Source organism: Heterodontus francisci, chromosome 7 (assembly GCF_036365525.1).
Source record: "Heterodontus francisci isolate sHetFra1 chromosome 7, sHetFra1.hap1, whole genome shotgun sequence".
Classification (NCBI taxonomy): Eukaryota; Metazoa; Chordata; class Chondrichthyes; order Heterodontiformes; family Heterodontidae; genus Heterodontus; species Heterodontus francisci.
Genome location: NC_090377.1, coordinates 14,497,730 through 14,569,818, shown reverse-complemented (window position 1 = coordinate 14,569,818; position 72,089 = coordinate 14,497,730). Strand labels below are relative to the sequence as shown.

The following is a 72,089-nucleotide window of genomic DNA, read 5'->3' as shown; positions in this document are numbered from 1 at the left end:
TCCATCATAGGCGGCCATGCCTTCAGCTGCCTGGGCCCTTAGCTCTGGAATTCCCTCCCTAAACCTCTCCACCTCTTCACCTCTCTCACCCTTTAAGATGCTTCTTAAAACTGACCTCTTAGATGAAGGTTTCCTTATATGGCTCCGTGTCAAATTTTGTTTGATAATTGCTCCTCTGAAGTGCCGTGGGATGTTTTCCCATGTTAAAGGGCTATATAAAGGTACGTTATTGTTGTTGCACAATGGAGACTATGCTCAGCCCCTGACAAAAGAATTTAACAAAAAAGTCAGGTGTGGGGTCCCTGTACGTGTAGACTGTAACCCTGGGCACTCTCGAACAGAGGAGATGCTTTCTTGCGAGCCAATAAACTGTTTACTTATGACAAGTCCAAGAAGCTACACCTGGAGAACTGTGCACAGTCTTGGTCTCCTTACCTAAGGAAGGACATTATTGCCCTAGAAGGGGTGCAATGAAGGTTGATTAGATTGATTCCTGGGTTGAAGGGGCTGTCCTCTGAGGGCAGATTGAGTTGAATGTAGAATGGGCCGAGATTCTCTGGAGTTTGAGAGGTGATCTCATTGAAACATATAACATTCTTACAGGGCTTGACACAGTAGATGCTGAGAGGCAACTAGGGGTCATAAATCGCAGGATAAGGGGTCAGCCATTAACGACTGAGATGAGAAGAAATTTCTTCACTCCGAGGGCTGTGAATCTTTGGAATTCTCTACCCCTGAGAGCTGTGGATGCTTAAGTGTTGAGTATATTCAAGATTGAGATTGATAGAATTTTGGACACTAGGGGGAAGCAAAGGATATAGGGAGCAGGCAGGAAGGTGGAGTTGATGTGAAAGATCAGCCATGATCTTATTGGATGGGGGAACAGCCTCGAGGGGCTGAATGGCCTAAGCCTGCTCTTAATTCTTATGTCCGTAACAACAACTGGCATTTATATAGCGCCTTTAACATAATAAAACATACCAAGGTGCTTCACAGAAGCATAATCAAGAAATTGGCACTGAGCCACATGAGGAGATATTCGGAGGAGTGACCAATTTGCTGCGAACTGGTATTAATTTGACAATTTGAGAGGCAGCAGAAGAAGTATTAGGAAAGGAGAAGGAAAGCGTTAACCCCAGGCGTGCAGGACGGAGAGTGGGACTTTGGTGCACATTGTGGAGCAGTGTAGAGCTGCAGTTAAATTCCCCTGCCGCTGAGCTGGATCCTCATAGTGGGTTATCAAAGCTGAAAGATATTTGTTGCTTCTGCCCTCACAGTGAGTAGAAATATTCCAAATGGAAAACAGTATGTTGCTTCAGTTCCTGCGCTCTGTGGATTCATGGAGGCTTGAAAGTGAAACAGGTGGCGGGGGGAGGAAGTGTTGGTCATTTCCACACTCACTGACAGAATGAATCACCCGACTGGTGTAGTACCATCCAATTCTCATCCGCAGTGGCGCAGTGGTTAGCACTGCAACCTCGCAGCTCCAGCGACCTGGGTTCAATTCTGGGAATTGCCTGTGCGGAGTTTGCAAGTTCTCCCTGTGACCCCGTGGGTTTCCGCCGGGTGCTCTGGTTTCCTCCCACAGCCAAAGACTTGCAGGTTGATAGGTAAATTGGCCATTATAAATTGCCCCTAGTGTAGGTAGGGGAAGGTGGGGATGTGGTAGGGAATATGGGATTAATGTAGGATTAGTATAAATGGATGGTTGTTGGTCGGCACAGACTTGGTGGGCTGAAGGGCCTGTTTCAGTGCTGTATCTCTAAATAAATAAATAAATAATATTGAATTCAGTGCAAATTAAATTCAAGTGTGTTCATTTATTCCATTCTAATGAGTTCTGATATTACAAATCTTCCATTATAATAAACTCTGATATTACAAGTCTTCCAGCCAATTTGGACATGTAATGTCCCACAAACAGCTATTGAAAGACCAGTTAACATAGTTTTGGTAGAATTGATTGAGAGATAAATGTTGGTCGAATACCAGGGGAACTCCATGTTGAAACAGTGCAGCAGTCTGTCAGTCAGATACAGAAGTGATAGCGCAGATTATGTTGTTTTTTTATTTGTTCCTGGGATGTGGGTGTCGCTGGCCAGGCCAGCATTTATTGCCCATCCCTAATTGCCCTTGAGAAGGTGGTGGTGAGCTGCCTTCTTGAACCGCTGCAGTCCATGTGGTGTGGGTACACCCACAGTGCTGTTAGGATGGGAGTTCCAGGATTTTGACTCAGCGACAGTGAAGGAACGCTGATATAGTTCCAAGTCAGGATGGTGTGTGACGGAGGGGAACTTGCAGGCGGTGGTGTTCCCATGCATCTGCTGTCCTGTCCTTCTAGGTGGTAGAGGTCGCAGGTTTGGAAGGTGCTGTGCTCAGGTCTGTAGTTTCAAGTGTCAGGAAAGGTAGAGGGACAGTATCCACCGTGTTGTATGTTAAGAAATAAGGCATATATACAGATGTGGTTTGGTGGTCAGCCTTGTGTTATACACACAGAATGAAAAGGAGGCACTAAGCTAACATGAAACTTTCAATATTTACACTGAGAGGCAGGACAGAGTTGAGGAAACCCAATGCTGATCCACAAGAAGTCCACGGAGATGGCGGCTGGCCACTCAACTGAAGGATTGCCTACTGAAAGAAAACTGGGATTAAAAATGTATTTCTAGAGATTACATCTTGTAACCTTGTTAAGTATGAAAGTGAGCCAGTTGAAGTATCAAAGTAGACCTACAGGTGATAGTTAATCCAGGTGAGCTCTTTGCTCTCTGCAGTGCCACCTGCTGACAGTTCTCTGCACTGTAGGTCATTATTGGTCCTTTTGTGATCTCACGACAATAAATGGGGCATGATTTCTGCATTGGAGCATTGAAACAGGAGGAGGCCATTCAGCTCCTTGAGTTGAGCCTGTTCTGCCAATCAATTAGATCATGGTTGATCCCTATCTCAGCTCCATCTATCCACCTTGGTCCATAACACTTAATACCCTTGCCTAACAAAAATCAATCTCAGTGTTGAAAATTTCACTTGACCCCCAGTCTCAACAGCTATATGGTGGATGGAGTTCCAGATTTCCACCCCCTTTGCTTCCTGACATCACCCCTGAACAGTCTAGCTCTAATTTCACCCCTTAATCTTCTATATCTGAGGTAACACAAGCTTAGTCTATGAAATCTTTCCTTATAATTTAACCTTTTAGCCCCAATATCATTCTGGTGATTTTGCGCTGCATCCCACCTTCGGGCCAATTTATCCTTCCTGAGGTACAGTGCCCAGAACTAAACACAGTTACTCCAGATGCGGTCTCATCATAACTTTATATAATTGTTACAAAACTTTCTCTGTGCAATTTTAACATACCGTTTAATAATTCCCTTCTCCTCGCTGCGGAAATCAAGACTCACTATCTCCTGCTTCAAGTTAAATTCTCACAGGATCTTAAACTACAAAATGCCTCACTTCCCTCTGGCTTCCTTTTGGTTATCTATCCCAAACATGGCCTGCTCTATAAGCACTAATTGCTGCTTTGCCTGTCTTCTCCACTGCATTGGGACACTCCCACCGCAGTACTGAGGGAATGCCGCATTATCAAATAAGGCACCAACCCGAAGCCCTGCCTGTTCTCTCAGGTGGACAGAAAGGATCCCAAGGGACTACTTCAAAGAAGAGCTGGAGAGTTTGACCTGGTGTCCTATCCATTATTAATCCCTCAATTAACATCACTAAAAACAGTTTAGCTGGTGGTTATCAGATTGCTGTTTGTGGGATCTTGCTGTGTGAGAATTGGCTGCCGAGTTTCCTCGTTTACAACAGTTACTACGCTTCAGAAGTACTTAATTGGACACAAAGCACGTTGGGGGAGTTGTGAGGTCACGAAAGGTGTAATGCAAATTCTTTCAACTGAGTTTTCACGAAACACTGAGCAGTTCTTCGAGGCAAGAAATTCAATTATTCGCCTCTTGGTGGCACCCTTACCTGCTTTATTGAGCTTTAGTCGGCTGCAGTGGGGATTTTCTCTGGCTCTCAAGTACTTACTTGCCCACTTAAACTCCTCTAACCCTGCCCCCCGCTGCCAGTACAGACCAGGAGGGTACCGACAACTGCTTAATGTCAGCAAAGACATTTGGCCTGCGGAGGGAGAGAAAGAGGGAGAGAGCTCGGTGCTTAATGGAAACCTCCTGCTGAGGAGATCAGAAAAAAGAAAACCTGATTGTATTTTGTTTTTTGCAGGGCGGCCCGTGAAAGGCAGAGCTGCCGATAAATGCATCAGGAAATGCCAGCAGCCATCAGCTCACCCTTTCATGAAACTCCCCTCACATGCACCCAACCAAGAGAAAAGTAACATCTTCCTATTGAGGCGAATGGAAAGGGGAGGGGAGGGGTGGGTGGGAGTGAGGATATAATTTTAAGTTGTGTGACGCCAGATCCAGTTAAGATGTTAGGAAGTGGTTCTTTTCCCAGAGAATCGAGGACCTGTTGAACAGGCTGCTGGCTCAGTCGGTGGGCATTGTTTTGCTGAATTCCTTCAAGCAAGTTCTGGACCAGTTTCTGGCTGTGGTGATCACCTCGTACAAAAGAAGTGGTAGCATGCGTAAATCATCCAGTATCTTGTGACTATTCACAATTCTCCTTCTTCCCGACAAATTGCCTGGTTATTAACGCACCAACAATGGCGAACAAACTCACCACAATTTTGCCAGTTAATTCTCGGTCCCTGCGACACTTGTTCGATCACCGAACTGAGCAGTTAATCCTTTTATTTTTAACCCTTCCCTTACGATTAATGGTAGGGGTAATGACATGCAGTTAATGACATGCATAGAGTCTTATAGCACAGAAGGAGGCCATTCAGCCCATCGAGCCTGTGCTATCTTACTGAAAGAGATATCCAATTAGTCGCACTGCCCTGCTCTTACCCCATTGCCCTGCTTTTTTCCCCCTTTTCAACTATTTATCTAATTCCCTTTTGAAAGTTATTATAGAATCTGCTTCCACCGCTCTTTCTGACAGCACATTCCAGATCACAACAACTTGCTGCAGTTGGAGGATTTTGCTCCAAGAACTTTCATTTTTGTCTCTATAAAAAATAATATAGGAAAACGTTTAAAAATTTATATTTGTAAATGCTAGAAAGGAGAAGGCTGAGGGGTGACCTGATAGACAACTTTAAAATTATGTCTATGTTTATTGGATTCTGAGGTTAATCTATGTTATACTAACCCATATCGAGCAGAGACTAAAGACACATCTTTCAACTTATAGAAGCTATGATATATTTATGGATACTCTGACTGTGAACGCAGGTGTTAGGGAAAAGCCCAAATTTGACACCTTGTACGAATCCACTGCTTAATTCACCAAAACCTATGACGGAGTGATTTGATTGAAGATTTCAAGATATTAAGGGGAACTGATAGGGTAGACAGACAGAAACTATTTTTACTTGTTGGGGAGTCTAGGACTAGGGGGCACAGTCTAAAAATTAGAGCCAGACCTTTCAGGAGTGAAATTAGGAAGCACTTCTACACTCAAAGGTGATAGGAGTTTGGAACTCAATTTTCCAAATAGTAATTGATGCCAGGTCAATTGTAAATTTTAAAACTAAGATTGATAGCTTTTTGTTTACCAAAGATATTATGGGATATGGGGTAAAGGCAGGTATATGGAGTTAGGTTGCAGATCAGCCATTGATTGGTGGAACAGGCTTGAGGGACTGAATAGCCTCCTCCTGTTCCAAATTTCCTAATCAACAACAAAACTCGCATTTAAATATCACCATTAATACAATAAAACATTCCAAGGGGCTTGACAGGAGTGTAATCAAAGAATATTTGACATTGATACACAAAACATCATTGAATCCTTTTGGAGAGACGGGCTATTTGACCAGTTATGGCTGCAGTGACATCTTTCTCCACTATCTCTATAAAATCTTGCCTTAATCTACTCCGTCCCAGTGGAAAAAGCACCATTTCTTTTAGTCTGTGCAAGGTGTCAAGTTTGGGCTTTTCCCTGACACCTGTGTTTTAGTCTGTCTTCATAACTATAAACTCTTATTCCTGGCAGAATTCTAGTCAATCTTCAGTGTGCCCTTGCCTGAACTCTGATATCCTTTCAGTAGTGGGGAGTATTCAATACTCAAACTGTCGCCCAACCAATGGCTTGTATAAATTCAACATCACTACCTTGCATTTTTACTTGATACCCCTACATGTAAAACCCAAAATCCCATTTGCCTTTTCTACTTGTGTTCCTTATCTCAAAGTCCTTTGTATCTGTACTCCTGAATCCCTCACTTCTCCCATTCTTTTAACCATTTAAGTTATATTTCCTTGCATTTTTCTTTCCATCCCAAATGTTGCCCCTTACATTATTCTGCATCAAACTGTGTTGGCCATCTGTCTGTCCATCCTGTTAATGTATCTGTGGTCCTCTAGTCTTTTACACAATTTAATTCAACCTCGAATCTGGATTTTAAAAAATTAAACCTAGCCTTGCTCCTCTTGTATCTACGTTCAGTTATTCACATCAAAGGAAAGCAGCAGAGCTCAGGCACAGAAAGCTGGGGTACATCCACTCTATCAGCTATCAATGAGGTCTCCACTACCCCCTTCCTATCATCTCTCTATCCATGCAGTTACTGTCCCTTTAATACTCCATGCCTTCAATTTTGCTACAAACAACTTATGTGTCACCTTATCCAACACCTTCCTTAAAAATTCAATCAAGCAAATGAATTTTTAGTACTTATATAATTATATAGTACTGTACTGTACATTTTACCCATATATAATGTATGCATGTCATTGTGCATTGTACTGTACACTCTACCCTATGTCCACACAATAACAACTTGCATTTATATAGCACTTTTCATGTAGAACATCTCAAATCAACTTACAGGAGTGTTATCAAACAAAATCTATCACTGAGCCATATAAGCCTCACAGCTCCAGGGACCCGGGTTCGATTCCGGGTACTGCCTGTGTGGAGTTTGCAAGTTCTCCCTGTGTCTGCGTGGGTTTTCTCCGGGTGCTCCGGTTTCCTCCCACAAGCCAAAAGACTTGCAGGTTGATAGGTAAATTGGCCATTATAAATTGTCACTAGTATAGGTAGGTGGTAGGGAAATATAGGGACAGGTGGGGATGTTTGGTAGGAATATGGGATTAGTGTAGGATTAGTATAAATGGGTGGTTGATGTTCGGCACAGACTCGGTGGGCCGAAGGGCCTGTTTCAGGGCTGTATCTCTAATCTAAAAAAAAAAGTAGATATTAGACAGGTGACCAAAAGCTTGGTCACAGGAGGAGGCATTAAGCAGCGTCTTAAAGCAGAGAAGCGAGGCGGAGAGGTTTAGGGAGGGAGTTCCAGAGCTTAGGGTCTAGACGGCTGAAGGCACGGTTGCCAGTGGTGGAAAGGTGAAAATTGGGGATGTGCAGGAGGCCGGAATTGGAGGAGAGCTGAGATCTCGGAGGGTTGTGGGGCTGGAGGAGGTTACAGAGATAGGGAAGGGGTGGTGCCATTGAGGGATTTGAAAACAGGGATGAGAATTTTAAAATCTATTAATAGTGTTAAAACTATTTTAAGGAGACCTTTATAGAACCACAATGAGCTATCCATAGTGACAACACAGAGTTACAATATGGCTCTCACAGGCACAGTTACTGAGGAAACAACACAGAGTTACAATATGGCTCTCACAGGCACAGTTACTGAGGAAACAACACAGAGTTACAATATGGCTCTCACAGGCACAGTTACTGAGGAAACAACACAGAGTTACAATATGGCTCTCACAGGCACAGTTACTGAGGAAACAACACAGAGTTACAATATGGCTCTCACAGGCACAGTTACTGAGGAAACAACACAGAGTTACAATATGGCTCTCACAGGCACAGTTACTGAGGAAACAACACAGAGTTACAATATGGCTCTCACAGGCACAGTTACTGAGGAAACAACACAGAGTTACAATATGGCTCTCACAGGCACAGTTACTGAGGAAACAACACAGAGTTACAATATGGCTCTCACAGGCACAGTTACTGAGGAAACAACACAGTTACAATATGGCTCTCACAGGCACAGTTACTGAGGAAACAACACAGAGTTACAATATGGCTCTCACAGGCACAGTTACTGAGGAAACAACACAGTTACAATATGGCTCTCACAGGCACAGTTACTGAGGAAACAACACAGAGTTACAATATGGCTCTCACAGGCACAGTTACTGAGGAAACAACACAGAGTTACAATATGGCTCTCACAGGCACAGTTACTGAGGAAACAACACAGAGTTACAATATGGCTCTCACAGGCACAGTTACTGAGGAAACAACACAGAGTTACAATATGGCTCTCACAGGCACAGTTACTGAGGAAACAACACAGAGTTACAATATGGCTCTCACAGGCACAGTTACTGAGGAAACAACACAGAGTTACAATATGGCTCTCACAGGCACAGTTACTGAGGAAACAACACAGAGTTACAATATGGCTCTCACAGGCACAGTTACTGAGGAAACAACACAGAGTTACAATATGGCTCTCACAGGCACAGTTACTGAGGAAACAACACAGAGTTACAATATGGCTCTCACAGGCACAGTTACTGAGGAAACAACACAGAGTTACAATATGGCTCTCACAGGCACAGTTACTGAGGAAACAACACAGAGTTACAATATGGCTCTCACAGGCACAGTTACTGAGGAAACAACACAGAGTTACAATATGGCTCTCACAGGCACAGTTACTGAGGAAACAACACAGAGTTACAATATGGCTCTCACAGGCACAGTTACTGAGGAAACAACACAGAGTTACAATATGGCTCTCACAGGCACAGTTACTGAGGAAACAACACAGAGTTACAATATGGCTCTCACAGGCACAGTTACTGAGGAAACAACACAGAGTTACAATATGGCTCTCACAGGCACAGTTACTGAGGAAACAACACAGAGTTACAATATGGCTCTCACAGGCACAGTTACTGAGGAAACAACACAGAGTTACAATATGGCTCTCACAGGCACAGTTACTGAGGAAACAACACAGAGTTACAATATGGCTCTCACAGGCACAGTTACTGAGGAAACAACACAGAGTTACAATATGGCTCTCACAGGCACAGTTACTGAGGAAACAACACAGAGTTACAATATGGCTCTCACAGGCACAGTTACTGAGGAAACAATACAGAGTTACAATATGGCTCTCACAGGCACAGTTACTGAGGAAACAACACAGAGTTACAATATGGCTCTCACAGGCACAGTTACTGAGGAAACAACACAGAGTTACAATATGGCTCTCACAGGCACAGTTACTGAGGAAACAACACAGAGTTACAATATGGCTCTCACAGGCACAGTTACTGAGGAAACAACACAGAGTTACAATATGGCTCTCACAGGCACAGTTACTGAGGAAACAACACAGAGTTACAATATGGCTCTCACAGGCACAGTTACTGAGGAAACAACACAGAGTTACAATATGGCTCTCACAGGCACAGTTACTGAGGAACGGTGTTGGAGAAGATTTTTGATTCTTTTACTGCCTTTGGAATTCCCAAATTCGAGCTCGGTCCACAGTTCCACTTTAACACAAAAGTTTAATTTCTTTAAATCTGCCCTTGAAAAGAACAAACAAAGAGCATTTTTATTCTGCTCTTGGCCCAGTATTAAACAAGACTGTGACTGCTTTCATCGTTAATCTTTGAAACACAGATGGCAGTCAAGGCTGGAGAATGAATTCTGCTATCGACAGGTGTTGTAGAGGGAGTCCTAGCTGTAGTTTACCATCCCCATCCCTCCCCCACCTCTCCTCTGTTCTCCAACTTATAAAAGGAGCAAGCTTGTTTCTTGCTCTATGCCGACCCTGCTGAACAGCTGGTCCAAAATTAACACCACATGTCAGAGTAGGCTGAGGACTCAGCTCCGACTGTCAGTGACCTCATCCACCACAAGTTAAGGGAACTATGCAAATAACAGTGTATATATGTACAACACACAGTTATACACACAATTCTCCACACACACACAGTTATACACACACGGTTATACACACACGGTTATACACGCAGAGTTATACACACACACACGGTTATACACACACAATTATACACACACACACAGTTATACACACAATTCTCCACACACACACAGTTATACACACACAGTTATACACGCAGAGTTATACACACACACACGGTTATACACACACAGTTATACACACACACAGTTATACACACAATTCTCCACACACACACAGTTATACACACACGGTTATACACGCAGAGTTATACACACACACACAGTTATACACACACAGTTATACACACACACAGTTATACACACAATTCTCCACACACACACAGTTATACACACACGGTTATACACGCAGAGTTATACACACACACACGGTTATACACACACAGTTATACACACACACAGTTATACACACAATTCTCCACACACACACAGTTATACACACACGGTTATACACGCAGAGTTATACACACACACACAGTTATACACACACAGTTATACACACACACAGTTATACACACAATTCTCCACACACACACAGTTATACACACACGGTTATACACGCAGAGTTATACACACACACAGTTATACACACAATTCTCCACACACACACAGTTATACACACACACAGTTATACACACAATTATACGCACACACACACACACAGTTATACACACAATTATACACACACACAGTTAAACACACAATTATACACACACACAGTTATACACACACACAGTTATACACACAATTATACGCACACACACACACACAGTTATACACACAATTATACACACACACACAGTTATACACACACAATTATACACACACAGTTATACACACAATTATACGCACACACACACACAGTTATACACACAATTATACACACACACACACACACACAGTTATACACACAATTATACACACACACACAGTTATACACACAATTGTACACACACACAGTTATGCACACAATTATACACACACACACACAGTTATACACACAATTATACACACACAGTTATACACACAATTATACGCACACACACACAGTTATACACACACACACACAGTTATACACACAATTGTACACACACACACACAGTTATACACACACACACACAGTTATACACACAATTATACACACACACACAGTTATACACACAATTGTACACACACACACAGTTATGCACACAATTATACACACACACACACAGTTATACACACAATTATACACACACAGTTATACACGCACACACACACACAGTTATACACACAATTATACGCACACACACACAGTTATACACACAATTATACACACACAATTATACACACACACACACACAGTTATACACACAATTATACACACACACACACACAGTTATACACACAATTATACACACACACACACAGTTATACACACAATTATACACACACAGTTATACACACACACACACACACAGTTATACACACAATTATATGCACACACACACACAGTTATACACACAATTATACACACACACACACAGTTATACACACAATTATACACACACAATTATACACACACACACAGTTATACACACAATTGTACACACACACACAGTTATGCACACAATTATACACACACACACACAGTTATACACACAATTATACACACACAGTTATACACACACACACACACAGTTATACACACAATTATACGCACACACACACACAGTTATACACACAATTATACACACACAATTATACACACACACACACACAGTTATGCACACAATTATACACACACACACACAGTTATACACACAATTATACACACACAATTATACACACAATTATACGCACACACACACACAGTTATACACACAATTATACACACGCACACAGTTATACACACAATTATACACACACACACACACAGTTATACACACAATTATACACACAATTATACACACGCACACAGTTATACACACAATTATACACACACACACACACAGTTATACACACAATTATACACACAATTATACACACACACACAGTTATACACACAATTATACGCACACACACACACAGTTATACACACAATTATACACACAATTATACACACGCACACAGTTATACACACAATTATACACACACACACACAGTTATACACACAATTATACACACAATTATACACACACACACAGTTATACACACAATTATACGCACACACACACACAGTTATACACACAATTATACACACAATTATACACACGCACACAGTTATACACACAATTATACACACAATTATACACACACACACAGTTATACACACAATTATACGCACACACACACACACAGTTATACACACAATTATACACACAATTATACACACACACACAGTTATACACACAATTATACGCACACACACACACAGTTATACACACAATTATACACACAATTATACACACACACACAGTTATACACACAATTATACACACACACACACAGTTATACACACACACACACAGTTATACACACAATTATACACACACACAGACACAGTTATACACACGCACATAGAGTTATACATACACACACAGAGTTATACGCACACACACAGAGTTATTCACATACATACACAGTTATACACAAACACACACATTCCTACGTTGCAACAAAATTTTGGGGTGTCTTGAAGTCATGCAATAACTGAACAATATAAATGCAAATGTTTTCTCTTTATTTCTTTCATAACCACAGACAGGTATAGATTGAGTAGAATGGGCCTCACTGGAGTTTAGAAGAATGAGAGATGATCTCATTGAAACATACAAGGGGTTGGATTTTGTGCCCATTGCTGGGCCGAAATGGCTGGGGGATTCCAGCCTCAGCCAGCTGGAGCCCCCCAGGAGCAATTCTATGATGCTGGCTAATTAATAGCCCAGTGCCAGTATCCCTGTCCCTTTAAAGACCGGGATCCCGCCTCCAAGAGCTACTGGCCAATTACAGGGCCGGAAGCTCAGGAGTAATGGAAGCGCCACTGGGAGCGCTGGCCACTGCCGGTACTGCAGAGGCCTTGGACCTAGCCCCAGCGCTGGAACCCCAGACCTCAAGTGAATGAGGAGGGGTCACCGGGGCCAGTCAGGGAGGCCTCTGCGAGGGGGGTGGGAGGGGGGCCATGACGTTCCAGGGGAATGGCTATTAAGTTGCCATTAATAGGTGACTTAAGGGCCTCAATGGGGCCTCTGGGCAGGAAGGCCATCAGCGGCCTATCCCGACCCTGGCAAAATCGCTTGGCGATGGGCCTTCTACCCACCCCCAACGCCTCCCATTGCAATACTATGGGCCCCCTGCCTCTGACCCCATCTTGGGGGCCCATAAAAACCAGCCCTAGGAGTCTGAGAGGGCTTCACAGGGTAGACACTGTGAGGCTGTTTTCCCTGGCAAGAAGGTCAAGCCTTAGGATAAGGGGACGACCGTTTCGGACTGAGATAAGGGGAAATTTCTTCACTCAGAGTGTTTGAATATTTGGAATTCTCTACCCCAGAGAGCAGTGGATGCTCAGTTGACTATATTCAGGGCTAAGATCACTAGACTTTTGGACACTAACGGAATCAAGGGATTGGACAGGAAAGTGAGTTGAGGTCAAGGATCAATCATTTTCTTATCAAATGGCGGAGCAGGCTCAAAGGGCTGTATGGCCTACTCCAGCTCCTATTTCTTATGTTCTTATTAATTTATTTAGAGATACAGCACTGAAACAGGCCCTTCGGCCCACCGAGTCTGTGCCGACCAACAACCACCCATTTATACTAACCCTACAGTAATCCCATATTCCCTACCACCTACCTACACTAGGGGCAATTTACAATGGCCAATTTACCTATCACCTACAAGTCTTTGGCTGTGGGAGGAAACCAGAGCACCCGGCGAAAACCCACGCGGTCACAGTGAGAACTTGCAAACTCCGCACAGGCAATTCCCAGAATCGAACCCAGGTCGCTGGAGCTGCGAGGTTGCAGTGCTAACCACTGCGCCGTTTATGTTCACACACATACAAATAAACACCCTCACACAAACCCAGAGGCACACACTTACACACTCACACACACCTACACACACTCAGAGGCACACACATACATATACACATTCACATGCAGAGGCACCATAAAGACACAAATACATACATGTATAAACACACGCATACACACATATGTACACAGATATATATACAGACACATATATGCACTACCCTGATACAGTATGGCTATAACTATTTGAAGAAGGCGCCTTGCAAAATGAGAGTGAGGTGTACACAGTTACCTGCATGTACAAAATAATGCCATTTATAACTTTCCAAGCTGGCACTATGTGTGTCCACAGGAATCACAGCTATGTGACCAGGTGTAGTACTTGGTTGAGATAAGCACAGACCAAAGATCGAACAACTAATGTCCTTCAGGGACGGAATCCTGTCACCCCTATGGCTCTGGCCTATGCATGACTTCAATTTCCCACTATGTGCTTGACATTTCAAGCCCTCAGAAGTGGCTCAATGCATGAGTCACTATACAACTGCAGTAGGAAGAGGACCCAATCCAGTCTGTAGCTTCATCACTTGTTCACACCGAGCAATATATTTTACATAGAATTTACAGCATAGAAAAAGACCATTCAGCCCAACAGGCCTATGCCAGTGTTTATGCTCCACATGAGCCTCCTCCCAACCCTTTTCATCTCACCCTATCAACATATCCTTCTATTCCTTTCCCCCTCATGTGTTTATCTAGCTTCCCTTTAAATGTATCTGTCCCATTCGCCTCAAACACTTCCTGTGGTAGCGAGTTCCACATTCTCACCACTGTCTGGATAATGAAGTTTCTCCTGAATTCCCCATTGGACGTATTAAGAATTATCTTACATTTATGACCTTAGTTTTGGTCTCCGCGACAAGCAGAAACATTTTCTCTACATCTACCCAATCAAACACCTTCATAATCTTAAATACCACTATAAGGTCACCCCTCAGCTTTCTCATTCCTAAAGGAAAGAGCCCCACCCTGTTCAACCTTTCCTGATAGGTATAACTTCTCTGTCCTGGTGTCATTTTAGTAAATCTATTTTGCACTGCCTTCAGTGCCTCTATGTTCTTTTTGTAATATGGAGAGCAGAACTGTACACAGTGCTCCAAGTGTGGTCTAACCAAGGAACAGGTTTAGCATAACTTTTCTGCTTTTCGTGGCATTTGCCCACTCGATCAGCAGCAGAAATGGCACAAGGCTTTAAAAATAATTCAGATTTCCCAAGCCCCAAATACATCATGCTACAGACTCTCATTCCTCCTTGCATTGTCTTTTCATGTTTTAAGTGTTTCAGTGTTACATTTCAAAATGGCTATAGAACATAGGAATTGCTAGACCAATGTCCATCTAGTTTGCCTTCTACCATTCTGGTAGTTACATGATACAACAATAATGGAGTTATTGACTAGTCACAGCAGTGAATCTCTATTAGTCTACAGCAGATCAAGACAGGAGGTGAGGAAAACCTCCAGTGGTGAAGAGCTTTGGGAACCATGGGTCCAAAGTTACCTCTTCCTCCCAAGCTCCAAACGTCGTGCAGCAGGTCTCCCAGCGCCGAGCCGAAAAGGCGAGGGAAACCCTGCCTCGGCCTTTTGGAGCCCCTACGGCGTGATCTACCGGCGCTCAGGCACTTAACTGCCCGTCGCTGGGATTCCTGTCCCTTTAAAGATGGGATCCCGCCTCCAAGAGCTGCCTGCCAATCACGGTGGAGCCCCTCTGGCGGCAGCTCATTGTATCAGTAGCGCCACCAGGAGCGGTGGCCACCACCAGTACTGCACGAGGCCTTGGACCCAAGGTGAGTGAGGCGGGGTCACTGGGGCCAGACCAGCAGGCCCCTGGTGAAGAGGGGGAGGGTGGACATTTAGTGTAGGGAGAGGAGACTTCACAGGTTTTCCCAGCGGGGGCCCTCCGTGGGCCACAGATTGCCCATGGAGGAGGCTGCTCCCCCCCCACCCTGCCCCACCCCGCAAGCCCACAGGGAGGTCGTCTTGTTTTACTGGATGACCTCCCGTGGGGCGGAGGCCCACCCCTCCAACCCCGCTGCTGGTTACATCCCAGCAGCAGCAGAAAGAGGCCCTCAAGTGGCATCTGGGAAGGAAGACTGTCTTCGGCCGATCCTGTCCCTGACAAAATTGCGTTGCGACGGGGAGGCAACAGGCTCTCCGCGACCCCCACCCTCCCAACCCCTGTCACAAATCTATGTGCCCTCCCACCTCTGAACCCATCTCTGGGGGCCCAAAAAATTCAGCCCGTCATGTCTCAAATTACTCCTATACTGGGTCCCAATATGTCATTTTCCAAAAGGAATCTATCTGATTTGTACTTGAATGAAGCAATACTAACTGCTTCCACCATCACCCTCACAAACCTGCTTCATAGATTGATCACTCACTCACCGCAATACTTTTACCGCAGATTTGTTTTGAATTTAACCCCCCCTTCAAGTGTGGGCCATGTCCCCTAGTTTTATTCTTCTGGACAAGGTGGCATTGTCTACAAAATTCAGCACTTTAAAATCCTAACAACAACTATCCTATCACATCTCAATCTTCCATTTTCCAGTGACAGGATACTCAATTTACATAATCATTCCTCACAATCCAATCCTCTCACTTGTCCTCATTGCTCGCTCCCGTATTCTTTCATTAGACATCCCTGTTCTTCTTTAAACAATGCTGTGGGATCTTTTACCCTCAGCTGAGAGGGCAGAGTTTAATGTCTCATCTGAAAGAATGGCACTTTGGACAGTGTAGCACTCCCTCAGTGCAGCAGTGGAGTGTCAGCCTGGATTACTTGCTCAATTCTCTGGCGCAGGGTTCAAATCCAGAACCTTCTGGCTCAAAGGAAACAGCAAACATCAGGCTGGGACAGGAAACTGCAAATAATCTTTTCACAGCAGTTAATGAATGCTGTACAGTTAGCGAGTACTGCCAAAATAAATGTTAGTTTTGATGGAATAATAAAGTGAATTAAAAGCCATGAGTTCCAGAGAAGTGTTACTTAAAGTGTGGCTTTCAGAGTCTGGAAGGCTTTCAGCAGATTTAAAGGTGCTTTTTGATGTCAGAGAAGGTTTCTGGAAGGGAACTGGTTTTCTGACGCATAACCTCCTTCCTCCTCCCCCTCCACCCCCCCCCCCCACACACATCTGCCATTTACCTAGCGACATTCTCCATCCCTTTTATTAATATTCATTCCCAGGATGAGGATGTTGCTGGCTAGGCCAGCATTTATTGCCCATCCCTAGTTGCCACTTGAGAAGGGTCCGAAGAAGGGTCACTGACCCGAAACGTTAACTCTGCTTCTCTTTTCACAGATGCTGCCAGACCTGCTGAGTGGTTCCAGCATTTCTTGTGTTTATTTCAGATTTCCAGCATCCGCAGTATTTTGCTTTTATAATAATCTGGGAATGTGGGTTCAAATCCCACCACAGCAGATGGTGAAATTTGAATTCAATTAAGAATAAATCTGGGATTAAAAGCTAGGCTAATAATGGCCTTGAAACCATTGTTGTAAAAACTCATCTGGTTCACTAATACTCCTTAGGGAAGGAAATCTACTGGTCTGGCCTACATGTGACTCCAAACCACAGCACTTGGTTGACCCTTAAAGGCCCTCTGAAATGGCTTACCAAGCCATTCAGTTCAAGGCCAATAAATGCTGGCCGAGCCAGTGACACCCACATCCCATAAAAAAACAAACACCACTCCTGAATGTTAAAAATCAGCCTTACTTTTGCAAAAAGGACACTGGGTGAAGGGAGATAAGACACCAGACATATGAAGCCAACCTCATCTGAACACAGGGCGGCACAGTGGCGCAGTGGTTAGCACCGCAGCCTCACAGCTCCAGGGACCCGGGTACTGCCTGTGTGGAGTTTGCAAGTTCTCCCTGTGTCTGCGTGGGTTTTCTCCGGGTGCTCCGGTTTCCTCCCACAAGCCAAAAAGACTTGCAGGTTGGTAGGTAAATTGGCCATTATAAATTGTCACTAGTATAGGTAGGTGGTAGGGAAATATAGGGACAGGTGGGGATGTTTGGTAGGAATATGGGATTAGTGTAGGATTAGTATAAATGGGTGGTTGATGTTCGGCGCAGACTCGGTGGGCCGAAGGGCCTGTTTCAGTGCTGTATCTCTAATCTGAACACAATGCAAATTTAGGGGCCATCAATGTAAGACAGTCACTAATAAATCCAATAAGAAATTGAGGAGAACTTCCTTCTTCAGAAATTGGGGAGAATTTGGAATTCACTACTACATGGAGTAGTTGAGGCAAACAGCATTCACAGGGAAGCCCAATAAGTAAACCAGTTATGCTGATAGGTTAGATGAAGTCTGCAGAAGTTCCTATGGGCTACACCAGCATGGACCAGTCTGTTTCCATGTTTCTAATTTTATTAAGCCAACACACCACTGAGCTGTAAGTCAAGCAAAGCTCATGTCAGATTGTGGGAGAGGGGTTCCTGTTGAAAGTTATGGTTAAGGCACATTGTCGAACCAAGGTAGAGGGAATCTGAAGCTAAGCTGTGCTTTACTTGACCTGGAAGTGGCTGCAAAGTATCCAAAATGGACAGTGTTCCATTTTTCAGTGTTGACGTCCCTCAGCACAATGGTCTTGAACCTTCATTCTGGCAACATCAATTTTCCCACTTCTCGCTAGCTTTCCTCCCTCAGTCTTTGCTCTTCCCTTCTTCTCCTGAAGCTGTTGACCCTCTCATTGAGGTTTATGATTTGGCAGGTCATGGTTGCTGTTGGGAACCCTTGCTTAAATGGCCGTTGTTCATGGCTAGGCTTTAGCAATGTGCTGCTGGGACTGTTTGAGTGGGAGTGGGGGAGGGGCAGCTCTTCATATCTCCAACTCCTTTTGATCTAATATTGACATCTGTTGGTGCAAGTACTTTTCAGCTGAAGTGTTGGGGTTGCAGCTGGAAAGTGATCGGGAACCTTGGCTGATTCCCCTCCTCTCCGCCTCACCCCGCCGCCCCCCAATGTCTGGACACTGAGGTCGATTCCAATTCCACCACTGCTACCCTGGCTGGGATTAAATGATTCAGTACAGCCCAAGAACTTGTCCCTGGAGCCTTGTAGGCTCAGAACCCCAGTAGATGGTGCATTTACCACAGCCACCCCCAGTCCCCCCCCACCCCCCACCCCCCCCCCCCCCCACCCCCAGTCCCACCCCCAGTCCCCCCCCACCCCTCTCGGGGCCATTGGGAGTAACTATATCAGGGCAGAAAAAGGATGAATGTTTAGTGATGACGTTTTTGTCAGCTGTCCAAGTGAAGCTGACAAAATCCTTTTTGGCTTCCTGTTGTTTCAGAAGCATGGAGCGAGGATGATACTTTCCAGAGCGTGACTGCATTCGATTGGCTGCTAAGTGCGGTCGATGTTTGTTATTTAATACATTCCATGAAGTGTTTATGTGAGAGTTGGGCCCATATGAAAATCATTTCTAGCCATTAAATAGTGAGTTATCTGTGGCAAAGATCTCCTGTTACTGTGGAGCAGCCCAAACACAAACACAATGTGGTCAGTTAATGGCAAACAGCTATTCGCTTAAGGAGATTCTAAGTAACTCATTGTTAAACTCAAAAAGTCATATTTCTAAATCATCTTTGTGGCTTGGTTTCTCCCTCAGTGCATGTTGTGAATTTACTAACTGCCTACAGTTACTGCATTCAACAGCCTCTCCCCGTTGTAATCAAAGGAACGGGAGGAGGCCATTCAGCCCCTCAAGTCTGGTCCCCCATCCAATTAGATCATGGCTGTGCTGTATCTTAACTCCACCTACCCGCCTTGGTTCCACACCCCTTAATACTCTGACCTAACAAAAATCTATCAGTCTGAGTTTTGAAATTTTCAATTGACCCCCAGACTCAACAGTGTTTTGAAGGGAGAGTTCCAGATTTCCACCACCATTTGTGTGAAGAAGTGTTTCCTGATATCACCCCTAGCTCTAATTTTAAGGTTAGGCTCACTTGTTCTGGACTCCCTCCCACCAGAGAAATTAGTTTCCAACGACCCTACCGACTCCTTTAATTATCTTAATCACCTCATCCTTTTCTATTTAGTTAATGCGGCTATTGTCTTCCCTCCTTGTTCAACTTTAGTTTCAAATAAACCATCCTACTACCACCCTCCGCATTCCCCTCCACCTAAATCGTCACTGAGTTGTAATCAAGACTCATTCATTGTTTCTTACTCACACTGCTTCTTTTCGAAGGACCTCAAGCCCTTTCTCAGTTGGGCCAACGTATCAAGGGTTACGGAATCATGGTGGGTAGATGGAGTTAAGATGCAGTACAGCCATGATCTAATTGGATGGGGGACCAGACTTGAGGGGCTGAATGGCCTCCTCTTGTTCCTATGTTCCTAAGCCTGCAGAACCCCTCAGCTCCATCAGTTTCCCCTTCTTCCCACAATCTACAGGCTTAGAGATTTTGGTGTCAATGGACAATTTGCAGCTTTTCCGGTGCACTGTTGTCCTGTTGAGTGTGATGGATGGGCCAGGTATCCAGGTATGGTTGGTCCTTCTCTTCCCGACTGTTTCCAATGCACCTTGTTCTGTGCAGAGGCTCTGTAGGAACAGGAGTAGGCCATTCGGCCCCTTAAGCCTTCTGTTCAGGCATTCAATGAAGTCATAACTGACCAGTACCTCAACCCAATTTTGCTGCTTTAACTCCATAGCCCTTAATACTCTTACCTAACAAAATATCTATCCCCAAACAAAGACACTGGCAACAGATGGAGCTTCAACAGGGAGGAGGAGACCCTCATTCTCCACCTGATGAAATAGGTGAGGCCGAACTGTTGGTTGAGAGCTGGACTGTACCACTGGGCTGGGGATGGGGGAATAGACTACCATTGGGCTGTACCATTGGGCAGTACCACTAGCCTGGGGGCTGGGTTGTACCATTGGGCTGGGAGCTGACTTGCCCAAAGCCAGAACTAAATAACTACTCTAAAACCAAATGGCAACAACCATCATCACTCAGATTGTGAGTTAGTACATGCACTTTACATCAGCTGTGGTTCAGTGGGTAACATGTTTGCCATGGAATAAGATGGTTCCGGGTTCAAGTCCCACTCCAGGACTGAAGCACAAAATCTATGCTCATGTAGTAATGATAGAGTGCTGTTTTGTCAGAGGTGCCATATTTTGAATGACATATTAAACCGAGGCCCCATCTGTCCTCTCAGTTGGATGTAAAAGATCATGTGGCACTGTTTCAAAGAAGAACAGGGGAGATTTCTTGGGTGTCCTGGCCAATATTTATCCCTAAAAGCAGATGATTTGGTCATTATCACATTGTTATGGGTGGGAGTTTGCTGTGCACAAATTGGCTGCAGTGTTTTCCACATTACAACAGTCACTGCACTTCAAAGGTAGTTCATCACTTTTAAAGCGTTTTGGGATGTCCTGAGGTTGTGAACGGTGCTACAAGTCTTTCATGCTTTTAATTTATTCATTGGATATGAGTGTCACTGGCGAGGTCAGCATTTATTGCCCATCTCTAATTGCCCTCGAGAGGGAGGTGATGAGCTGCATTCTTGAACCACTGCAGCCCATTGTAGCAGCTTTTGATACAAAAAAGTGATTTGCTAATCCAATTCAGGAGGACATTGACCACATTGCAGTGGATCTGGATTAATATACAGCCAGATTGGATAAGGTTTCCTTCCCTAAACGGCATGGTACATCCAGGTGAGAAAGGTGTCTTGGGGTCCCTTTCAGCCTTCACCTGGGTCTTACTGTAACAGGGTTTAATTTTAAACACACCGTGTTTTGAGCTCCCCCTTGGTGAATCCTTGTTCACCGCTTTCCAATTATAAGGCAAAGAAATGAGCACAAACAGGCTTTCTTAGGTTTAGAGAAGAAAAGTGAAATTTATTAAAACTTAAACTCTAATTCGGTTGATGCCTATGGATACACAGCGCGCCCACACTGGCATGCATATGCGATATACACACACAAATAGAGATAGAAACGAGCAGAAGAAAAATGAAGTGGAGAGGTTTAAGGCAATATCTGAAGAGTTTCTTTATGATGGTTCTACAAGCTCACTGGAGAATCCTTTTGTAGGCAGATCTTGCTTTTTGTTGGGGCCCGGTGTTCTCCGTAAGCCTGTTCACTGTAGGAGACTTTTCTGTCTTTGGGGTTCATGTGTATTCAATGGATTCCGAAGCTGGTGAGAAAGTGATGGGAGCAGACAGGCAGAGAGAAGGTCTGCTTCAATCCTGCAACAGCCAGTTAGTCATGTGACCACTTCTGACGTTGTGGATTGTCTTGTCCTAGCAGAGCTGGGAATGTCTCCTCTACACACAATACCTGGTGATCAAAGGTTCATTGTGGGTTAAATTGGAGCAGAGAATAGTCCCTTTGTCATTTCAAGCACTGTCTGTTAATATGCGAGAATGTCTTTCCAGCCAGTTTGGCAGCCCTTGTAATAGGCCTTCTCTTCTTCCCAGCAACAATTTGAAGTTTTAATGTCCATGTGGCAAATAATGTGCCTCATTCTTGGCAGATGGGGGCCTGCACGATAGACATTAGAGAAGATTTTTTTAATGACAATCCAATAACTTCATGATCACGAATTAAATCTGGCGTTTTTGTATATCAATGATAATCAACTGATTATCTGGCGCAGCGGTTAGCCTCACAGCTCCAGGGACCTGGGTTCGATTCTGGGTACTGTCTGTGCGGAGTTTGCAAGTTCTCCCTGTGACCGTGTGGGTTTCTGCCGGGTGCTCTGGTTTCCTCCCACAGCCAAAGACTTGCAGGTTGATAGGTAAATTGGCCATTGTAAATTGCCCCTCGTGTAGGTAGGTGGTAGGAGAATGGTGGGGATGTGGTAGGGAATATGGGATTAATGTAGGATTAGTATAAATGGGACTTAGTAGTTGGCAGGAAAAAAGACAGAGGCGCAAGGGGAGAGCCAACTGTGCAACAGCCCCAACAAACAAATTTCTCTGCAGCACCTGTGGAAGAGCCTGTCACTCCAGAATTGGCCTTTATAGCCACTCCAGGCGCTGCTTCACAAACCACTGACCACCTCCAGGCGCGTATCCATTGTCTCTCGAGATAAGGAGGCCCAAAAGAAAAAAATAAAGTATAAATGGGTGGTTGTTGGTCGGCACAGACTTGGTGGGCTGAAGGGCCTGTTTCAGTGCTGTATAACTCTATGAATTTTAAAACCCCTAGCTGCCATAGTGGGATTTGAATTTATCATCCTAGATCATTAGGCTTTGATTGACTAGACCACTCTGCTTTCATCTCCAACTAAGGCTGTAATGAGTATGATGGGCCAAATGGCCTGCCTCTGTGTTATACACTCTATGGGGGCGGGGGGATTTTATATAGGTGACGGGTATCTCGGCCAGCGGCTGAAGAGCCAACAAGAGCCTGCTGCATTACATGCCAATTAGGCACTTAAGCGGCCAGTGGTGGGCCTTCCCTGGGGTTAAGGAACCCGGTGACAGAAGTCCTGCCCGCTGAGAGCTGTCGGCCAATCAGAGGCCAGCAGCTCTTTTACTGAGCAGCGCCACCACGGAGGGAGTGTCTGCTGCTGGTAATGCACCCACTGGAGGCCTTGGATTGTTGAGGGACCCAGGCCACAGGTGAGGGGCTTTGCAGGATGGGGGTCGTGGGTGAGGGGTTTGTAGGGGGGGGGTCACGAGCAAGGGGAGGGGGGTGGCTCTCAACAGGACCCTCCCTACCCGATGCCGAGTCCCTCGATCAAGCACTAGGTGCCTTTTAACGAGGAACCCCCCTCCCCAACCCCGAGCGGGCAGGTAACTCTGCACGGGTTTGCTTAGTATGCTGCCCGTGTGATGATGGCCAGCCCGTTGCTGGGCTAATACCGGCGGTGATAGGATGAGGCCCTTAATTGGGCATTAATTGCCCATTTGGGCGGCACAGTGGCGCAGTGGTTAGTACCACAGCCTCACAGCTCCAGCGACCTGGGTTCGATTCTGGGTACTGCCTGTGTGGAGTTTGCAAGTTCTCCCTGTGTCTGCGTGGGTTTTCTCCGGGTGCTCCGGTTTCCTCCCACAAGCCAAAAGACTTGCAGGTTGGTAGGTAAATTGGCCATTATAAATTGCCCCTAGTATAGGTAGGTGTTAGGGAAATATAGGGACAGGTGGGGATGTGGTAGGAATATGGGATTAGTGTAGGATTAGTATAAATGGGTGGTTGATGGTCGGCACAGACTCGGTGGGCCGAAGGGCCTGTTTCAGTGCTGTATCTCTAAACTAAACTAAACATCTAAAAGCCTCAATCGGCGACAGGGCAGGAAGGCCATTCATGGGCCATCCCACCACGGACTTAATTGAGGTGGAGGGGAGAAGGTGGCGGGGTCCTCTCCAGCACCATCCTGCCTGATTAAATGCTTTCCTGCCTCCAAACTTGACACGGAGGAGAGCAGAAAATCCCGTCCTATGATTCTATAATCTGTGCTGATTTTGAAAGCAGGTCTGTGTTCAGCACTCCTACAGTGTGACTCCCTCTCTGATGAACTCAGTAGGGGCAATCTCACAGCTACCCGCAGTGAGTGATTATCCCATCCATCGCCAGCGCACGACTCCACTCAACGTCCTCCCCACAAACTTGCCTCTCTGCTGGCCTTACAAGATCTTTCCCTCAATCCCTGTTAAATTCCACTTTAACCCAGTGGCTGACCCCACAATCAATTATTGTTAACCATTGTTCAAGTAACAACACACAGGAAGCTAATTTAACATAAAAATAGTGGACAGTTTACAAGAGGCCCAACTCCACGGGACGTAGGGGAGATGGGGCGGGGGAATCTTCACACTGCGAGTTCCGATAAAACACGGGGCAAGCAAGGGGCATAGAAGGGAAGGAATATCACAGGAGTATTGGAATTGGCAGGGATTCAGGGACAGGACCGAGAGCAGTGACAGGTACAAGAACTGGCCAGCAGAGGGTGCGGTGGATTGAACTCCAGGAGAGGGGAAGGGGAACAACAAGGATTGAGGCAGGAAAGGATAAACGTTGTGTGGGGAGGGGACAAACAGGTGGAGAGTGTCCATGCTTCAAGAAAGGAAGAAGGATCTTGCATTTATATAGCACCTTTTCATGACATTCCAAAGCACGTTGCAGCCACTGAAGTACTTTTGAAGTGCAATCACTGTTGTAATGGAGGAAAGTTTTGCCAATTTTTACACACCAAGCTCCCACAAACAGCTTTGTGATTGCCTGTTTTTTAAATGATGTTAGTTGAGGGATAAATATTGGCCCAGGAAGAACTCTCCAGGTCTTCCTCGAAATAGTACTATGGGATCGCTCACATCTACCTGAGAGGACAGACAGGGTCTCAGATTTACAGCTCATCCAAGAAACAGCATCGCTGACAGTGCAGCACTCCCTCAGAGCATCATCCTAGATTACATGCTTAAGTCTCTGGTGTGGGGCCTGAAACCACAACTTTCCGACTCTGAGCCACAGACTAAGAGTTTTGATGCTTTGAAAATTTCAAAGAGAAACTGCAGATGCGTATAACCAAGTTTGGGAGTGGGGAATTCCATTCCCATTGCAACTGTCCGCTTCCCATCCAGCAGTATTAACTAGGAAAGTAAAAGCAAACAGGGGTGAAATGTGGGTGGGGAGGAGGAGTTTGTGGAGAGGAGGGGGCTCATTTTCTCCCCTCTTGTGATTTCCCTCCTATGAATGTTTTCTCCATATCTCCCAAGGATTTTAACTCCTTTTCTCGATACCGTTGCATGCCTGTACTCTGCATCGTTGCCTGAGTAACATTGCAGCTTGTAGATGGCACACACTGCAGCTACAGTGCCCCGGTCGTGGAGGGATTCCTACATACGAATTAGCAGCAGGAGTAGGCCACTCGGCCCCTCGAGCCTGCTCCGCCATTCAATAAGTTCATGGCTGAACTGATTACTCCACATGCCTGATAACCTTTCACCCCCTTGCTTGTCAAGAATCTATCTACCTCTGCCTTAAAAATATTCAAAAATATTCATGCCTGACACCCACCTTCCGCTATTCCACTGTGCAGGCCCTCGCAAAGCTGATCCTGTCCTCAGCCATCTTGTACATACCAGCAGGGGGTGATAGGAATCATGGAGCTCTCTATTCCCCTTTTATTTATGAGGTGCTTTTAATGTAATAAAATGTCCCAAGGTGCTTCATAAGCAAAATATGACATTGAGCCACATTAGGAGATATTAGGGCAGTTGGCCAAAAGTTTAACCAAAGAGGTTGGTTTTAAGCAGTATCTTGAAGGTGGAAAGAGAGGTGGTGAGGTTTAGGGAGGGTATTCAAAAGCTTAGGGCCCAGGCAGCTGAAGGCATGGCCACCAATGGTGGAACGATTAAAATCAGGGATGCTCAAAAGACCAGAATTAGAGGAGCACAGACATCTCAGAGAGTTGTAGGGGTGGAGGAAATTACGGAGATGGGGAGGGGCCAGACCATGGAGGGATTTGAAAACAAGGATGAGAATTTTAAAGTCAAGGCGTTGTTTAATCAGGTGCCAATGCAAGTCAACAAGGACAGGGTGTATGGATGAGCGGGATTTGGTGCAGTTTTGGATGCCCTCAGGTTTAGGGAGGGATAGTCAAATTAATCAATGTTTAAACGTTCTGGAGCCATCAGTGAACGTCCCATTAGCTTTTAAACAGGCTCTGACCTCGTGTTTTCATTGGTCTTGCGTGAATTCATCACAGTGAGGGAGGTTCGTTCCACCAAATAGAACACTTTCCATTTTAGGGACTCACTAACAGCAAAGGTCAAACTTATGACTCCCCTTGTTCTCTTCTTCCTAGCTCATCCACAGGCAGTGTATATATCAGGGAGATGGGCAGAGGTGTGTCTGCTGCCACCTATTAGTGGGAAACAAAGGGGACCTACAGCAGAAAGATAACTTCTCAAAATCAGATCGGCTTAATTATTGCCAGAATTTTCCTCTATTTGAAGTTCCTTTGTACAGCTGTTGAAAGAGAGTAAGAGGAATTCCGTGAAGCTTCTGAACAGGGCCCTAGTTCCCTATTGATTCGGTTTCACCTAACAAAATGTTACAACCAATTAAACATTTAATAACAATTCCACTTAAAAAATGACTTTGTTGTGGTTTGTATACAGCATTTGAAAAATGTGTGTCATCTTGATGGCCGCCACCCCAATAGATGTGAAGGTGCAGAGAGGTTCTGATGTGGTATCAGATGTGGTATTTCTTCAGCTTTTTGTGGTTTAAGCTGCACTTGTCTTGGAATTAGCCTTGTGGGAAGATTTTGAGGTTAGAAAAAATGTTTGTTAGGGATTTTTCTCATTCAGCTTCCTAAAGTCGCTGACATGTTTTTTTATCCGTTCATGGGATGTGGGCGTCACTGGCCAGGCCAGCATTTATTGCCCATCCCTAATTGCCCTTGAGAAGGTGGTGGTGAGCTGCCTTCTTGAACCACTGCAGTCCATGTGGGGTAGGTACACCCACAGTGCTGTTAGGAAGGGAGTTCCAGGATTTTGACCCAGCGACAGTGAAGGAACGGCGATATAGTTACAAATCAGGATGGTGTGTGACTTGGAGGGGAACTTGCAGGTGTTGGCATTCCCAAGCATCTGTTGCCCTTGTCCTTCTAGGTGGTAGATGTTGTGGGTTTGGAAGGTGCTGTCGAAGAAGCCTTAGTGAGTACGTTGCATCTTGTAGATGGTACACACTGCAGCTACAGTGCCCCGGTACTGGAGGGAGTCCTACATACGAACATATGAATTAGGAGCAGGAGTAGGCCACTCAGCTCCTCGAGCCTGCTCCGCCATTCAATAAATTCATGGCTGAACTGATTTCTCCACATTTCCACCTGCCCCTGATAATCTTTTGCCCCTTTGCTTATCAAGAATCCATCTACCTCCGCCTTAAGAATATTCAAAGACTCTGCTTCCACTGCCTTTTAGGAAGAGAATTCCAAAGACTCACGACCCTCTGAAAGAAAAAATTTCTCCTCATCTCTGTCTTAAATGGGCCACCCTTATTTTTAAACAGTGACCCCTAGTTCTAGATTCTCCCAAAGGGGAAACATCCTTTCCACATCCTCCCTGTCAAGACCCCTCAGGATCTTATATGTTTCAATCAAGTCGCCTCTTACTCTTCTAAATTCCAGCGGATACAAGCCTAGCCTGTCCAATCTTTCCTCATAAGACAACCCACCCATTCCAGGTATCAGTCTAGTAAACCTTCTCTGTACTGCCTCCAACACATGTACATCCTTCCTTAAATAAGGAGACTAATACGGTACACAGTACTCCAGATGTGGTCTCACCAATGCCCTGTATAGCTGAAGCATAACCTCCCTACTTTTGCAAAAGCGAAATACTGCGGATGCTGGAAATCTGAAATAAAAACAAGAAATGCTGGAAATACTCAGCAGATCTGGCAGCATCTGTGGAGAGAGAAGCAGGGTTAACGTTTCAGCTCAGTGACCCTACTTTTGTATTCAATTCCCCTCGCGATAAACAATAACATTCTATTAGCTCTCCTAATTATGTGCTGAACCTGCATACTGACCTTTTGCAATTCATGCACTAGGACACCCAGATCCTTCTGCATCTCAGAGCTCCATTTAGATAATATGCTTCTTTTTTATTCTTCCTGCCAAAGTTGACAATTTCACATTTTCCCACATTATCCTCCATTTGCTAGGTCTTTGCCCACTCACTTAACCTATCTATATCCCTTTGTAGAGCCCCCTTATGTCCTCTTCACAAGTTACTTTCCTACCTATCTTTGTGTCATCAGCAAATCTAGCAACCATACCTTCGATCCCTTCATCTAAGTCCTGTTGGACTTTGGTTCTGCAGACAACGTCAGTCCTCTTCTCAAGAGGCCATTTTCATGCATGAGCTTGAGGTGGCAAACATCTTCAATTATCGACTGGGGAAGGCCTCACAGCTGAAGCTGTTTGTTACTTTTCCAGTACTCTAGCTTTGCCAAACCTGATTGATGGATATCAATAAAGAGACGCATTCTCTCTCATACCTTCAGGGCACATCAAGCCATGAGGTAAAGCTTTGCTTTTTGATGGCCGAGAAACATTAATTATTTCTAAGAAAGGCAGAAGGTGGCAAACTTGACTTTCCAGTCAGGAGATATTTGTGGAATATTTTGTGCAACAAAATCACATAACACCTGCTGATAAGGAAGACCATTCAGTCATTCTTTACTGATCTGATGCTTCAGTTACATACAGTCTCAGACAAAAAAAAGAAAGAACTCCATTTATATAGCGCCTTTCATGACCTCTGGACATTGCAAAGTTTCACAGCCAATAATGTACGGTTTGAAGCATAGTAACTGTTGTAATGTAGGAAACGCAGCAGCCAACTTACCTGCAGCAAGATTCCACAAACAGAAATGTGATAATAACCAGATAATGTTATTTGAAGGATAAATATTGGCCAGGACACCAGGGAGAACATCCCTGTTCTTCTTTGATCTATTATCTGTGGGATTTTTCATCTCCAGCTTGGCAGACAGGGTCTCAGTTTAACATTGCATCTCATACAGGGCATCTCCAACAGTGCTCAGGAGTGTTAGCCTAAATTCTGCATTTCAGTCTCTTTAACTTGAACCAACAACCCCTTTAATTCAAAGACAAGAGTGCTACCCACTGAGCCACAGCTGACACCCAATGCCATAGCAAGTAGCCTATAGGCACTTGTCTAATGGATGTTTCAATTATAATGTATCCTTCTCAGTGCTGCATTAAAAAAACATGATGGGGGACAAAACCAGTTAAAACATTCCACCACATTGGAGCAGTAGCTCACGCAGAAGAAGCACTTTGACTCCTAATTCACTGGGGTCAAAAGTTCAATTCACTAGGCTGCTGATGATGTCCAGCCACTTACCTCTGTTGGCTGGGTTCTGTCAGGTTCTTGGATTAAGCTACTAGATGATGGAGGATTGCTTTAACATTCACTCCCTCCACCACTGGTGCCGTATGAACTAGCTACAAGATGCACTGCAGTAACTCACCAAGGCTTCTTCGACACCACCTTCCAAATGTGGTTGACTCTTAAATGCCCTCTGAAATGGCCTAGCAAGCCACTCAGTTCAAGGGCAATTAGGGATGGGCGATAAATGCTGACCTAGCCAGCGACGCCCACATCCCACGAATGAATAAAAAAAAACCTGCGACTTCTATCACCTAGGAGGACAAAAGCAGCAGGCACATGGAAACAGCACCACCTCCAAGTTCCCCTCCAAGTCACATGCCATTCCGACTTGGAAATATATCACCGTTCCTTTATCGTCGCTGGATCAAAATCCTGAAACTCCCTCCCTAACAGCACTGTGACAGCACCTTCACCACATGGGCTGCAGCGGTTCAAGAAGGTGGCTCATCACCATCTTCTCAAGGGCAACTAGGGATGGGCAATAAATGCTGGCTTTGCCAATGATGCCCACATCCCGAGAATGAATTAAAAAAACGCAGTATAATGTGGAAGCAACGTGTTCCATATTTGAGCAAAGGGAACACAAACATGGAGCTACTTTAGAATAACTGTACACAGCAAGATCCCACAAAAAACAGTGACCAGTGAACCTGCTTCATAAGGGATGAATGTTGGTTGGGACATGTTAGAAAACTTCCTGCTCTGGTGGCATCTTATTTACAACAGCCGCCAAGACAAGCAGAAAATGGGTCAGTTCAAATCCTGACCAGTGCTCCCAATTTCACAGTCAGCAGGTGCTGGTAATAATTCTACTCATGCCATTTACACCTCCTCATTGCCCTGTAATGTTAACTCCATTTCTCTCTTCTCAGATTCCACCTCATCTGCTGAGTATTTCCAGCATTTTCGGTTTGTATCGCAGATTTCCAGCATTTTGTGATCGTTTAACATCCTACCTAAATACACCAGCAGTGTCAGCCTGGGTTATGTGCTGAAGACCTAGAGCAGAGCTCAAACCCAGCACAGGTGTGACGGGCTGAATGGCCTCCCTTCTGTGCTATATGAACCCACACAATTTTCTGACTCACCCATGAATGAACTGCCATCTGAGTCAAGCTGACACATGGAAATCATTTTGCTCCTCCTAACTCACCTTTGGATTGTCCTGGCCACGCACAGTAAGAGCCACATTGTCTGTGGAGAAGCCTGTGACTCAGATTATCATAGAATTATAGACTAGTATAGCACAGAAGGAGGCCATTCGGCCCACCGAATCTGCATCGGCTCTTTCAAAGAGCAATCCAGTCAGTTCCACTCCCCCACTCTTCCCCCATATCCTTGCAACTTTTTTCTTTTAAGTATTTATCTAATTCCCTTTTGAATCTGTATCCACTACCCTTTCAGGCAGCACATTTCAAATCCTAACCATCCATGGTGTAAAAACTTTTCCTGTCTCCTCTGGTTCTTTTGCCAATCATTTAAATCTGTTCCCGCTGGTTATCCATCCTTCAGCCATTGGAAACAGTTTATCTTTATTTTCTCCATCTAAACTGTTCATTATTTTAAACCCGTCCAACAAATCTCCTGTCAACCTTCTCTGCTAAGGACTTCAACCTTCCTTTCTCACAGATTCACCAGAATGATGATAGGGCTAATATGGTTACATTACAAGGACAGGTTGTATAGACTAGGCTTGATTTATCTCGGATATAGAAGATTAAGGGATGATCTAATTGAGGTGTTTAAGATGATTTAAGGGGTGTTGTTAGGGTAGACAGAGAGAAACTATTCCTCTGTGGAGGGAAATCTAAAACAACAGGGCATAATCTTAAAATTAGAGACAGGACTTTCCGGGCTCGCACTTCAGGAATCACTTATTCTCACAAAAGAAAGAAAGATAGACTTGCATTTATATAGCGCCTTTCATTACCTCAGAATGCCTCAAAGTGCTTCACAGTCAATGAAGTACTTTTGAAGTGTATAGGAACAAAGTGTAGTGGAAAGCTGGAACCCTCTGCCCCAAAACCTGTTGATGCTGGGAGGGGTCAGATGAAAATTTCAAGCCAAGATGCATAGATTTTTGTTCGGGAAGGATATTAAGGGATATGGACTTAAGGCTGGTAGATGGAGTTAAGATACAGATATGCCATGTTTGCTTTCGTTTAGCAGCTGTTCATGATCCTGCCAGTCACACCTTCTCTCGATACTCTTTTGTTTCTTTATCCCATTACCACTCCCTTTGGCTCTGCGCCTCCAACTCTTTTGTCATTTAATGTCTCCCATTTTCTATCCTATCACATTCCTTCCCTTTGTTCTTTTTTCTACCCTCCCCCATTTCACCTGCTTAAAACCTATGACGTTTCCAGCTTCCCCAAGTTTTGATGAAAGGTTATTGACCTGAATCATTAACTCTGTTTTTCTCTCCATGGATGCTGCCAGACCCGTCAAGTATTTTCTGTTTTTATTACAGATCAGCCATGATCTAATTGGACGGCAGAACAGACTCGAGGGACTGAATGGTCTCCTCGTATTCCTATGTTCCTAAGCATCAGGACCCTTCATGCATTGTTAGGTGACAGAGCGCATCTCTCTCAATCTTTCACATCCATTTTCACATATTGTAGCACAGAACTGTAAATTATAAATTAAGGAATCCATTAGGAAAATGCATTCATCTACTAAATAATGCAGTAGGTTTCACACTGTCCTTTCAACTAGGATTGCAGACTTGAAATCCAGCATGAAAGCTTTCTCCCTGTATAGTCACAATAAGTTAGTTTGCAGGTATAGCAAGTCATTAGGAAGGCAAATGGAATGTTGCTGTTTATTGCAAGGGGAATTGAGTATAAAAGTAGGGAAGTGTTGCTACAGCTGTACAGGGCCTTAGTTAGACTGCATCTGGAGTACTGTGTACAGTTTTGGTCTCCTTACTTAAGAAAGGATAGAATTGCATTAGAAGCAGTTAAGAGAAGGTTCACGGGACTGATTCCTGGGATGAAGGGGTTATCATATAAGGAAATGTCGAGCAGGTTGGGCCTGTCCCCATTGGAGTTTAGAAGAATGAGAGGTGATCTTATTGAAACATATAAGCTCCTGAGGGGACTTGACAGGGCGGATGCTGAAAGGATGTTTTCCCCTGTGGGTGAGACTAGCAATAGGGGACACAGTCTAAAAATTAGGAGTCTCCCATTTAAGACTGAGGTGAGGAGAATATTTTTTCTCTCAGAGGGTTGTTAGGCTGTGGAATTCTCTTCCCTAGAGCAATGGAGGCCGGGTCATTCAATATATTCAAGGCTGAGTTAGACAGATTTTTGATCAACAAGGAGTCAAGGGTTATGGGAAGCAGACAGGAAAGTGGAGTTGAGGTTACAATCAGATCAGCCATGATCTTATCGAATGGCAGAGCAGGCTTGAGGGACCGAATGGCCTACTCCTGCTCCTAATTCTTGTGTTCTTATGGTAAACGTCTGCCTATCGTGCGCTGCCAATGGGCATTGGGCAGGGTGGATTTCCTCTGGCACCATATTTGGAGCTGCAAGAACAGAGAGACCTGCGGGTGTGCACACAGAAATCTTCGAAGGTGGCAGGACAAGGCAGTGAAGGCTTTTAAAAAGGCACGTGGGTTCCTGGGCTTTATAAACAGAGGCAGAAAACAAAAGCAAGGGGATTTATTCTACACCTTTACAAATCACTGGTTAGATCCCAGCTGGAGTAATCTGTCCAATTATGGGCACCACACTGTAGGACAGGTGTCAAAGCCTTGGAGAGGGTGCAGAGGAGAATGGTTCCAGCGATGAGGGGCTTCAGTTTTCTGGTGAGACTGGAGAAGCTGGAACTGTCAATAGGAGATTTAATAGAGGTGTTCAAAATTATGAGGGGTTTTGACAGAGTAGATCATCGCTGGGTCACAATCCTGTATCTCACTCCCTAACAGCACTGTGGGCGTGCCTACACCACACGGACTACAGCGGTTCAAGAAGGAGGCTCACTACCATCTTCTCAAGGGCAATTAGAGATGGGCAATAATTGCTGGCCTTGCCAGCGATGCCCACATCCCACCAATGAATAAAAAAAAGCCTGTTCCCAGCAACCAGGGGACACAGATTTAAGATAATTGGCAACAGAACCAGAGGGAAGCTGAGGTAAAATCTTTTAAACAGCAAGTTATATTATGATCCCGAATGCTGTGCCTGAAAGTCTGATAGAAGCAGATTCAGTGTTTTCAAAAGGGAATTGTCTAGGGCTTCTCTTTATTGTTATTGGACCAGGGAATGTTTTGCTGCAGAGAATGACTGAGGCAGAAACCATTGCATCTTTTAAGGGAAAAAAAGATAAACACTTGAAGCAGAGGAAGATGTAGGTCTAGGCAGAGAGAACAGTGAATAGCTTTGGTTGGTTCTTGCAAAGGGCTGGCACAAATGATGGGCCGAATGGCCTCATTCTGTGCTATGAATGCCGAGACTCCTTTAGTGGAGGTGTTGACCTGCTTATTTGACGTCAAATCGTTTAATGATTTAAGATAAATTTCATACAAAAGTCTTCATTGCTTGTACCCGATTAGGACACACTGTGAATTCACCTTGTTGACTGACGTTGCACAATCCCTGGGTTCGTGATTGTCCAGATACCAGTGATCATTTACTTCCCTTTACAGTTGGTCTCAGGAGCTCTTCCAACGCAGTCCCTGCAGTGATGTCGCCAGTCCTCACTGTTCAAATAAAACAAATCATATGTCTGGATTTAGTGGTAGTAATGATGTTGAAACTGTCGGCAATCGTATTCATTACTCCTCTGAAACTGACAGCAACTTCTGGAATCTGCACATGAGCAGTTAAATACGGAAATCCACATGTTGCTGGCAATGACTCTTTGCTTCCCCAGAGGGTGCACTGTTGAGGTCCGCCCAGTCTGCAATCAATTAGAAATCACTGAGCTGATGAAAACTTGTCCTTTTACATTAATAGTCTCACTGTGAAAACCATTGAAAAAGTTACATCTTGTTGAATGAGGTTTTTAGTGGCATTCTAAGTTCAGAATTTCTTTTATTCATTCATGGGATGTGGGCATCGCTGGCTAGGCCAGCATTTATTGTCCATCCCTAATTGCCATCGAGAAGGTGGTGGTGAGCTGCCTTCTTGAACTGCTGCAGTCCATGTGGGTTAGGTACACCCACAGTGCTGTTAGGAAGGGAGTTGTAGGATTACTGCTAAACACCCTCACCCTCACTAGATCTTTGAGGGCAGCTCTCCTCAAGGTCAGCAGTGACTACCTTTGCTTCACCACTGACCTCAAAATCCAGCCTATAGGATGACATAGAAACATCATTCTGACCAGCTGGTCTATGCCGGTGTTTATGCTCCACAATAGCCTCCTCCCATCTCTCATCAGCTAACTTGATCAATATATCCTTCTTCTCCTTTCTCCTTCATGCGTTTATCTAGCTTCCCCTTAAATGTACCTACGCTATTTGCCTCAACTACTCCTTGTGGTAGTGAGTTCCACATTCTCACCTCTCTTTGGGCAAAGAAGTTTCTCCTGAATTCTCAACTAGATTTATTAGTGACCATTCTTCTATTTACGGCCCCTAGTTCCAGTCTCACCTGCAAGTGGAAACATTTTCCCAACATTTACCCTGTAAAACCCTTATATAATTTTAAAGACCTCTGTCAGGTCACCCCTCAGCCTTCTTTTGCTTTAAGAGCCCCAGCCTGTTCAATAACTTCTTGATAGGTATAACCTCAGATCTAGGGTCATCCTTGTAAATCTTTTTTGCACCTTTATTTATTTATTTAGAGATACAGCACTGAAACAGGCCCTTCAGCCCACCGAGTCTGTGCCGACCAATAACCACCCATTTATACTAGCCCTACAGTAATCCCATATTCCCTATCACCTCCCTACACTAGGGGCAATTTACAAGGGCCAATTTACCTATCACCTGCAAGTCTTTGGACGTGGGAGGAAACCGGAGCACCCGGAGAAAACCCCTTCTCGAGTGCTCTTATACCCTTTTTATATTATGGAGGCCAGAGCTGTGCACAGTACTCTGAGTCTAAACCAAGGTTCTGTACACATTTAGCATAACTTCTCTGCTTTTCAATTCTATCTCTCTGGAAATGGATTACACCAAGTATGGTAAATCGATATTAAAAACAAATTTGAAACGAAGCAAAAATGATACTCTGGAAGTATTTGATATTTTAAGAGAGATATTGATACTCTTTATTTCACTCACATGCTGTGGGAAGGGGACTGTGTGGTGACATTAAACACTGGGTCTTCTTGTAAAAGACAAATGGTTCTTTTTGAAATTGATCGGGCACCAATTGAATGAAAGTGACAACACTAAGCGTTGATTATGAGAGACGTCTTTTCCTGAAGTCACTTCAGTCCCTCGTAATCATCAACCAGCTGGCACCTCCTGCCGAGAAGCAGGTCAGGGATGGGGGAAGGTGGGGGCTCAGAAGCAGCTGGGAGGTGGGTACAACACGAGCAGACTGGAGATAGTGGAAGACCTTGTTTCTAATTGGAGTGGGGTCTTGTCAGTCGTATATCACTCAATAATAAAAGGTAAACATGTCTTGGTATCTCTTTGTGCTGATGAGTAGTTTATATTTATCATTACACTGCTCTATCAAGTATTCTCGATCCAGTCAGACGGAGAGTAAAGTTCACTCTACACTGCTTCATCACATACTCACAGCTCTTTTTCTCTCTATAGCAGGAACAGGCTCGACAGGCTATATGGTTTACTCCTGCTCCTATTACTTATGCTCTTATGTTATGTGTTACATCGGTCACACTCTGTCACTCCGTATTTCTCTCTCTTTCTTTGTTGCTCTACCTCGTTGCGCAGTCTTTTTGTTTTTACATAGAATTACATAGGATTCACAGTACAGAAACAGGCCATTCGGCCCAACTGGTCCATGCCTTTGTTTATCCTCCACACGAGCCTCCTTCCACCTGACTTCATCTCACCCTATCAGGACATCTTTCCATTCCTTCCCCTTATGTGCTCATCTAGCTTCCCCTTAAATGCAACTATGTTATTCACCTCAACCACTCCCTGTAGTAGCGAATTCTACATTCCCACAACTCTCTGGGTAAACAGGTTTCTCATGAATTCCTTATTGGATTTATTAGTCACTATCTTATTTCTTTAATTTATTCATGGGATGTGAGCTTCGCTGTCAAGGCCAACATTTATTGCCCATCCCGAATTGCCCTTGAGGAGGTGGTGGTGAGCTGCCTTCTTGAGTTGCTGCAGTCCATGTGGTGTAGGTATACCCACTGTGCTTTTAGGGAGGGAGTTCCAGGATTTTGACCCAGTAAAGGAATGTTGATATATTTCCAAGTCAGGATGGTGTGTGACTTGGAGGGGAACATGTAGGTGTTGGTGTTCTCATGAGTCTAGTACCCTTGTCCTTCTAGGTGGTCGAGGTCACAGGTTTGGAAGGTGCTGTTGAAGGAGCCTTGGCTGCAGTGCATCTTGTAGATGGTGCACACTGCTGCCATTGGGCGCCGGTGGTGAATGGAGTGAATTATATTTATGGCCTCTTGTTTTGGACAGCTTGTTGTAGGACTGGAGTCACATATTTTCCCAGACCAGGTAAGGACAGCAGGTTTCCTTCCCTCAAGGACATTAGTGAACCAGTTGGATTTTTACGAAAATCTGACAGGCTCATGGTCACTGAGTCCTCAGCAGATGTAGGAGAATTAGTAGGCTTCAGTCTCCAATTTCTCTCGCACCAAGGTTAAACAGAGTGCAGAATGTAGGGATAAGGTAAGGAGCTTATCTAAAACACAAGGGGACAGCAGGGAATGAAGTTATCACAGAATGGGAACTTCCTGAGGTGCTGGCAAACCATCAGCTGAGCCTAACCGGGCCATGTGCATTTCCCAGCCTGTCTGATCAAGCTGAACATGGTTTAAAATATCATTGCACACATGTAGGGCTGATTAAATTCCAGACGTTCACTGATCCCTCTCATACAGCCATAAATGCAACAATTTGGCCTGACCCATTTGCACATGACTGCACCTAGCTTGACCTTATATTACCCCATATTCTCTGCCCTAATGCTCGAGAATGAAGTACCTCAATGACAAAAAGGATTTGCATTTATATAGCACCTTTCATGAGATCCCAAAGTTCTTTATAGTTGATGAAATACTTTTGAAGTAAAGTCACTGCTACTGTGATGTCGGAAACAGAGCAGCCAATTTGAACATAGCAAGCTCCCACAAACAGCAATGTAATAATCACTAGATAATCTGATTTAGAGATGTGGCTGAGGGATGAATTGACCAGGCCACCAGGGATCATTCCCCTGTTCTTCTTCAAACAGGCTTATGGGATCTTTGTTTCCACCTGAAAGGGTAGACAGGATTTTGGTTTGATGTCTCATCTGAAATGCAGCACCTCCAACAATGCAGCACTCCCTCGGTACTGCAGTAAAGATTATGTGCTCAAATTCCTGGCATCGGACTTGAATCCACAAACTCTCAAATCAAAGGGGAAAGTGCTGCCAACTAAGCCACAGCTGACTCTATGATGAGGGAATGGAGTTAAATTGGTTAGCTCCTGAAAATGGACTTGTGGATTTTGATGCATGGTTAATCCACACCCATTCCTTCACGCCAACTTTGTGCTGCCTACTAATTATAATGATTTCTTCATGCAGCCAGCATTATCACGTTTCAGTAAGGGGCCTGACATCATTGCTCGCCTGCACTATGTAAAGCTAGCCTGCCTTTCTCAAAAAGGAGGTGAATTCTCCACTGGAGCAGGTGCTGAGAGTCATCCTACAGGTGAATCTGATCTTGGAAAGAGTGAAGAATGGCTGACTGTGGGACAGCATGGACCCCCCCCAGGTTTTCAGATGCTGCGCCAGAGGTCTTGATGGAGGAGATGGAAAGGAGGAGAAATGTTCTGTATCCATAGTGGGGGGGGCAGGAGGACGCACATGAGAAGGCAATGGGAACAAACAGCCATGCAGGTTGTTAGAGTCTAGCTCTAAGGACTCGGATGCAGTGCCACAGGAAGTTTAATGGCCTCACACGAGTAGTCATGGTTAATGAAGCATTTTCAAATGCCACATCCTACCAATTGCACCATTAGCTTCAACCACTGCTCAATTCACCCCATCGCAAACCTACCAAGAACGTTTATCAATCAGGACTCTCTTTTGGAGGAGAAAGTGGTGCAAAACCAAGGACACAGAAACTAACCGGAAGGGGAGAGAAATGCCTGCGTGTTCGAACCCCGATGGAGGAGACAATGCAAGCCATCATGGGGAGGGCCATTGCTGAGACCTAGCATTGGTGGCGACAATTCCATTGAAGATGATTGTATCCTTATACATACTCTTCCTTTTCACATCACACTGCTGCCTCATCCCTAACTCTCTTCCGATTTACAAGTTATAGATGGTATAATCATACACCGCTTATTTTCTCCTCTCCCCTCACCACAACCAAACCCTTTCTCATTTCAGACACCCAAGTACTGAAGCTTGCCCAGGCAGTGGCGGAAGAGCAGGAAGAGCGTGAAGATGAAAGACACACAGTCTCTCAAGTTCACAGTGGCTCACCAGCCCAGATAATGGCACTGCGTGTAAAGTAGAGGATATTGTCAGGCAAACCCCCACCTGCCAAGACTGAGGCACATATTATTTCGCCACATGAACATTAAAACTTTAAAAATTGCAATCTCTGATTGGAAAGGCATTTCCATGGTAACAGACAATGTTGAAACAATGGAGACTCTGCAGTTGCTCTCCAATACACAGAAGTGGTCAGACTAGTTTTAGTCACATGGCTAGCTGGCTGGGGCAGAGAAATTTGAGCCTCCAACAAGGGATGTGAAGAGCCTGTTCCATATAAGGAACTAGTCACATGACCAACCTGCTGAACTCCCAAACAAAGGAATTGCCAGGCAGAACGCTGTGTGCTCTCCTGGAACTAAGAACACCACTTATCTGCCTACCTATCTCTCAGGGAACTGAAACCATTGAACACTTGAAACTCAATGACAGAAAGGTTTGCCACGTGAACAAAGTTTTAAGAAGATTACAGGGCCTCAACGAAACGCAAGAACATAACTTCAGTTAAGGACGACAGCGAGCTCGAGAAACAGTAACAAGATATTGCCACAAACTGTTCTACTTATCTCTTCTACTCTTTTCTGTCCCTATCTTGCATGTTTATATCAGATGTGCATGCTAGCATGAGCGTGTTATATATCCGCAGGCGTGAACTGTATTAGAGTTTAAGTTTAAGGTTTAATAAATTTCCTCTTTCTGCTTTAAACCAAAGAAAGCCTGTTTGTGCTCAGTTATTTGCCTGATAATTGGAAACTGTGAACACGGATTCACAAAAAGGAGAGCTCAAAACACAGTGTGTTTAAAATGAAACCCGATTACAATAAGACCAGGTGAAGACAGCAAGAGACCCCCTAGACACATTGCTAACCTGGTCGTAACAGAAATTGGGTGCTAGCATCTGGATTGCTACCCACAGACAAAAGAGTGAAAATTGAAGTGGGAAGCTAAAGTGTTCCCAATCAAAAAGAGGAAATCAATACAAGTTTTCTTGTGCTTGTGTGTGATTGTATACTAACATGTCTGCAACTGAAGAGAGTAGCTCTCCAAGCCAGGGTGAAGTAACTTAGGATAAGTTAAAAGCACTGTCTATGGAGGAGTTGAGAAAAATGGCTGAGCAGTGTGGGATCACTGTACATGGCAAGGCTAGGAAGTCTAAACTCATAAAGCTAGTGCCCCACCACTTTTCCCTTGAATCTGACAAAGCAGAAGCAGGGTTAGAAGCAGACCCAGACAGGGTACTGCTAGCAAAGTTACAATTGAAACAAAAGAAACTTGAATTAGAGGAGAAGAAAAGAGAGACAGGAAAAAGAAGAAGCAGGAGAGGGAGAAAGAAAGAGCCTTCCAGAAGGAACGGGAAGAGGAAGAAAGGGCCTTCCAAATGGAACTTGAAGAAAAACAAAGACAGAAGAAGGAATGACAGAGGAGAGAGAGAGAGAAAGGAAATTCCAGAAAGAATGCGAAGAAAGAGAGTTACAGCGGCTTGTGTTAACTAGGGGGTGACAGAGTAACCCTAGTGAAAGCATGGCCAATATGGAGGAGTGCAATTCAGGGCTGGGTACAAGATTGCTAGAACTCGCCCAATTGATTCCAAAATTCAATGAGGAAGATGTGGAAGCATTTCTCGTGTCTTTTGAGAAACTGGCAAGGCAGCTAAAATGGCCAGCTGAGACCTGGTCTCTTTTACTGCAAAGCAAACTAACTGGAAAGGCCCATGAGGTCTATTCCTCGCTACCAGATGAGAATTCATCAAACTATGAACTGACCAAAAATGCTATCCTCGGGGCAAATGAAGCCTATCGCCAAAAGTTTAGAACCCTCAAGAAGCAAGCTAATCAAACTTATCTGGAGTTTGAAAGAAGTAAGCTTTTTACCAGTGGATTAGGGCCTTAAAAATACAGCTCAACTACGATTCTCTCAGAGAAGAAATCCTGTTAGAGGAATTTAAAAGCTCTCTTCCATTCTCAATCAAAACTCATCGAGGAGCAGCGGGTTCAGGTAGCCTGGCAAGCAGCTGTTCGTGCTGATGAATTTCCTTTAATCCGTAAGTCGGTTACCCAGGGGAGAACCTTTCCTGTTCACCCCCACAAATCCAAAAAGGACAAAGGATGGGAAGGCAATCGAAGCCCAGCCAGTCCTGGAAGAGAAAGGAAAGTAGGAGACATAGGGGGCCCTCCTCCAGCCAAAAAGGAAGGTGCTGTGAGCAAGAGTGAGACCCGGGGACCTGTGTGCTTCCATTGCAATAAGGCAGGGCGTTTAAAAGCTGATTGCTGGAAATTAAAGGGGAAACCAGTAGGATTAATCGGGGCACGCCCGCTCAGTGAAGACGAGGGCCTGATGGAAAACATGGAACGGGCTGTATCATTGGCTGCAGTAAGGGTGCAACCCAGGAAGAAAATCTCAGCCTTCATATAAACTCCTCCACTTATTCCCTTAATCACTGCCCCCTCGTCACTGCTGCATCCCCACTCAACATTTCCACCTTTCACAACCTCTCCTTGCTCCTCCCCTCCCCTCCCTAGCCCAGGGACAGAAAAAAATTGTAGCAATTCCACCACCTATCTTGGATCACATAACCCAGCACAGATCGGGGAACAAGATTGGGATCCTCCTGCTCTTTATGGCTTAGTCCCTTAGTTGAATGGGACAATCACAGAATGATCCCGCACAGAAGGAGGCCATTCCTTCCATCGTGCCTGTGCTGGCTCTTTGAAAAAGCTACCTAATTAGTCCCATTGCCCCAGCTCATTCCTCATAGCCATGCAAATTTTCCCTTTTCAATTATATATCAGTTCCCATTTGAAAGTTACTATTGAAGCTGTTTCCACCGTCCTTTCAGGCAGTGCGTTCCACATCATACCAACTCTGGTTATTGATACTCCTGCCAGTGGAAATTGTTTCTTTTTATTTACTCAAAACAAAACTCCCCTCATAATTTTGAACACCTTTGTTAAATCTTTCCTAACATTGCCAGCTCTAAAGAGAACAATCCCAGCTTCTGCAGTCTCTCCACATAACTGAAGTCCACCACCCCAATTTCATTCTACTAAATCGCCTCTACATTCTCCCAAGGGCATTCATATCCCTCCTAAAGTCTAGTGTCCAGAATTCGACATGACACTCCAGTTGAGACCTAACTAGTGATTGATTTATAACAGTTTACTATAATTTCCATGTTTTCTATGCCTCTATTCATAAAGCCCAGAATCCTATAAGCTTTCTTAACAGCCTTCTCACCTTGCCCTGCCACCTTCTTAGATTTGTTTACATACATCCCCAGGCTTTTCTGTTCCCGACCCCCTTTAAAATTGTCCCATTTACTTTAATTTGCATCTCCTCATTCTTCCTTCCAAAATTAATCCCTTGCAGCAGAACGCTATCTTTGTTGGGTTTTGCCAAAAGGATACAAAGGCCCTGGAGAAGGTGCAACAATGATTTACGAGGATTATACCAGAACTGAGAGGTTATACCTATCAGGAAAGATTGAACAGGTTCGGACTCCTTTCTCCAGACAAGCAAAGGCTGAGGGGATGATCTGAAAGAGGTCATTATGATTATGAAAGTGTTTTATAGGGTAGATGGGGATAAGATGTTTCCATTTATCGAGGAGGCCATAAATATAAAATAGCCATCAATTAATCCAGAAAGGAATTCAGGAGAAACACCTTGACTCAAAAGAGTGGTTAGAATGTGAAACTCGATACCACAGGGAGTAGTTGAGGTGAATAGTATAGATGCATTTAAGGGGAAACTAGATAAGCACATGAGGGAGAAAGGAATAGAAAGATATGCTGATAGAGTGAGATGAAGTAAGGTGGAAGGCGTCTCGATTGGAGCATAAACACCAGCATTGACCAGTTGGGCCAAATGGCCTGTTTCTGTGCTGTAAATTCTATGGAATTCTATATGGTCGCTGTAAGTTAAAAAACAGCAATGGAAGACAGACAGACTTCTGTATGAACCTGGGCATCCTCGATCCCTCCCTTTGTATTTCCCTAGAGGAGAACAGTTGGCAGGTGAGAGAACAGCAGGTCCTTCATCCCATCCCACCCCAACCCCATGCTCTCACTCCCCCCTATAGAGGCTAAGCTGATGATTCAGACATGGTTACAATCACTGTTAACAGCAGAAGTTCTGCTTGGGATGTGTGGCCCATCTATCTCTGTCTGATTCCATTCTTCTCACAGAATCTGTTTGTGGCACTCAGGGGCCCACTCCAGGCTGACGGAGGAGGGCAGGAGTCTTTGATCTCTTCCATGTTTAATCATTCAATCAGTCAGTGATACCCATTGGGACCTGGGGCGGGTGGGATATCACTTCGTTAGCTGGTGGGTTATGCTGTGTTCACAATGGGCCAGTGAAAGAAGGGATTAAAACCAACACCACTGCCTCCACCGCACCCCCCCACACACAAATAAGAAACACAGTTTGAAACTAGACCAAAGCACAATGAATGATTCTACAGAAAAACAAAATGGGGAGGGACAAGGGGTTTGAGGATGAAAAATCTTTTCAGTGTTATTTGAAGATGAAGAAAATGTGAGAAGGAAGATGGAATAAGAGGACAAAGAGGGGAAGGCAGTACAACAAAACAGTGTGTGACAAAGCTACTTCCTACAACAACAACTTGCATTTATACAGCACCTTTAACTTGGTAAAACATCCCAAGGCATTTCACAGGAGTAATTATCAAACAAAATTTGACACTGAGCCACATACAGATATATTAGGACAGGTGACTAAAAGCTTGGTCAAAGAGGTACGTTTTCAGGAGAATCTTAAAGGAGGAGAGAGAAGTAGAGAGGCAGAGAGGTTTAGGGAGGGAATTCCAGAGTTTAGGGCCTAGGCAGCTGAAGAAACGTCCACCAATGCTGGAGTGAAAGAAATTGGGGGGGGGGGGGTGCAAGAGGCCAGAATTGGAGGAGTGCAGAGATCTCAGAGGGGCAAAGGGGCAGGAGGAAGCTACAGAGATAGGAAGGGGGGAAGGATTTGAAAGTTATGTTATCAGGGCCTCGATCCCAATCTGGTGAGAGGCTGACCACTCATTTTGGGCATGAGTTCACCCACTAGGCCCTGCGAAAGTTCCAGAGAGCCAATTATGGCCCTTATCATCCTTGTAACGCTGAACTTCCCCAGGTGAAAATCACCTTCAGGTTCATTCTTTTCTGCAACCTCTGTGCTATTATTCTGCCCCTTCTGAAGTCTGAATCAAGATAACCTCTTTGTTGAGATATCGATTCTCCACAGATTATGTTACTCTCTGTATAAGTACTGTTCACACTGCCCGTATCACCTCCTTCCACAGCCCATGTACCATCCACTCTATCATGGACTCTACCCATCCATTTAATACTTTCTGTGCAAATATCCCACATTGCCAAAGATAATTGAGTCATGCTGTGGAATATTCATCTACCCTCACACATTCACTATTCAACCCTGCTGTCTCCAGCGACTATGACTTTGTGAATGATTTATTGACCCTCACTATTGTGTTAACTTACACTATTGCTAATGCTAAAGTGATGGGAAAGAGTGGAATGATTATTGTCTGCTCTTGAAGCGCATGCATTCATGCAAGATCAATAAATCATGACAAAATTACAAGTGTCTTGGGTTTTGCCACAAGGTGTCTCATCCACCTCCCTGCCTTATTAGCATAGGAACAATCCTGAGCTGTTAAACCTTCACTGAGGCTTCTCAATAAAACAAAACTGTGCAGGCTTAGAGTGTCATTTATCTGCAGAAACAACACTTGCTTGATGCCTATGCCAACTTAATGCCATAGTTAATGCATGGGTGGGGAGGAAGAGGAATGTGGGACGTTGACCAGGGACCTGTGCCAATTATATGAAGGGTTATGGAACCGGGGTGGATAGATGAAGTTAAGACATATTTCAACCATGATCTTATTGAACAGCGTAAGAGGTTCTTCTCCTGGACTTCACTCTCTTCATTTCATAGGAACGTAGGAACAAGATGCGAACCAAGGGATGTGGGGATAGGGCAGGAAGGTAGAGTTGAGGTGGAAAATCAGCATTTATATGATCTTATTGAATGGTGGAGCAGGCCTGAGGGTCTATACAGCTCCTATTTCTTATGTATTGGTCACAAATGCAGAGGGGGAAATTGCTTTTGGGCCAAGCCTGTGACTTAAGTGAAACTCCAGGATCGGTGAGCGTGGCAAGTTGATGTTGAAAAGATCATTATGGGTCACCTGGGTCTGTTTATGAGAAAGGTGTTAAGTAAGTGTTGGCTATTAATGGGTTCCTGTAATCCCTGTAATTTTGTAAAATGTTAAATTACAGGGATTATAAGACTCCATTAGCAAGCCGCACTGGCAGAGAGTCTGGCAGTACGCATGGCACCTACTTAAGTGATTCAAGATGACTTCATAAAGTTCCTTGGCCCCCACCCATTTACCACCATCTTCCTCTGTCTGGCTGAACTTGTTGTCACCCTGAACAAATTCTCTTTAAATCCACTCTCTTCATCCCAATTAAAGTGCTGGTCATACTTGCCTGCTCCCAGCCCAGTCTCTCAACTTGTTCCTCATAACATTGCTGACTGTACTGCTACTCTTTCTTGTCCTCATTCTGATCTGGAGAAGGCATCCTTACTTGTTAGGCAAATATCCTTTCCCTTCCTGGACTCCTTTTTCTTCATCAGGCCATTCAGCCCCTCAAGCCAGTTCCGCCATTCCATTAGATCTTGGCTGATTGGTGTCTTAACTCTATCTACCTACCTTGGTTCCACAACCCTTAACACCCTTACCAACTAAAATCTATCGACCTCAGTTTTGAAATTTTTAATTGACCTTCAATCTCAATAGTTTTTGGGGGAGACAGTTCAATCATCTTGAACACAACAATCAGATCACTCCGTAATTTTCTATATTCAGGGGAATAGAAGCTTAGTCGATGCAACCAGTCCTTATAATTTAAGCCTTTTAGCCCCAGTGTCAGCTCTGCATCCTCTCCAAGGTCAATATATCCTTTCTGAGGTGCGGTGGCCAGAACTGTATGCAGTGCTCCAGATTGTATCTAACCAGAGTCCTGTACAGCTTCCATAGATGCTGATTACAAACCCGCAGAGTGCCACGATAGTTAATTCAAAGAACAAAGAACAGTACAGCACAGGAACAGGCCATTCGGCCCTCCAAGCCTCCACCGATCTTGATGCCTGCTTAAACTAAAACCTTCTGCACTTCCGGGGACAGTATCCCTCTATTCCCATCCTATTAATGTATTTGTCAAGATGCCTCTTAAACGTCGCTATCGTACCTGCTTTCACCACCTCCCCCGGCAGCAAGTTCCAGGCACTCACCACCCTCTGTGTAAAGGACTTGCCTCGCACATCCCCTCTAAACTTTGCCCCTCTCACCTTAAACCTATGTCCCCTAGTAACTGACTCTTCCACCCTGGGAAAAAGCTTCTGACTATCCACTCTGTCCATGCCGCTCATAACTTTGTAAACCTCTATCATGTCGCCCCTCCACCTCCATCATTCCAGTGAAAACAATCCAAGTTTATCCAACCTCTCCTCATAGCTAATGCCCTCCAGACCAGGCAACATCCTGGTAAACCTCTTCTGTACCCTCTCCAAAGCCTGCACGTCCTTCTGGTAGTGTGGCGACCAGAATTGCACGCAATATTCTAAATGTGGCCTAACTAAGGTTCTGTACAGCTGCAGCATGACTTGCTAATTTTTATACTCTATGCCCCGACCGATGAAGGCAAGCAGCCGTATGCCTTCTTGACTACCTTATCCACCTGCATTGCCACTTTCAATGACCTGTGGACCTGTACGCCCAGATCTCTCTGCCTGTCAATACTCCTAAGGGTTCTTCCATTTACTGTATACCTCCCACCTGCATTAGACCTTCCAAAATGCATTACCTCACATTTGTCCGGATTAAACTCCATCTGCCATTTCTCTGCCCAAGTCTCCAACCGATCTGTATCCTGCTGTATTCTCTGACAATCCTCATCACTATCCACAACTCCACCAACCTTTGTGTCGTCCGCAAACTTACTAATCAGACCAACTACATTTTCCTCCAAATCATTTATATATACTACAAAGAGCAAAGGTCCCAGCACTGATCCCTGCAGAACAGTGGTTAGCACCGCAGCCTCACAGCTCCAGGGACCTGGGTTCGATTCCGGGTACTGCCTGTGTGGAGTTTGCAAGTTCTCCCTGTGTCTGCGTGGGTTTTCTCCGGGTGCTCCGGTTTCCTCCCACAAGCCAAAAGACTTGCAGGTTGATAGGTAAATTGGCCATTATAAAGTGTCACTAGTATAGGTAGGTGGTAGGGAAATATAGGGACAGGTGGGGATGTTTGGTAGGAATATGGGATTAGTGTAGGATTAGTATAAATGGGTGGTTGATGTTCGGCACAGACTCGGTGGGCCGAAGGGCCTGTTTCAGTGCTGTATCTCTAATCTAATCTAAAAAAAAAAAAAACACCACTAGTCACATCCCTCCATTCAGAAAAGCACCCTTCCACTGCTACCCTATCAGTCTTCTATGACTGAGCCAGTTCTGTATCCATCTTGCCAGCTCACCTCTGATCCTGTGTGACTTCACCTTTTGTACCAGTCTGCCATGAGGGACCTTGTCAAAGGCTTTACTGAAGTCCATATAGATAACATCCACTGCCCTTCCTTCATCAATCACCTTTGTCACTTCCTCAAAAAACGCAATCAAATTAGTGAGACACGACCTCTCCTTCACAAAACCATGCTGCCTCTTGCTAATACGTTCGTTTGTTTCCAAATGGGAATAAATCCTGTCCCGAAGGATCCTCTCTAATAATTTCCCTACCACTGATGTAAGGCTCACCGGCCTATTATTTCCTGGATTATCCTTGCCACCCTTCTTAAGCAAAGGCACACCATTGGCTATTCTCCAGTCCTCTGGGACCTCACCTGTAGCCAATGAGGATGCAAAGATTTCTGTCAAGGCCCCAGCAATTTCTTCCCTTGCCTCCCTCAGTATTCTGGGGTAGATCCCATCAGGCCCAGGGGACTTATCTACCTTAATGCTTTACAAGACGCCCAACACCTCCTCCTTTTTGATAATGAGATGACCGAGTCTATCTATACTCCCTTCCCTGGGCTCATCATCCAAGTCCTTCTCTTTGGTGAATACTGATGCAAAGTACTCATTTAGCACCTCACCCATTTCCTCTGGCTCCACATATAGATTCCCTTCTCTGTCCTTGAGTGGGCCAACCCTTTCCCTGGTTACCCTCTTGCTCTTTATATATGTATAAAAAGCCTTGGGATTTTCCTTAATCCTGTTTGCCAATGACTTTTCAGGACCCCTTTTAGCCCTCCTGACTCCTTGCTTAAGTTCCTTCCTACTGTCTTCATATTCCTCAAGGGATTCGTCTGTTCCTAGCCTTTCAGCCCTTACGAATGCTTCCTTTTTCTTTTTGACTAGGCTCACACTATCCCGCGTAATCCAAGGTTCCTGAAACTTGCCAAACTTATCCTTCTTCCTCACAGGAACATGCTGGTCCTGGATTCTGATCAACTGACGTTTGAAAGACTCCCACATGTCAGATGTTGATTTATCCTCAAACAGCCGCCCCCAATCTAAATTCTTCAGTTCCTGCTTAATATTGTTATAATTAGCCTTCCCCCAATTTAGCACCTTCACCCGAGGACTACTCTTTTCCTTATCCACAAGTACCTTAAAACGTAGGGAATTATGATCACTGTTCCCGAAATGTTCCCCTACTGAAACTTAGACCACCTGGCCGGGCTCATTCCCCAATACCAGGTCCAGTACAGCCCCATCCCTAGTTGGACTATCTCCATATTGTTTCAAGAAGCCCTCCTGGATGCTCCTTACAAATTCTGCCCCATCGAAGCCCCTAGCACTAAGTGAGTCCCAGTCAACATAGGCGAAGTTAAAATCACCACCTGTTACCTTTACATCTTTCCAAATTCTGTCTACATATCTGCTCCTCTACCTCCCGCTGGCTGTTGCGAGGCCTGTAGAAAACCCCCAACATCGTGACTGCACCCTTCCTATTCCTGAGCTCCACCCATATTGCCTCACTGCATGACCCCTCCGAGGTGTCCTCCCGCAGTACAGCTGTGATATTCTCCTTAACCAGTAATGCAACTCCCCCACCCCTTTTACATCCCCCTCTATCCCGCCCGAAGCTTCTAAATCCTGGAACATTTAGCTGCCAATCCTGTCCTTCCCTCAACCAAGTCTCTGTAATAGCAACAACATCATAGTTCCAAGTACTAATCCAAGCTCTAAGTTCATCTGTTTTACCTGTTATACTTCTTGCATTGAAACAAATGCACTTCAGACCACCAGTCCCGCTGTGCTCCGCAACATCTCCCTGCCTGCTCTTCCTCTTAGTCTTACTGGCCTTATTTACTAGTTCCCCCTCATTTATTTCACTTGCTGTCCTACTGCTCTGGTTCCTACTCCCCTGCCACATTAGTTTAAACCCTCCCGAGTGACGCTAGCAAACCTCGCAGCTAGGATATTTGTGCCCCTCCAGGTTCGATTCCTTCCCTTTCCCTTGGTTTCTTTGTCTCCATTGTAGTTGCTCTGATTATGGCTTCTAATTTGCAAACCACAGTATCACAAAAGCCTTCCTTGTTGTTTGTCTATAATAGCAATATTAGGAATAGGACTACGTCATTCAACCCTTCAAGCCTACTCCGTCATTCAACTAGATCATGGCTGAATCACACCTCAACTTCATTTAACTACCTTTGTTCCATATCCCTTGATAGCCTGACTTAACAAAAGTCTTTCAATCTCTGAGGGAGTGCTGCACTGTTGGAGGTGCCGTCTTTCAGATGATGCCCTGTCTGCCCTCTCAGGTGGACGTGAAAATCCCATGGCACTATGGGACATCAGATCCAATATTTATCCCTCTATTTTCATCACCTAAAGTGCATTATCTGCTGATGTATCTTTGCTGTTTGTGCAAATTGGATGCAGCATTTCCTACATTACAACAGTGAATAATCTTTGAAAAAAAAGTACTTAATTGGTTGAAAGGTGCCTCAGGATGTCCTGAGGTCATGAAAGGAGCTATATAAATGCAAATTATTCCTTTCATTCATTCAGCTGAGTTTTAGAATGCTGCAAATTTCAATTTTCCATCCTTTTCTCCTGTCCGCCCTTGAGTTTTTTTTATTCTTTCATGGGATTTGGGCATCGCTGGCCAGGCCAGCATTTATTGCCCATCCCTAATTGCCCTTGAGAAGGTGGTGGTGAGCCATCTTCTTAAATCGCTGCAGTTCATGTGGTGCAGGTACATCCATAGTGCTGTTAGGGAGGGAGTTCTAGGATTTTGACCCAACGACGTTGAAGGAATGGCGATATACTTCCAAGTCAGGATGGTGTGTGACTTGGAGGGGAACTTGCAGGTGGTGGTTTTCCCATGTCTCTGCTGCCCTTGTGCTTCTAGGTGGTAGAGTCGTGGTTTGGAAGGTGCTGCCAAAGGAGCCTTGGTGCGTTGCTGCAGTGCATCTTGTATATGGTACACACTGCTCCCACTGGGCGTCAGTGGTGGAGGGAGTGAATGTTGAAGTTGGTGGATGGGGTGCCAATCAAGCGGGCTGCTTTGTCCTGGATGGTGTCGAGCTTCTTGAGTGTTGTTGGAGCTGCACCCATCCAGGTAAGTGGTGAGTATTCCATCACTCTCTTGACTTGTGCCTTGTAGATGGTGGACAGGCTTTGGGGAGTCAGGAGGTGAGTTACTCGCCTCAGGATTCCCAGCCTCTGACCTGCTCTTGTCGCCACTGTATTTATGCAGCTGGTCCTGTTCAGTTTCTGGTCAATGGTAACCCCAGGATGTTGATAGTGGAGGATTCAGTGAAGGTAATAGCATTGAACATCAAGGGGAGATGGTTAGATTCTTTCTTATAGAGTCATAGAATCAGTTACAGCACAGAAGGAGGCCATTCTGTCCGTCGAGTCCATGCTAGCTCTCCATGGAGCTACGCTGTCAGTCCCATTTCCTGATTTGATCCCTGTAGCCCTGCAAGTCTACTTCGCTCAGGTGCCCATCCAACTTCCTGTTGAAGTCAGTGATCATGTCTGCTTCCACCACCCTTGTGGGCAGTGAGTTCCAGGTCATTACCACCCACTGGGTAAAAAAATGATTCCTCATATTCCCCCTGCATCTTTTGCCCCAAACTTTCAATCTTTATCCCCTTGTCCTTGTACCATTTGTTAATGGGAACAGCTTTTCCTTGTCTAACTTACCTAAGCCTGTCATAATCTTGTACACTTCTATTAAATTTCCCCGCAATCTCCTTTACTCTAAGAAGAACAAACCCAGCTTTTCCAATCTATCCTTGTTGCTAAAATCCCTCATCCCTGGAACCTATCTGGTAAATCTCCTCTGCACCCTCTCAAGGATCCTCACATTTTCCTGAAGTGTGGTGACCAGAACTGGATGTAATAGTCTATTTGGGCCCTAACCAGAGCCTTATAGAGGTTCAGCATAACTTTTGTACTCAATGCCTCTATTTATGAAGCCCAAGATCCCATATGCTTTGCGAACCACTCTCTCATGTCCTGCCACCTTCGAAGATCGATACACATGTACCCCCAGGTCCCTCTGTTCCTGCACACTCTTTAGAACTGTGCCATTAAGTATATATCGCCTCTCCCTATTCTTTCTGCCAAAATACATCGCCTCACACTTGTCAGTATTAAATTCCATCTGCCATCTCTCTGCCTGTTCTGCTAACCTATCTATATCCTGTTGCAGGCAGTTCATACCATCCTCATTGTTTGCCACACCTCCAAACTTGGTGTTGTCAGCAAATTTTGAGATTTTATTCTGTATTCCAAGATCCAAATCATTTATTTAAGGCAAAAATGCAGTGGTCCCAGCATTGACCCTTGGGGAACACCACTGTCTACCATCCTCCAGTCTGAAAAACAACCATTTAATATGACTCGCTGTTTTCTGTCCATAAGCCAATTTTTTATGCACTTGGACACTGACCCTCCTATTCCATGAGCTTCAGTTTTCTTAACCAGCCTTTTATGTGGCACATTATCAAACACTTTCTTAAAATCCATGTAAACAACATCCACCGGATTCCCTTCATCAGCATTCTCTGTTCATCAAAAAATTCAATTAGATTAGTCAAATATGTTCTGCCTTTTACAAATCCTTGTTGGCTATCCTTAACTAACTCAAATCTCTCAACGTGTCCATTAATGTTTTCCCTAATCATAGTTTCTAAAACCATACCCACCTTACACATCTTGTTGGAGATGGTGATTGCCCGGCACTTATGTGGGGCGAATGTTACATGTTACTTATCAGCCCAAGTCTGAATGTTATCCAGGTCTTGCTGCTTGTGGGCATGGACTGCTTCAGTATCTGAAGAGTCTCAAAAGGTACTGAACACTGTGCCCTGACTAGACTATCTTTCCGGGATGCTGATCATTGTCGAGCTATTCTACCACTGAACCATTATGCGCAAGCCAATCCTATCCTCATTTGAACATCTACATATGTATTCTTTCCAACTTACAATGATCTCAAGCCAATTTCCACCTACCTACCTCACTTAGCTCACTAGGTCTTCTGGGGTTAATGGCACTGCCCCTTTAAGCTGAGTTAAATAAGCTCTTAGACCTCACCTCCTTCACCCCCACACCCCCAGACAGATGAAGAATAAATGGCTTGGCATTCATACAATGGCAACATAAGATCTTAGATTCAGAGCAGCATACTGTGCTGTTGCTTTGAGAGAAAGTTGTCAAATTTGCTCACACTTAACAGAAGCGGGCTCCTGAAGAAACAAACATGGAGATGTCTTTGGCTTTTGAACAATGACACATTTAACAAGGAGCGTTGCTCAGAACACGAGAACGCAGACACCAAAGTAGCATTTGCCAAGATTTGGACAACATCAAAGCAGAGCAGTGTGTGTTGAGATATATGTGCAGATTCTTTATTTGCATTCAACCCAAAATTCAGGACTGACAGAAAAGAGCAGGAAAGATCAACAGAAGTTCTTGACACTGACTCAATGTTCAGCTCCTTTATTTACATGCTTATACACACACGTGCACACACGCATAATCACAGAAACATATAGAGGATGTCCAACACTTACACTCGCATTCCCACCCTGTCTCAGCCTTGTTAGCGCTCTTGCCTCTGAGTCAGAAGATTGTGTTTGCAAGTCCCACTCCAGGGACTTGAGTATAAAAATCTAGGCTGACACTCCTGTGCGATTCTGAGGGAGTGCTGCATTGTCGGACGTGGCAACTTTCAGATGAGACATTAAACTGTGGCCCGCTCAGGTCAATGTAAAAGATCCCACTCTGCTATTTCTAAGAAGAGCAGGAGTGCCCTGGCCAATATTTATCCCTCAATGAACATTACAAAAAAAAACAATTACCTGGTCATTATTACATTGGTGTTTGTGGGCCTTGCTTTGTGAAAATTGGCTGATGCTTCTCCTACATTATAACAGTGACTACATTGGCTGCAAAGCACTTTGGGATATCCTGTGGTCATGAAAAGCACAAACCTTTCTTATTTATAAATAAAACAGTGCTAAATGTTAGCATTTCTTTTAAAGAAAAAAGATGAAAAGCACTAATATTGGTTTTGATAAGGAGCTAAGACTGAAACAGAATTTATTTGTAATTGGGAGATTTGATGCTGGAGAGAGGTAGTTCTCTGGGGCGCTTTTACACTTCCTGTGCAGCAGGGGGCAGCCTGTCCTCAAGTAGGCCCAGGCCTTGTTGTCTACAGGCAGCTGGCCTCCAGATGTCAGGTTGGAGAGAGCCTGAATCTCATAACTGGTTGGGGCCTTTGGCAGGAACACGTGCTGTGCCTCTGCTCTGGCCCCGGCTGGGATGTTATTTCTTTTTCCCCACTACTTATTTACTTTGTTTTGGTACTTTCAGCTCCTGTAATCAAGGCAGATTCTGTGGATTTAACATGGGAGCAATTCAGCAGTTGGAAAATTAGGCTGTTGACTGTTATCCATTTAATGCCCATCCCACCCTAACTATTCCCTCAACAACCTCTCCTCAACCTCAGGAAAAAAAAGACTTGCATTATGTACCATTTTAATCAACATCTTTTCAACTTTTTTTCTCTAAACGAAATGCTAATAGATAACATTATAATATTTGTGATTAAGAAGGATTGGACAACCTCAGAATGTTCCAAATCACTTTACAGCTTTGTAGTGTAGTCACTGTTGTAATGTAGAAACCACGACAGTAATTTGCATGCAGCAAGTTCCCTCAAATAGCAATGCGGTAATGATCAGATAATCTGTTTTAGGTGTTAGTTGAGGGATAAATATTGAGCAGGTCACCAGGGAGAGCCTCCCTTTCCTTCTTCGAAATAGTGCCTCAGAATCTCTTACGTTCACCCGAGAGGGCAGACAGAGCCTCAGTTTTAACGTTTCATCTGAAAGACGGCACCTCCAACAGTGCAGCACTCCCTTATTGCTGTGCTGGAAATATCAGCCTGGATTGCATCCTCAAGTCTCTGGAATGAGACTTGAACCCAAAATCTTCGGACTCTGAGGCGATGGAGCTTACATTTCAGACAAACTACAGAACATGACAAAAAAATGCTAATCTTTCTTGGCCTGAAAGTTGTGTTTTATTTTGGTTGTTTAAAAGGAGATTCAAACAGAAAGAAAATTAGATTAAGATACTAACTTCTTAAAATTCATTTTCGGGATGTTGGCGGCGCTGGCAAAGCTGCCATTTAATACTGCCTGCCCCTCATTGTCCCTCCCTGACAAGGTGATGCTGGGTCTTCTCTTTGAACTACTGCAGTCTTTGTGGTGAAGGTGCTTCCACAGTGCTGCCAGGTAGGGAATTCGAGGATCTTGACCCAGCGACAATCAATGAAGTGACTACTCTACCTCAATTTTCTCTCCTCCTCTCCTGGAGGCATCTGATTTGTTCTGTCATATATGTCCATGAGAGCCCTCCTCATCCAAGTAGTCATTCTTGACGGTCAATAACAGTTTACTGTTCAGTTTGGGGGGCCTAGAACACCATCACAGCTAATTCCTGTCTGCACTCAATGTCAACGTGCCTGCACCTTCCAGAAGGGTCACTGGATGGTGAGCAGGAGCTAGAAACCTTAACAGAATTTATTTCCCAACCATATCCCAAAGCCCTATTATCATTTGAAGGTTTCTCCCCCTCCCTGGGCCATAGAAACAGGAGGAGGTCATTCAGCTCCCTGACCTGTTCCACCATTCAATTAGACCATGACTGATTGGTATTGTAGCTCCATCTACCCACCCAAACATTAGGCAAGTTAGGTTTGCATAGTTGGAGAAAACAAACCTTGAATCTGTTTGGTTTACCTGGTTCCTCTCTACACCATGTTGTGCATATACCCATAGATTATCTGAGGGAGGCAGATAATGGGCGTTAAGGAGGAACTTCACTTCATAAAGTCCTTATTGAAGGTTTTCAGCTAGATTGATCGACATGCAGTATGGCAATGTTCATAGAAAACATGACTGCGTTAGTTGAGCGTGACATAAAATAATATTTAACACTGGACTATAAAGGTCTGATATAGCCACCTGGTTTTTATTATTCAACACCACTTTTGAAGGGTCGAGGATCAACAGTCTACCTCTAACACGCTACAATCCCATCTCATGGCCTGGTTCCCATTTTCTTCTACTCCACCCTACCTCCCTGGTTGGGTTTTGGTCTAGGCAAGTGATGGCTAGCCCCACTGAGAAATAAAGAATGTACTAAATGCTGTAGTTCCTGGGGAAGGCACCTAGTGACGCACAGCCACGACATGTAAGGCTTCCTTCCATGAAGTTTCTTTTTCCATTGCCTGAAACAACTGGCACAGATATGAGGAGAAAACCAGCATCAATACTCTCATTTAGATCATGGCTCCATCCTTCAAAAGTGGAGCAAAGTTCACCCTCCTGCACTGGAGGCCTTTGTCTGTATGTGTCACTTGTCTGGTAGCTTCCACCACATGCGTGAATATTATCAATACAGGTTGGTTCACGTGATACAGTGTCGATGCAGAGTGAGTGATGTAATAAGGTGTCAGCAGAGTCCGAACCAGATGGTACAGGTTCAGAGCAATGTGAGTCACATGGCTGAATTGGTGTGAAGTGAGTCACATGGTACAGTACTGCTACAATATGGGTCACATGGTACAGGATCAGTGTAAATGAGTCACATGATTCAGGGTCAGTACAAAGAGAGTCATATTTGTGTGGCTATTACATTCAACAGCTCACTGCTCCGCCCTACTAACTCTGATCTTGATAAATAGTCACTGTGTGTTAGTGACAAATAGCCCATTTCCAATTCACTAGAAATCTCAAACATAAAAAACCTTCACACTATGTTTCTGATGCTGCTGACACGTACAGAGCAGGGGAATGCCCTCCTCCACAGTACTTAATGTTTTTATACATTGTGTCATGTTATTGTGGTCTGTTTTCTGTCCATTAACTCAGGTTCCACTGGTAGTTAAATGTGATGATTTTAAAGGACCTCTTGCTATTCTATCATTGGGCGGCACAGTGGCGCAGTGGTTAGCACCGCAGCCTCACAGCTCCAGGGACCCGGGTTCGATTCTGGATACTGCCTGTGTGGAGTTTGCAAGTTCTCCCTGTGACCGCGTGGGTTTTCGCCGGGTCCTCTGGTTTCCTCCCACAGCCAAAGACTTGCAGGTGATAGGTAAATTGGCTGTTGTAAATTGCCCCTAGTGTAGGTAGGTGGGATTACTGTAGGGTTAGTATAAATGGGTGGTTCTTGGTTGGCACAGACTCGGTGGGCCAAAGGGCCTGTTTCAGTGCTGTATCTCTAAATAAATAAATTTCAACCCCATTGTCAGAGTCCTCAAATCAACTTCCAGATTCATTCCAAACATGACAGGATTTACAAACAGGAAAAGACCCTCTTGCTCATCCAGCCTGCCCCATACAATGATGATACCTTGTCTGTAACAATGTATATACTCCCCACCCCACCGGAAAGCATGTGATTTCCACAGAGTGGCTATAAAAAGCCCAAGCCAATTTGGGGAAATTCCTCACTGATCCCCCATGGTGGTCAATAATAGTTCAAGGAGATCACTCTGGCCCTGCTAATTCCTTGCAGCACTGACCTTTTGCACGGGGTGATCTCCACACTAGCAAGAAACAGGTCCAGCTCTTGCTTTTAAGGAATAATTTGAAGCCCATCGATGCACAAACCTGCCGTTATTCATACTCATTTGTCTTGTTAATTGTCAAACTCTCTTCAGCAACCTACGTGGCTGTCTAGAGTGTGGACGATTGGGTGGAAACTCGCTGATGAAGCAGGGCTTAAAACTGGCAGTTGCTTTTGTCCGAAGACATAAAAGGCATAAAAGTATTAGGATAGATACAAAGTTGGCTAAGCGACTGGAAACAGAGAGTAGTGGTGTGGGGCTGCTTTTTGGGCTGGAGCAAGATATACTGTGGGTTTGGTTCAAGGACCATTGCTTTTCTTGATATATACTAAGGACACAGGCTTGGGTATAAAGGACACAATGTATAAGTTTGCAGATGACACAAAGCTTGGAAGTATTGTGAACTGTGAGGAGGATAGTGATAGACTTCAAGAGGACATAGGCTGATAGAATGGGCGGACACGTGGCAGATGAAATTTAATGCAAAGAAATGTGAAGTGATACATTTTGGTTGGAAGAACAAGGAGAGCCAATATAAAATAAAGGGTATAATTCTCAAGTGGTGCAGGAACAGAGAGACCCAGGGGTATATGTGCACAAATCGTTGAAGGTGGCAGGGCAGGTTGTGAAAGTGGTTAAAAATGACATATGGGATCCTGGGCTTTATAAATAGAGGAATAAAGTACAAAAGCAAGGAAATGATGGTGAAAACTTTTATAAAGCATTGGTTTGGCCTCAACTGGAATATTTTGTCCAGTTCTGGGCATCACATGTTAGGAAGGATGTGAAGGCTTTAGAGAGGGTGCAGAAAAGAATTACGAGGCTGGATCCAGGGATGAGGGACTTCAGTTACATGGATAGATTGGAGACGTTGAGGCTGTTTTCCTTAGAAAAGAGAAGGCTTGAGTGGAGATTTGATAAAGGTGTTTAAAATCATGAGGGGTTTGGGCAGAATATAAAGAGAAACTATTCCCATTGGCAGAAGGGCCAAGAACCAGAGGACGTTGATTTAGGATGATTGGCAAAAGAACCAATGGCAACTTGAGGAAAACACTTTTTACTCAGCGAGTGGTTAGGATCTGGAATGCACTGTCTGAGAGTGTGGTGGAGGCAGGTTCAGTGAGTGTTTAGGATCTGGAATGCACTGCCTGAGAGTGTGGTGGAGGCAGGTTCAGCGAGTGGTTAGGATCTGGAATGCACTGCCTGAGAGTGTGGTGGAGGCAGATTCAATCAGGGCTTTCAAAATGGAATTAGATAATTATCTGAAGAGAAACATTTGCAAGGGAAAGGGCGGGGGAATGGGACCAGCTGAGTTGCGCGGACACGACGGGCTGAATGACCTCCTTCTGTGATATAATCATTCTCTAATTCTATGATTCTACATAGCTAGCTCACAAAGGCTCTGTGTGATGTTGGTGGGCTTTCAAAAGCCTGTAAGATTCAAGAAGGAAGGGATGACATCAACATTCACCCTCAGTTGAAAAACTAACCGCATCCGAAAGGAAAAGAGGGCGAGTTGCATAATGGGCGACATTTCTACTGTCACCAATATTTTACCTGGGGGTTGAAAATTAACTTCTACCCCTGGGGAAATCCACACTTTTCAGGTGCTGGGGAATGATCATGGATGTGAAGGGATGTAACAACTGATAATGCGGTGCCTGCTTGCCAATGGCGTGACCTTTTTCCATTGGGCACTTGGGACAGGAACTTTATGAGGCAGTATGAGGTCAGCTAATTTAAAGTGGCTCCATTAACAGGGTTGTGCAACACATCACGGCATAAAACTTGTGGATGTACCTGCCCCCTGGACGTCTGCCACTGACCCTGTCCCATTTACACCCTCGCTGCTTGCCCCAAGGTGGTTCAGCTGGGATCAACTTTGTGGTACAGTAACCTGGCACTGGACTGGCAGGTTGTGAAACTAAATTTAATAAATCCGGTAATTTGTGGGCTAACAGCTGGAAAATAACTATTGAACTGCCAGATTGTTGGAAAATCCATCAGGTTCATCAATGTCCTTCAGAGGAACGAACCTGACATCTCTATGCAGTCTGGTCCACATGGGACTCCAGTTCCACACAAAGGGTCGGTTCTTACACTGGGAATTTCCTCAGGGATTCTCCTGATTGGATTTCCACCAATCTTCTGCCGAAGTTATGGTAGCTGTCAGGAGAATATCTGAGAGAATTCCTGGTGTTAATACCCTGAGGGCAATAAATATGAACTTGGCAGAGTCACTGAAATCCCAGGAACAAATGAGAAGAAAAGCCAACCTCAGGGCACAGCGTGAATGAAACTTGGGACTTTGCTAGTTTACATGGTACAGCCTGGAGTGCACAAACACAGACTTGACTTTCAGTGTTCTCCAGATGAGATGAAAGTTGATTCCCAAATCTGAATCCAAATTCATGGCTTCAAGCTCGTTATTATAGGCCCAAGGTGTCTATAAGGTTGTGGAGAGGAGCAGTGACTCTGCAGACCTTTCCAATTGCCTAACCATTTCTAGCATTGGATACTCTGCACCCAAGAATTTAAACCAGGAGGGAAGTCCATCTTAGCCTTGGGTCACAGTGAGTTGTTTTGAACTAGAATACAATTCATGATAGGGTGTTGGAAGCAGATTCAAGAGTAACTTTCAAAAGAGAATTGGGTAAATACTTGAAGGAGAAAATTTTACAGAGCTCTGGGGAAAGAGCAAGGAAGAGTGAGAATAATTGGATAGTTCTACCAAAGACCTGGCACAAGCACAGACACGGGCTCCTCCGTTCTTTATTATTCTATGATTCAGTATATTCAAATGCAAACCCTTGTGGGTTTTTTTTGCTTTATTTATACTCTTTCTCTGGACTTTTTTCTCCTGTTTATTTCGAATATCAATCATACCATGTTACAGGATCTTCCTGCTGTCTGTATACATTTGCATAGTGTTGGAATCAAGACTCATTGTACCATCACCTACTTGAAATCATTTCCGGATCTCTAATCTGTGGAACAACAACCAGCAACGTGCATTTATATAGTGTTCCAAGGTGCTTCACAGGAATGTTATCAAACAGAATTTGACACTGAGCCACATAAAAAGATATTAGGACTGATGACCAAAACCTTGGTCAAAGAGGTAGGTCTTAGGAGACTCTTAAAGGAGGCCAGAGAGGTAAGAGGCAGAGAGGTTTAGGGAGGGAATTTGAGAGCAGGGCCCAGGCAGCTGAAGGCACGGCTACCCATGATGGTTATGTCACTAGTTCACTAATCCTGGACTAATTATTCAGTAGGAATGTTCCGAAGAAGGGTCACTGACCCGAAACATTAACTCTGCTTCTCTTTCCACAGATGCTGCCAGATCTACTGAGTGGCTCCAGCATTTCTTGTTTTTATTATAATTATTCAGTAGAATGTGAATTCAAATCTCACCATGACAGATTGGGAATTTGGATTCAATTGGATTAAAATAAATCTAGAAAGAAAAGAATGACTATGTAGTTGTTGGATTGTTGGAAAAAACACATCTGGTTTACTAAGCCTTTTTGGGAAGGAAACCTGCTGCCCTTACCCAGTCTGGGCCTACAGCAACTCTTAACTGTCCCCTGAATTGGCTTTGCAAAGCACTCAGTTGTATCAAACCGTTGCACGCTGCTGTTCAAGGAGGTGGCCCACCACCACCTTCATGGAGCAGGCAGTGATGACCGGCCTTGTCAGTGATGCCCACATCACGGCAATGACTAAAACAATACACTGAACCTTTCCTGCTGCCGACCACCCTGCCTCCCTCCCCCACCAGTGCTTGAAGACAAGAGTCAGGCATTCGGCCAGTAAGCACGAGCCAGTGGGTTTGAATTCTTCATTTTTCAGCAAGCATGCGAGCCAGCACAACAGATGTTAGTGCTTTGGACTGGATTTCCTCCTCATCAGCACTAATGAGGGTCAGAAAGAACAGGAACTGCCTATCGCCTTGGATCTGTTTCCATATAACCTCCCCGTAGATAGCACCAGTTTCAACACTGGCCCCAAATCAGAGTTGGGAAGTGTTAGTTTCAAGAGGTTTCCAATTGAAATTGAAAAGGTGTAAGGTTTATATCAAATCACTGTATCACTGTCATTAGCTTGACCAGCAGATTCAGGAGACCTCTGTATCAAGTAGGGCTTCTGCAGGAGCGCTGGAAGGTACTGGAGACTTGGGCCGTTAAACTTCCCTCTCATTATTTTTGTTTTAATTGCCCTTTACAGCTGTATGATCAGAATCCAGCTGTCTCCAGATCAGGCATAGCCCAGGCCAAGTGCCGAGCTGGGTAGAAGATGACAGTTCATTGCATTTAGCCTCTCTCTGAGGGTGATTAAACACACTGGCACCAAAATAGAGAGCTGAGGAAGAGGATTTCACCTATGGCCATCAAGAAAGAAAGGTGGAAGAAGATTGAAAATACAGGCAGCTAAATGGAGGGCAGATGGAGATTGGCATGCAGGCAGCAAAATTTAGGAGAATTTTTTTGTTATAATCTCGTGTTCAATTAGAATTAGATTGACAGTCATGAGTTAGAAGCTACACAAATTCACCAAAAAATAGATTTGGGGATGAATGATCATTATGAAGAGTTAATATAAATGCTATATTGAAATAAATACTCAATACGTGGGGGGTTGATTTTGATCTTTGCCACACACCAGTGAGTAGAGTGGGCCTGCCTGTTGTAAACTCTGTGAGGCCTGAGCCATTTTTTGAGGTCAGGGTCACATGTGTGTGCAGTGAGCGAGCTGTGTACACTAAACCGGCGTTCTCGGGTAATCTGCTGGACGGGGGATGGGCAGGAAATTACTCCGCTCCTGCAGGGAGCCAGCGGACATCAGAGCCTGCAGGGGCAGGGTATGGGGTGCTGGGTCATTGGTGGGGGGGGGTTTGGTGGGGGGTGGGGGGGGGTGGTGTTGGCACAAAGGCTGGTGATTTCTACAGGGCCAGATGGAAGCCTGCTCCACGAAAAATATCAGTTTCAAATGTATTTTTCAGGCGACTTTTATGAAGAGCATCCAGCAACAACACCTTGTAAGGTTTTTGGTTTTTACAGCATATTAACATAGCAAAAACTTCCCAAGTCACTTCACAGGAGAGTTATTAAACAAAATTTGACACCAAGCCACATAGGTGAAAATATTGACCTGGTTAAGAAACTGGCTGAGCAGTAGGGGGGAGAGAGAGAGAGAGAGAGAGTGTAGGGGTTATGGGCAGGTACTCAAATTGGCAGGATTTGACTAGTGGTGTCACACAAAGATGTGTGTTAGAGTTGTGTCCTAGATCAACCATAATTTCATTGAATGAAGGAACAGGCTCGATGGGTTAAGTGGCCTCCTCCTGCTCCTATGTTCTTCCTATGTTCCTAATAAGACAGGTGACCAAAAGCTTGGTCAAAGAGGTAGGTTTTAAAGGAGGAGTGAGAGGTGGTGAGGCTTAAGGAGGGAATTACAGAACTGAGGGTCAAGGCACCTGAAGGTATGGCCGTCAATGGTGGAGCAATGGAAATTGGAGATACACAAAAGGCCGGAATTGGAGAAGCGCAGAGATCTCAAAGCGGGTGAAGGACTGCAGGAGGTTACAGAGATAGGGAGGAATGAGGGAGCCCTGGGTAGGCCTTTCAAGCAAAAACCTGAGCATCGGAGGCACACACTTCTGCTATTGTGTCTCAAAATTGCAAAGTCTTATGTATGATATGTTACAAGTAGCGTCCTGCCTGAAACAGTGGCAGCAGCTCGAGTGGTAAGGGACCCAATACCATTTCAAAGCAACATGGAGGGTTTTGATAAACAAATAAAAAGAAACTCTTTCCACTGGTGTGTGGGTAAGTAACCAGAAGACACAAATTTAACGTCATCGGAAAAAGAGCCAGAGGGGGGATGAGGAGACTCCTTTTACACAGTGAGTTGTTATAATCTGGAATGCACCGCCTGAAGGCAGTTTCAATCATAGCTTTCAAAAGGGAATTGGATAAATATTTGAAAGAGAGCAATGTGCAGGGCTATGGGGAAAGAGAAGAGAAGTCAGACTAATTGGATGGATGTTTCAAAGAACTGGCACAGGCCTGATGGCCCAAATGCTTAATGGCCAGAGAACACGGGAGCTCCTCCTCAGTGCTTTGAATAAAGAAAGAAGTACTCACCTGGCAATCGAGCCCTGTTATTTTGTCAAAAGCACTCTGCAATGCACTTTTGGAGTGCAGTGACTGTTGTTTACATGAAGGTGTCAGACATTTTGCTCACACAGCAAGGTCCCACAAGTGGCAATGGCTGACCAATCTATTTTTGTGTTATTTGGTTTGGGGGGGAACCTTACTCTTTGCTTTTCTTTCAATACTGCCACAAAACCATTAGCATCTATCTGAAGAAACAAGTGTGTCCTCATCTCTTCCAATGGACAGTAGTACTAATATTCACAGGTCTGATGCAGTGGTGGCTGTTGCAGTTGCTTAGTTGCAATTCTTCTCCTGAGATCTTGGACCTGGCCTCAAACTCATTGTCTTCATTGATGTAGAGGATTTGAGTTAACTGCACTGTAGCAACACCATTAAAGCTTCGATCTTGATAAGCATGTAAGCAGTTTGCCAAGTAATGTTATGCTTGGATCAGAATTATGCTTGACTCAGGGTTTCTACAAACTGCAGATAAAAACAGGCAATTGGCAAATCTTTGCACCACAGCCCAGTTAATCAGACATTCAGTGATTAAATTGAAACAGAAACTACAGAAAACTCTTAGCATCTGTTTTCCACAGAAGTTGTTAGATATCTTCAAGCAAAATTCAGTAATGGACTAATTATATTTAGTGTACAAAGTATTATAAAGTGGATAATTACAAATCATTTTATGCCTTGATTGGGAGCTCTATCTGTGGAATTGAATGGAAAATGGTTTGCTCCATCGGAGTTCAATGCAGTGGGACTGAACAGGGAGGATTTCATGCTTTGAAATTTGTTCTGTTTCTACTGGAAGTGATGGGAGGTGGTTTGATTCATTAGAATTTGGTCAATATGCAATAAAAATTGTAGAAATGAGTTTGGTGCATTGGGATTCTATGCAATGAGATAGTAATGGAAGCATTTGTTCTATTTGGACTTTTAAACTTACGACTAAATGGAAGGGGTTTAGTTCAATGGGATTCTATACCATGAGAGTGAATGAGAAGGGATTTAGTTCTAGACAATGAGAGAATGGAAGGGTGTTTGGTTTGTTCCCTACAATGGAAGTGAATGGGAATTGGTTTAGTCCATTGGAATTCCTTATATTCAGGGTGAATGGGAAGTGGCTTCATCCATTGGAATTCCTTACAATAGGACTGAACGGGAAAGGGTTTAGTTCTTACAATGGGAGGGTGTTTGGTTTTGCAATAGGGGTAACTGGAAGGGGGTTTGGTCCATTGGTGCTCCTTAAAATAGGGGTGAATGAGGAGGGGTTTCGTCAATTGCAGTTCCTTACAATGGGAGTGAATGGATTCAAAAAGGTGTTCATTTAGCTGCACTTCATACTGATCACAAAATATATGGACAAGCGCCACTTTCTCTCCTGTGGAAAGACATAAGGCTGCCATTGCTCAGTTAAGGTTGGCCGCAATCCATGTGAAATGAATCATCGTAGGGCAGGGTGTGATAATGATTCTATACTCAAGATGTTAATATTATGTTTCCTCTTCCTATGTATTTCCTAGATCCAGGAATCCCTGAGGCTCCTCTCCACCACTGGTGAAGCAGTGACTGCACTCCTGTGCAGCCAATCACAAAGGCCCAGAGCACAAGATGGGGCTGAATTGCATGGTCAAGGCAGGTGTGTCAACACACCATTAACATATTGTTTGCCTTTGCTCCATGACCTTTTGGTCAGCTATGTGGCCTTGTCCAATCTACACCTTCTCCTTTGTTATCTCTTGCCCCACCCCCACCTTACTTGCTTATAACCTGTGACATTTCTAATATTTGTCAGTTCCGATGAAGGGTCACTGACCCGAAACGTTAACTCTGCTTTTCTTTTCACAGATGCTGCCAGACCTGCTGAGTGGTTCCAGCATTTCTTGTTTTTCTTTCAGATTTCCAGCATCCGCAGTATTTTGCTTTTATTTTAGAGGGTTGGAGTTGCTGTTATAATGGTGGATAGATGACCCTGGAAATGCCTGACAAAAAACTTTCGTGGAGGAGTGCAGAAAAGATTTATGAGAATGGTTCCGGGGATGAAAGACTTCAGTGATGTGGATAGATTGGTGAAGATGGGGCTGTTCTCTTTAGAGAAGAGAAAGTTGAGGGGAGATTTTATAGAGGCGTTCAAAATCATGAGGGGTCCAGACAGAGTAGAGAGAAAATGTTCCGATTGTCGATTTAAGTTATTGGTAAAGGAACCAGAGGCGATATGGGGAAAAGTTTTCTTACGCAATGAGTAGTTAGGATTTGGAATGCACTGCCTGACAGTGTAGTGGAGGCAGATTCAATCATGGCTTTCAAAAGGGTATTGGATAACTATCTGAAGAGAAAAGATTTGCAGGGCTACAGGGAAAAGGCGGGGGAGTGGGACTGGCTGAGTGCTCTTGCAGTGAACCGACAAGGACACAACGTACTGTAAACATTCTATGATTCTATGATTTATTTACTGACATCTCACATAGAGCAAGGGAAAATCTGAAGTCTTCATAAAACTCTCAATGCAACTCACACCAACTGAGGGCAGGCATAGGATGCTCTGAAACCTTATAGATGTATAGTGAAGAATGGGAACATCCCCAAAAATACCCCCTTGACATGAGGAAGATGGAAGATTACCAGAACTTAAAGGACCACCGTAAATGGGGTGGAATCCTGGCATACGTTCAAGTTAGTGAGAGAACATAAAAACGTAAGAAATAGGAGCTGGGGAAGGCTATACAGCTTCTCAAGCCTGCACTGTCATTCACTAAGACCATGACTGATCTTCTACATCAATCATTTTCCTACCATATCCCTCGATTATCATTAGTGTTCAAAAATGTATTGATCTCTGTGTTAAATAAACTGAACAACTGAGCATCCACAGCTCTCTGGGGTAGTGAATCCCAAAGATTCTCAACTCTCTGAGTGAAGAAATTTCTCCTCCTCACTGTCCTAAATGGCCTATCCCTCATTCCGAGAATATGACCCCTCTCAGTATCCATCCTGTCAAGCCTCTAAGAATGTCATACATTTCAATGAGATCACCTTTCAGTCTTCTAAATGAATAGAGGCCCATTATACTCAATCTCTCTTCATAGGACAGGTTCATTATCTCAAGAATCAATTTAGAATAGTTTAAAATAGATGGTAAGGGAGTATGCCATGCAAACTACATCAGCTGAATGGTCTGTCTATCAGATAGAGTGGTGGAAGGGAAAATCTTATAAACAAAAAAAGAAAGACTTGCATTTATATCGCGCTTTTCACTACCACCAGACATCTTAAAGCACTTTACAGCCAATGAAGAACTTTTGAAGTGTAGGAAATGTGACAGCCAATTTGCACACAGCAAGCTCCCACAAACAGCACTGTGATAACGACCAGATAATCTGATTTTGTGATGTTGATTGAGAGAGAAATATTGGCCCAGGATACCAGGGATAACTCCCCTGCTCTTCTTCAAAATAGTGCCCTGGGATCTTTTACTTGACTGTGCAAATGGGGCCTCAGTTTAACATCTCGTCTAAAAGACAGCACCTCCACCAGTACTGCACTGGATTATCAGCCTTCACTTTTTTACTCAAGCTCTAGAGTGGACCTTAAACCCAGAACCTTCTAACTCAGAGGTCAAAGTGCCACCAACTGAGCCACCTACTTAGACCTGTTCCTGAGCGAGGTAGATGACATGATGCAGGGGAAGTTATTCATTTTTCCAGACGGATCAGTCCAAAGAGCCCTTGTCTGTGACTATTTCTCTCATCTTCCTGTTACTCACAAAGATAAATGTTGCATCGGATTCCAACATTTCATCAGACCACTAAATATATTCCACCAAATCTGATGCCAGAGTTAATTCCGAAGAAAAAAAGCTGAGCCACAAGGGGTAACATTCCGACCTCACCCTCCCATGGCGGGGGTGGGGGGGGGGGGCGGCCATACTTACTGAATATTTGGAAAGGCACTGCTCACAATTTTGTGATAATCCTTGGCAGTTGTGGGATCAAATTGATATTTCAGCAGTAGTGTAGGATGGATAGGTGTTGCTAACCTTCCAGGATTGCCCTGCAATCTCCAGGAATTAAACACTCATCTCCAAAGTTTAGGAGAAAACTTTTAGGGGCAATAAAAAAGTGTTTAAAAATGTATTTGAACCCTTAGGTTAATTTTTACAAAAATATCTGAGATGGGAAAGAAGCCATTTCGACTGACAGTCAAATATCATCCAATAGGGTAATGAAGTGTCTATTTGTTCTCTGAATAGTCGTGAGAAAGCAGGCTGCCACAAGTATGGGCATGTTGGGCAACCAATGTGTGTGTGGGATAGATGGAGGTGGGAAGTCATGTGATGACAGCTCCAAGAATACTTCCAACCCAAGTTAGATGGGTAATAGCAAATCAACAAGATTGTTTTGTACCATGCCTGATTCCCTTCTCCATTAATTCAACAGAAATGTTGTGGTGTTAAATGAGCTGTTAATTCACTATCGACCATCTCATGCTTTTGCTGAAGATCAATTTCACATCCTTTATGCCTGAGTTTCTGATGTTTGACTCTGATGAAACTTCCTGCCAGGAATACGAAGTTTGATAATTACCCCTGCAATGTCCTTATTGTTCGCAGAATATTTCTACATAAATGATACATAATTGGCGACTGCATTAGGCCACATTACAAAAGTGGATGCACTTAATTGACTGTGAAGCACTTTTGGGTGTCCTGAGCTCATAAAACATACAGTACATTGTCGTGAAGACCCCATCTGCCAAGAATGAGGCATATTAATTTCATCATATGAGCATTAATTTAAAATTTTGGTGGAATGAAGAAATGACTTGTTTAAAGAAATCAGCAGTGGCTGGAAAACATTTGCATACTAAGAGACAGTGCCTGGAGACAATAGAACGACTCCCTGATCCAATTAACCCAAATGGATTTTGATCACCAGACATTGAATGTGTAAGAAAGCCAGCATTCCAGGGTGTCTGCGAGGATGGAGAATCCACAAACGCAGGAGTTTGTTAAAACAGCTAGTCACTTGACTAACCTGCTGGCCCAGGTTTTGTTTGAATTGCTCACAGCACAGTTTGGGTCAGATTGCAACTGAACCTGGAAGAGGAGATTCTCTTCTGATATGACCTCCTTCTCACTCAACCGAGGAATCCCCCCCCACTGTGGTTGACAGGGCCCTCAACCGTGTCCGGCCCATTTTCTGCACCTCTACCCTCACCCCTTCCCCTCCCTCCCAGAACCGTGACAGGGTTCCCCTTGTCCTCACTTTCCACCCCATCAGCCTCCATATCCAAAGGATCATCCTCCGCCATTTCCGCCACCTCCAGCATGATGCCACTACCAAACGCATCTTCCCCTCCCTTCCCCTGTCAGCATTCCGAAGGGATCGTTCCCTCCGCGACACCCTGGTCCACTCCTCCATTACCCCCACCACCTCGTCCCCTTCCCATGGCACCTTCCCCTGCAATCGCAGGAGGTGTAATACCTGCCCATTTACCTCCTCTCTCCTCACTATCCAAGGCCCCAAACACTCCTTTCAGGTGAAGCAGCGATTTACTTGTACTTATTTCAATGTAGTATACTGTATTCGCTGCTCAGAATGTGGTCTCCTCTACATTGGGGAGACCAAACGCAGACTGGGTGACCGCTTTGTGGAACACTCCGCTCAGTCTGCAAGCAGGACCCTGAGCTTCCGGTTGCTTGCCATTTCAACACTCCCCCCTGCTCTCATGCTCACATCTGTATCCTGGGCTTGCTGCAGTGTTCCAGTGAACATCAACGCATGCTCGAGGAACAGCATCTCATTTACCGATTAGGCACACTACAGCCTGCCAGACTGAACATTGAGTTCAATAATTTCAGAGCATGACGGGCCCCCCATTTTACTTTTATTTTCAGCTATTTTTTCTTTTTTACATTTTTTACAACTTTTTTTTTGTATGTTTATTTCATTTCATCTTAGTTTGTTCAGTTTGCTTACCCACTGTTTTTTTTTCATGTTTGTACTTGTTGCTGTTCAATCTTCAGTCCGTTAACACCCTATCTGTACTAATGCTTTGTCTTTCAACACAGCATTAACATATTGTTTGCCTTTGCTCCATGACCTTTCGGTCAGCTATGTGGCCTTGTCCAATCTGCACCTTCTCCATTGTTATCTCTTGCCCCATCCCCGCCTCACTTGCTTATAACCTTTGACATTTCTGATATTTGTCAGTTCCGAAGAAGGATCACTGACCCGAAACGTTAACTCTGCTTCTCTTTCCACAGATGCTGCCAGACCTGCTGAGTGACTCCAGCATTTCTTGTTTTTATTATATTATTAGAGGAGAGCCTCTCTCCTGGCGAGCTCTCTCTCTCTCATGAATCTCCAATCCACTGAAGTCACTTAAACTTCAACATCGAAACAAGTTTTAAAGCATGCTCTGGGCCCCAACAAATGGCAAGACTTATCGGCAATCAAAGACACTACATCGGACACAAACGACCTTAAATAAATCCCAGTTATTGCCTCAAATTTTCCCTTTATTCTTTCTATTTTTCTATCTCTATCTGCGTGTGTTTATCGCCTATGCATGCTAACGTGGTCGCATCGCGTATTCGTGGTCGTTAACCGAATTAGAGTTTAAAGTTAATAAACTTCCACCTTTCTTGTTTAAATCTAAGAAAACCTGTCTGGTTGATTTCTTTGCCTTACAATTGGAGAGCAGTGAGCAAGGATTCACTGAGGGGGAGCTAAAAACACGGTGTTTTTAAAAATTAAACCCTGTTACGGTTAAATCAGGCAAAGGCTGAGACGGAACCCTTAGACCCCTTTCTCACCCGGTTGAAACAATATAAATGTAAGTTCTTTCTGTCAACATAGACTGAGAATTAGACCTGGGAACCAGCTCAATCAGTATAGATATTATTAGATTATAATATATCCACTGCTGTTAAGGATGATCTATACTTTGCTGAAAATAGAGACATTTTGTTGAAGCTTTTCGTCTTGCACTCATCAGGACAATTTGCAAGAATATCAATGTAAGGGAAAGCAACACATTTATCCTGTATGACAAGAGAGTGTGATTGGTTGGCAAGTGGACTCTGATTGGTAGACGCGTTGCCATGGAGCATGCAGCAGTTAATGGTGACTGACAGGCAACTGGTGCAGTCTCCATGGCAATGCCTCTACCAATCAGAGTCCACTTGCCAACCAATCAGCACTCTTTTCTCATACAGTGTAAATGAGTTGCTTTCCTTTATATTGGTATTCTTGCGAAATGTCCTGATGAGCGCAAGAAAAAAGCTTTGACAAAATGTCTCTATTTTCAGCAATATTCAAGTTCTATACTGCCAAAGGACAGTCTATACTTCTTTTAAAAATTCATTTGAAAGAAAGAAAGAACTTGCATTTGTATAGCACCTGCCATGACCTCAAGATATGCCAAAGCGCTTTACAGCCAATAAAGTACTTTTGAGTGCACTGGATCCCAATTCTGTAATGCAAACAATTAAAATTCTCATCCTCCTGTTTTAATCCCTCCATGGCCTCACCCATCCCTAACCCTGTAACCTCCTCCAGCCCTATAAGCTCCCAACCTCAGTACGCTCCATTTCTCCTACTCTAGCCTCTTACATAACCGCCCCCCACTACCCCCCTCTTCCATTCACCCCACTATTATTGGCTGTGCCTTGAGCTATTTAAACCCTAAGCAGTGGAACTCCTTCCCTAAACCTCTCTGCCTCTTTATCTCCATTTCTTGCTTTCAGACGCTCCGTAAAACTCAACTCTTCGATCAAAATTTTGATACGCCGGCATTATATCTTTTTCTTTGATTGCTGTGTCCATTTTGTTTGTCTGATTGATAATCCAGTGGAATGTGAGTTCAAGTCCCACCACAGCAATTTGAGGATTTGAGTTTAGTTTAAAATAGCTGGAAATAAAAAGCCAATTGTCATGTTTGATTGATCTGCGTTTGATTGCATTAGCCTGTCCACTGATCAGTGTTCACTGTGCTTGATTGTTTAAGCCAAGTTGAAATTGAAATTAAAAGACACAGACTAGAATGTTTTGCAGAAAAGAAAACACACTGCTC

The 72,089-nt window shown here is 44.3% G+C and overlaps 1 long non-coding RNA gene across 1 annotated transcript; it reads left to right on the top strand.

Annotated features, from left to right (window-relative positions):
* The first annotated feature begins 36,535 nt into the window (after positions 1-36,535).
* LOC137371676 (uncharacterized) lies at positions 36,536-71,009 on the top strand. Its single transcript, XR_010975265.1, has 3 exons — positions 36,536-36,621; positions 65,537-65,652; positions 70,279-71,009. It is a non-coding gene; the product is annotated as an uncharacterized lncRNA (long non-coding RNA).
* Positions 71,010-72,089: the final 1,080 nt, after the last annotated feature.